The sequence below is a fragment of the Lolium perenne genome, chromosome 3 (genome assembly GCF_019359855.2).
Source record: "Lolium perenne isolate Kyuss_39 chromosome 3, Kyuss_2.0, whole genome shotgun sequence".
Lineage (NCBI taxonomy): Eukaryota > Viridiplantae > Streptophyta > Magnoliopsida > Poales > Poaceae > Lolium > Lolium perenne.
In genome coordinates, this window is record NC_067246.2 from 69206644 (window position 1) to 69277186 (window position 70543).

Sequence of the window (70543 nt, forward strand, 5' to 3'; positions counted from 1 at the left end):
CCTCCTCAAAGTCGTCGTCGTCGCTCAGGAAGGCTCCTCCTCCCTGAAGGTCGATACCTCCATCGTCGTCCTCCATCTCTCTAAGCTGATCCTCCTGGGCCTTGACAGTGGCCTCAAGTGCTGCGATCTTGGTGCGAAGGCGCACAATTGTAGCGTCCTTCTTGGCACGCTGCTGGCAAAGGGCCTTGTGGTCGTTGTTGAGGAGCTTGATCACCTCACCCTGCTCGATGATGTGAGCATGGGTCTAGTTCGCATAAGCGCGAGTGGCGTCGAGGTCCTTCTGAGTCTGGTAGAGCATGAAGTCCAGGTGCTCAGCATGGTGCCTCAGCTGCGGGTGCGGCTGCAGCTCCATAGGCACTCCCATGGCATCACGCCTCACGAGATGCGCGAAGCGAGAGGCGAGGATGCGCACCACGTTCTGTCCACAGAGACGCGCAAGTGCCTCCTTAAGGCCACGTGCGAGTCCATCGAGCCAGATGCTCTCGCGGAAGGAGAAGAGGATCCTCTCCAAGGTGGGAGGCTCCATCTTGCCCCTCAAGTCGGCAGTGATGATCCACTGTAACTCTCCTCCAGGAGTGTCGTCCACCTGAATTCCGTGGAACTCAGGGTGCGGGCGCTCGAGGAAGTCCGAAAGGGTGTTGAGGTCGTGCTCGAAGATCAGACTCCCCCCATTCCCAAGTTGGTAAAACTTGGTGTTGATGGGTTCATTCGGCTCCATCTGAAAGAGAAATGGATGAGTAAGTTAGAGAGTGAACAAGTGTGGCAACATTTTAAGTAGATTTAAATAAGATAGAACATGATTCATCAAATTTTGAAAAAGTCTCAAAGACAAGAGTGTAAGTAAATTTTCACAAATATTCTCTTCATTTGATTTCAAAGTTAAGTTTTTCAGAACGCCCATTCTAACTAAGGTCTTCTAAGGTCAAACAATGGCTCTGATACCAACTTGTCAACACCCAGATTTTTAAGTCCGAATGCCTATTATGTCATACATCGCAATCCCAGGAATATTGTTGTTGCGAGGCATAATAGTTAAGTATCACAGTCATCATTCATTACAAACCATAAAGTCTTACAATTGGAATCACATCATCCATATTACACGAATAGTTGATCTATTGATCAACGAACAAACACAAGTTCATAGCGGAAGCGTAAGGTACAAGGACTCTCTAGTCCACAGGACAACGCTTGACGTTGGAAGACTCCTAGTTGTGGTAGGCGTCCTGCTGATCATCTCCTTGTTCATCTTCATACTCTGGACATTTGAATAGCCAGGGACAAAGCCGTGAGTACTTCAAGTACTCGCAAACTAATACTAGTGTAAGTGCTAGACAATTCTAGTAAGGTTTGCTAAGCTCTAGTTTATTTGCATAAAGCCAATTTTAGTTTATACGTATTTGAGAAAAACCTGATTCAAGTGCTAACTAACTCAAATGGGAACATTAGTGTCATTCCCACCATTCAAGTGGTGATTTCAATTCAATTCACCACTTCACAAATCATTTCACCATCATTTTCAAGAATTTGACATCGGAAACTGTATGGCCTTTCCAACCGTCCGTAACCGTGGACGCGGCTATTCGAATAGATTGACACTCTGCAGAGGTTGCACACTTGTGCCACAACATTTGATTTCATCCGTCGGGATTACCCCGAGTCATCGTAACACAATACGCGGATCATCAACCATAACCTTTCACTTACGAATCCTAGTATGAGCACCTCTCCCCATGAGCTTGGCCTCCCAGTGAAGACCAACTGTCAACCTGGGAACTGCACAGGGCTTGGCCGTACAATTCACCTCAATTCACATCATTTCTCAACAACGGAGGCAGCCTCAGGCATAACCCCTATGATGTGTGTTCAGAGGGAACCCATACTAAGATGCATAAACTTCTAGTTAAGCCCTACCCATAATCAGGTATTGTGGGGGTACTCAATATTGGAAAGGTATCGCATTCAAACCAATATCAATTTTATCAAAAATCACCATCTTCTCTTGGTCATATTCACCTTCAAAATTCATTCAATGGAAATGCTTCATCATTCCAAGGTTTCAAAATTCAGTTCAAGTCACATTGTTCCCATCTAGAGTAGTCAAGTTTTAAATAATTAGCACTAGCTCTAATCATGAGTGGTGCTATCTGGCTTTGCTAGTTTGAGACTAACTTTACTACTCTAGTAACCACTTTAACTTAGACAAAAGTTAACTATAAAGGTATCTCTTTGAGAAAACAAGTAAAAACTTGTAAGGTAGAAACTTTGGATAGGCTTATGGTAAGAAAGGTAAGACTATGGTGCCTTGCCCCAAAGGGCTTTGCACTTTGCAAGAATATTAGCTTGCCTTGGTAGTTCTCAAAGTTCTCCTCCTCTTCTTCTTGGTAGCAACCTTCTTCCTCCGGGTATCCTCCGGTGCTAGCGTCTAAATTTAAATACGAGTATAATCACTCACTAGTTCAATGGCTATTCCATACATCACATATATTCACACAAACTATTCTAAGCACACAATTAATCTAATTAGGGTGCATTGGTGGTGTTGCTTGAGGAGAAATAATTTCCTCTCATTTAATATGTAAATGATAGTTTCCATAGGGTTCTTGAGAAATAATTTCCTCTCATTGAAATCTTCTTAAGATTTAATTTCTCAAACAATCATGCATGAATTTATGTTGACCTAAGTCAACCATTCATTATCATCATTTGAGACAATGATTTAAATGAGGTAGACCACCTCATACTATTTAATAATTCTACAAATGATTTAAATCTCCAAGTATTTCATATAAGAGTGTTTGACCAGGGGTTCAAACATCACATGAATTCATTTGGGACAAGATTTAAATGAAGTAAAATACTTCATATGATTTACATAATAGTTTTGGACAATACCACTTAATTAAACTAGCCCTATTGTCCATTTATTAAACTAGGGCATGATCATGCAAAGTGACCACACCATTTTCTTGCAGAAACAATTAGTGTAAGTCAAATGTGAGCTATTGGAGTTGGAATTAACTTAATATCTATTTTGGTTGATTTTTAATAATTATTTGAATAGGGAAATGTCCCTGCCTTATTCTTTTTATCAGATTATTTCTACAACCAATCTTGAAGTGGGACCAGTGGCATATTGTAGAACTTTTCCATAGCTTTCCAACAATATAAGATTTGCTAAATTTGGCCAAGCCAAACAGATTCTAGGAATTTTCAAAGTTGGGTTCAGTATTGAAATTTAAATGGATTTGGAAAATCGAGTTTGAATTAACAAGGCCGGCGGAAAACGAAACTGGGCCAAAACGGTTTGAATTAACGAAACTCGGCCCAGCAACGCATCCAGTGCGCGTGGGCTTGCTGACAAGGTGGGGCCACCCGTCAGCGTCTATTTAAAACCCGAAACGGTACGGGGGCTAACAGGCGTTGGATTAGATCCAGATCGGACGGCGCACAGGCGTCGTCTTCTCCGGCGAGGACCCGAGGGTCTGGCGGCGAGCCTAGGGGGTCGGAGGGCTCACCGAGGCTCCAGCAAGGGTTGGCAGTGTGCGCGAGGAAGTTGTGGACGACGGTGAAGCAGCCTGTAGCAGTGGCGGAGCTCGAGGCGGCCTGGATCGATGGCGATTCCTCCAGGGCTTCCGCAGCTCCGAGCTTGCGATTGCGGCGACTCCGGCGGCGATTGGCTTGGCTAATGGTGCGAGGAGAAGCGGTGAAGGGTGGGGAGTGAGATGGTGTGCTCAATGGCGTCTAGGGAACGCTCTATTTATAGAGGCGGGGAGGTGCGGCGGGGCAGTGGCAAGGTCGACCATGGCGCGGCGATTCCGGCGGGCTAGCGAGCTAGGCGAGGGCGCGGGATCGTTCCGCGTATCCAGGCGATGCCAATGGCAGCGACAGCACGGTCGGGCGGCGTTGGATGGCGATGCATTGCTTCCATGTCTGGCGGCGGCGTCTACGGGATCGTGTCATTGTCTCCGGCGGCGGCTGATACGTCTCCGACGTATCGATAATTTCTTATGTTCCATGCCACATTATTGATGATTTCTACATGTTATATACACATTTTATGTCATAATTATGCATTTTCTGGAACTAACCTATTGACGAGATGCCGAAGGGCCAGTTGCTGTTTTCTGCTGTTTTTGGTTTCAGAAATCCTAGTAAAGAAATATTCTAGGAATTGGACGAAATCAACGCCCATGTTCCTATTTTGCCCGGAAGCATCCAGAACACCCGAGAGCCGCCAGAGAGGGGGCACAGGCCCACCAAACCCTAGGCCGGCGCGGCCAAGGGGGGGCCCGCGCCCCCCTATAGTGTCGTTGCCCCGTTGACCTTCTGACGCTGCCTCTTCGCCTATTTAAGGGCCCTCGACCTAAAACCTCGATACGAAAAAAAGCCACGGTACGAGAAACCTTCCAGAGCCGCCGCCATCGCGAAGCCAAGATCTGGGGGACAGGAGTCTCTGTTCCGGCATGCCGCCGGGACGGGGAAGTGCCCCCGGAAGGCTTCTCCATCGACACCACCGCCATCTCCATCAACGCTGCTGTCTCCCATGAGGAGGGAGTAGTTCTTCATCGAGGCTCGGGGCTGTACCGGTAGCTATGTGGTTCATCTCTCTCCTATGTACTTCAATACAATAATCTCATGAGCTGCCTTACATGATTGAGATTCATATGATGATGCTTGTAATCTAGATGTCATTATGCTAGTCAAGTGAATTTTACTTATGTGATCTCCGGAGACTCCTTGTCCCACGTGTGTAAAGGTGACAGTGTGTGCACCGTGTGGGTCTCTTAGGCTATATTTCACAGAATACTTATTCACTGTTATGAATGGCATAGTGAGGTGCTTATTTATATCTCTTTATGATTGCAATGTGTTTTGTATCACAATTTATATGTGTGCTACTCTAGTGATGTTATTAAAGTAGTTTATTCCTCCTGCACGGTGTAATGGTGACAGTGTGTGCATCCGTGTTAGTACTTGGCGTATGCTATGATTATGATCTCTTGTAGATTGTGAAGTTAACTATTGCTATGATAGTATTGATGTGATCTATGCCTCCTTTCATAGCGTGAAGGTGACAGTGTGCATGCTATGTTAGTACTTGGTTTAGTCGTGTTGATCTTTCATGCACTCTAAGGTTATTTAAATATGAACATTGAATTGTGGAGCTTGTTAACTCCGGCATTGAGGGTTCGTGTAATCCTACGCAATGGTGTTCATCATCCAACAAGAGTGTAGAGTATGCATTTATCTATTCTGTTATGTGATCAAAGTTGAGAGTGTCCACTAGTGAAAGTCTAATCCCTAGGCCTTGTTCCTAAATACTGCTATCGCTGCTTGTTTCTTGTTTTCTTTGCGTTACTACTGCTGCGTTACTACTGCTTGTTTACTGTCCTGGGCAAAGCACTTTTCTGGTGCCGTTGCTACTACTTATTTATACCACCTGTATTTCACTATCTCTTCGCCGAACTAGTGCACCTATTAGGTGTGTTGGGGACACAAGAGACTTCTTGCTTTGTGGTTGCAGGGTTGCATGAGAGGGATATCTTTGACCTCTTCCTCCCTGAGTTCGATAAACCTTAGGTGATCCACTTAAGGGAAAACTTGCTGCTGTTCTACAAACCTCTGCTCTTGGAGGCCCAACACTGTCTACAGGAAAAGGAGGGGGGCGTAGACATCAAGCTATTTTCTGGCGCCGTTGCCGGGGAGGAAAGGTAAAAGGCACTCATACTCCGGTTCCAGGTAACAGTACTTTTTTGGCGCCATTGTGTTTGTGCTCGAAGCTATTTCCTTTAGATCCTGCAATTGCATCTTTTTGTCTCTTGTTTTACACTAGTTAGGCATAATGGAAAACAACAAAAATATGAGAGATCTTTATGAACTTTATCTTGAATTAGGACATGATGTGTTTGAAGAAAGAATTAAAAAACCCATGGAACTTTATATGCATGCTAATGGGAATGTTATTAATATGAATGCTTTGAACACTATTGTTGCTAATGCTATGGAAAATTCTAAGCTTGGGGAAGCTGGCTTTGATGAGCATGATCTTTTTAGTCCCCCAAGCATTGAGGAGAAAATTTTCTTTGATGATACTTTACCTCCTATTTATGATGATTATAATGATAGTAGTCTTTTGGTACCACCTGTTATGGAGGATAAATTTGATTATGATTACAATATGCCTCCTATATTTGATGATGAGAATAATAATGATAGCTACTTTGTTGAATTTGCTCACACTACAACTAATAAAATTGATTATGCTTATGTGGGTAGTAATAATTTTATGCATGAGACTCATGATAAGAATGCTTTATGTGATAGTTATATTGTTGAGTTTGCTCATGACACTACTGAAAGTTATTATGAGAGAGGAAAATATGGTTGTAGAAATTTTCATGTTACTAAAATGCCTCTCTATGTGCTTAAAATCTTGAAGTTGCACTTATTTTATCTTCCTATGCTTGTTACTTTGCTCTTCATGAACTTGTTTATTTACAAGATTCCTTTTCATAGGAAGCATGTTAGGCTTAAATTTGTTTCATACTTGCCTCTTGATGCTCTCTTTTGCTTCAAATACTATTTCTTGCGAGTGCATCATTAAAACTGCTGAGCCCATCTTAATGGCTATAAAGAAAAGAACTTCTTGGGAGATAACCCATGTGTTATTTTGCTACAGTACTTTGTTTTATATTTGTGTCTTGGAAGTTGTTTATTACTGTAGCAACCTCTCCTTATCTTAGTTTAGTGTTTTGTTGTGCCAAGTAAAGTCGTTGATAGCAAGGTTGATACTAGATTTGGATTACTGCGCAGAAACAGATTTCTTTGCTGTCACGAATCTGGGCAAAATTCTCTGTAGGTAACTCAGAAAATTATGCCAATTTACGTGAGTGATCCTCAGATATGTACGCAACTTTCATTAAATTTGAGCATTTTCATTTGAGCAAGTCTGGTGCCCCAATAAAATTCGTCAATACGAACTGTTCTGTTTTTGACAGATTCTGCCTTTTATTTCGCATTGCCAGTTTTGTTATGTTCGATGGACATTTTGATTCCATTGACTTTCAGTAGCTTTGTGAAATGTCCAGAAGTGTTAAGAATGATTATGTCACCTCTGAACATGTATATTTTGATTGTGCACTAACCCTCTAATGAGTTGTTCTAAGTTTGGTGTGGAGGAAGTTTTCAAGGATCAAGAGAGGGAGATGATACAACATGATCAAGGAGAGTGAAAAGTCTAAGCTTGGGGATGCCCCGGTGGTTCATCCCTGCATATTTCAAGAAGACTCAAGCATCTAAGCTTGGGGATGCCCAAGGCATCCCCTTCTTCATCAACAAATTATCAGGTTCCTTCTCTTGAAACTATATTTTTATTCAGTCACATCTTATGTACTTTACTTGGAGCGTCTGTGTGCTTTTGTTTTTGTGTTTGTTTGAATAAATGCTTGAGTGGGAGAGAGACACGCTCCGCTGGTTCGTATGAACACATGTGTTCTTAGCTTTTAATGTCCATGGCGAAGGATGAAACTGCTTCGTTAATTGTTATATGGTTGGAATTGGAAAATGCTACATGTAGTAATTTGCTAAAATGTCTTGGATAATGTGATACTTGGCAATTGTTTTGCTCATGTTTAAGCTCTTGCATCATATACTTTGCACCCATTAATGAAGAAATACATAGAGCATGCTAAAATTTGGTTTGCATAATTGGTCTCTCTAAGGTCTAGATAATTTCTAGTATTGAGTTTGAGCAACAAGGAAGACGGGGTAGAGTCTTATAATGTTTACAATATGTCTTTTATGTGAGTTTTGCTGCACCGCTTCATCCTTGTGTTTGTTTCAAATAGCCTTGCTAGCCTAAACCTTGTATCGAGAGGGAATACTTCTCATGCATCCAAAATACTTGAGCCAACCACTATGCCATTTGTGTCCACCATACCTACCTACTACATGGTATTTCTCCGCCATTCCAAAGTAAATTGCTTGAGTGCTACCTTTAAATTTCCATTCTTCACCTTTACAATATATAGCTCATGGGACAAATAGCTTAAAAACTATTGTGGTATTGAATATGTACTTATGCACTTTATCTCTTATTAAGTTGCTTGTTGTGCGATAACCATGTTCACTGGGGACGCCATCAACTACTCTTTGTTGAATATCATGTGAGTTGCTATGCATGTTCGTCTTGTCTGAAGTAAGGGAGATCTACCACCTTATGGTTAGAGCATGCATATTGTTAGAGAAGAACATTGGGCCGCTAACTAAAGCCATGATCCATGGTGGAAGTTTCAGTTTTGGACATATATCCTCAATCTCAAATGAGAAAATTAATTGTTGCTACATGCTTATGCATAAAAGAGGAGTCCATTATCTGTTGTCTATGTTGTCCCGGTATGGATGTCTAAGTTGAGAATAATCAATAGCGAGAAATCCAATGCGAGCTTTCTCCTTAGACCTTTGTACAGGCGGCATAGAGGTACCCCTTTGTGACACTTGGTTAAAACATGTGCATTGCGATGAGCCCGGTAGTCCAAGCTAATTAGGACAAGGTGCGGGCACTATTAGTATACTATGCATGAGGCTTGCAACTTGTAAGATATAATTTACATGATACATATGCTTTATTACTACCGTTGACAAAATTGTTTCTTGTTTTCAAAATCAAAGCTCTAGCACAAATATAGCAATCGATGCTTTCCTCTTTGAAGGACCATTCTTTTACTTTTATGTTGAGTCAGTTCACCTATCTCTCTCCACCTCAAGAAGCAAACACTTGTGTGAACTGTGCATTGATTCCTACATACTTGCATATTGCACTTGTTATATTACTTTGCATTGACAATTATCCATGAGATATACATGTTATAAGTAGAAAGAAACCGCTGAAACTTCATCTTCCTTTGTGTTGCTTCAATGTCTCTACTGTGAATTTATTGCTTTATGAGTTAACTCTTATGCAAGACTTATTGATGCTTGTCTTGAAAGTACTATTCATGAAAAGTCTTTGCTATATGATTCACTTGTTTACTCATGTCATATACATTGTTTTGATCGCTGCATTCACTACATATGCCTTACAAATAGTATGATCAAGGTTATGATGGCATGTCACTCCAGAAATTATCTTTGTTTATCGTTTACCTGCTCGGGACGAGCAGAAACTAAGCTTGGGGATGCTGATACGTCTCCGACGTATCGATAATTTCTTATGTTCCATGCCACATTATTGATGATTTCTACATGTTATATACACATTTTATGTCATAATTATGCATTTTCTGGAACTAACCTATTGACGAGATGCCGAAGGGCCAGTTGCTGTTTTCTGCTGTTTTTGGTTTCAGAAATCCTAGTAAAGAAATATTCTCGGAATTGGACGAAATTAACGCCCAGGTTCCTATTTTGCCCGGAAGCATCCAGAACACCCGAGAGCCGCCAGAGAGGGGGCACAGGCCCACCAAACCCTAGGCCGGCGCGGCCAAGGGGGGGCCCGTGCCCCCCTATAGTGTCGTTGCCCCGTTGACCTTCTGACGCTGCCTCTTCGCCTATTTAAGGGCCCTCGACCTAAAACCTCGATACGAAAAAAAGCCACGGTACGAGAAACCTTCCAGAGCCGCCGCCATCGCGAAGCCAAGATCTGGGGGACAGGAGTCTCTGTTCCGGCATGCCGCCGGGACGGGGAAGTGCCCCCGGAAGGCTTCTCCATCGACACCACCGCCATCTCCATCAACGCTGCTGTCTCCCATGAGGAGGGAGTAGTTCTCCATCGAGGCTCGGGGCTGTACCGGTAGCTATGTGGTTCATCTCTCTCCTATGTACTTCAATACAATAATCTCATGAGCTGCCTTACATGATTGAGATTCATATGATGATGCTTGTAATCTAGATGTCATTATGCTAGTCAAGTGAATTTTACTTATGTGATCTCCGGAGACTCCTTGTCCCACGTGTGTAAAGGTGACAGTGTGTGCACCGTGTGGGTCTCTTAGGCTATATTTCACAGAATACTTATTCACTGTTATGAATGGCATAGTGAGGTGCTTATTTATATCTCTTTATGATTGCAATGTGTTTTGTATCACAATTTATCTGTGTGCTACTCTAGTGATGTTATTAAAGTAGTTTATTCCTCCTGCACGGTGTAATGGTGACAGTGTGTGCATCCGTGTTAGTACTTGGCGTATGCTATGATTATGATCTCTTGTAGATTGTGAAGTTAACTATTGCTATGATAGTATTGATGTGATCTATGCCTCCTTTCATAGCGTGAAGGTGACATTGTGCATGCTATGTTAGTACTTGGTTTAGTCGTGTTGATCTTTCATGCACTCTAAGGTTATTTGAATATGAACATTGAATTGTGGAGCTTGTTAACTCCGGCATTGAGGGTTCGTGTAATCCTACGCAATGGTGTTCATCATCCAACAAGAGTGTAGAGTATGCATTTATCTATTCTGTTATGTGATCAAAGTTGAGAGTGTCCACTAGTGAAAGTCTAATCCCTAGGCCTTGTTCCTAAATACTGCTATCGCTGCTTGTTTACTGTTTTACTGCGTTACTACTGCTGCGTTACTACTGCTTGTTTACTGTCCTGGGCAAAACACTTTTCTGGTGCCGTTGCTACTACTTATTTATACCACATGTATTTCACTATCTCTTCGCCGAACTAGTGCACCTATTAGGTGTGTTGGGGACACAAGAGACTTCTTGCTTTGTGGTTGCAGGGTTGCATGAGAGGGATATCTTTGACCTCTTCCTCCCTGAGTTCGATAAACCTTGGGTGATCCACTTAAGGGAAAATTTGCTGCTGTTCTACAAACCTCTGCTCTTGGAGGCCCAACACTGTCTAAAGGAAAAGGAGGGGGGCGTAGACATCAGCGGCGGTCCAGGGTCTCGGTTCCGAGCGTGTCTGGTGGAGTCGTGGTGGCGCAGCGATGCTCAACGCGTTGCTAGCGGGGCCAGAGCGAGCGCGTGCTGGCAAGGCGGCAGGTGTCCAGTGACGTCCACGGTGTGTCCACGCGCGACGCGAGCGGCATCACTGCGCATTCTGGGCGCGCGTTCTCCGGCGTTGGTCGTCGTCGAGCTGGACAACGGCTTGGCTAGGGAGGTGTAGGGGAGTGCGGTGGCGATGTTTGGCACCAGGGCCAGAGCTGGCGCGGTAGGGAGAGAGGGGAGGTGCGTCGGGGTGGCGCCATGGCCGGCATGGTGTGCATGCTTGCTATGCATGGCCATCCCTAGGGTTGTTGTGGGGCATTAAGTGTGAGGGGGAACCAGGGGACCAAGTAGAGGGGTTTAGGGCAGATTACGGTAGTGTAGATCACTATTTGACATAGTGTCAAATAGTTCCATATTTGGAATTTGTAATTTTTGTCCACATTTGAGTGAGTTCAAAAGATTGCACAATTTGAAATGTGTGTGTTTAGTTTAGTTGTAAATGACCAAAGAAGATGAGAGGTGGTGGTGGCATTGTCCAATCCAAAGAAATGCAAAAATGGCTAAGTGTGAGATTGTTCCACTTGATAAAAAGTTGCAACTTTACATGAGCATAGCATCTGATCCAAATTGAATTTGGCATGGTGATCTTTACAAAAGTTGTTCACCTTGATGTGCTCTTGTATGAGGTGCAAAGAGTTGGCAAAGTTTAGTTTGAAAATTTTGAATTGCAAGGGCTCAAAGTAGTGATCAGACTAAAAAATGGCAGATTTGACCATTATCACATGTGATCCAAATTTGAGTTTGAAATTTATTTGATTTGTGTTTCTTTGATTCCAAAAGTTGTAATAAGAGTTTAATAACATTATCCAACTAATGGTGAAGACCAAAATGGTCTAGGGTCAAAATTTATAAAAATGGCATAAGCCATATGTGAGGGTTTTAGGGTTTTTCTTTTATTTGATTTCTTTCTCTTTTTGATTTATTTGGTTTGTGATCTTCACATGATCACATTGGGGTTTTAGGGTTTAGCACATACACATAATAACAATCATCATGGCATATCACTCAAATGCACAAGTCCTATGCATGGCACTATATGCAATTTAAAAGTTTTTGTTGGTTTGAAATTTTGCTCTCTGGAATTCTTCTAACTTTGTTTTTATTGAAATTTGGGATGTTACACCAACAGCCACGAAGGCTTCACTCAGATCTCCGGTGAGCAACGCCACGAAGGCCTAGCCCACTTCCACTAAGGGATTTCCTCGAGGCGGAAACCGGGCCTTTACAAGGTTCTTGGGGCACACATCCACAACTGAATTGGAGGCTCCCAAATCTGTAACAATACAACAATCAACAATAACACATCAACACAAATCAACTAGGGAACAAAATAGGAACACTAGCATGAGATCCCTCAAACAAGAGAGGAGGAAATGAGAAACGCTTCGGTGAGGATGTAGATCGGTGACTTCTCCTTCGAATCTCCAAAGATCAAGAGCTTTGGTTGGGGGAGGAAGGAGATCTTGCAAATCTTGTGTTTTCTTGAGGTGGCTCTAATGGAGGTGAGGCTTGGCTGATTTTTGAGCAATGATTGAGCAAGCATCCAAGGTAGAAGAAGGGGGGTATTTATACCCCCCACCAGAAATCCAGCCGTTGCAGCTTCCGGGGGCCCGGATATTCCGGCCTAAGTAAGGGCCGGATAATCCGCCCCCCCGGATAATCCGGCCTCAGGTACAAAACCGGGAGAATGTCCGGCCAAATATCCGGCCACTATGCTGACTTGCTTTTCTTCAGGTCCTTAGCCAAAATCGAGGGGGCCGGATATTTCGGAAATGTCCGGCCCGGATAATCCGGCCTTGGGACAAAACCGGGACAATATCCGGGCAAATGTCCGGCCCCTATCCAGAAACATACTGAGAAACCTCAAATCCTTAGCCGAAAACTGGGGGCCGGATATTTTGGAAATATCCCGCCCGGATTATCCGGCCTGATGATCTCTTTGTTGCTTCTTTTTGACAGAACTGATCACATCCAACACACATAAAAATGTATCTATAAAATCCCTGTCACACTTAAACAAACATTAGTGTATCACATACATTGACATCAAACACACAAAACATAATATGAGAGATGTTCTTTCAGCACACCCCATCGCGGGCATGAGCTATCCTGTATCCAGGAACCTGTAACCTTACATGATCAAGAAATAGAGAGATCTAGAGGTGAGATAAACCTTGTGTTCTTCTTCTACCTCTGGCCAAGGCCAAGTTCTTGAGGAAAGCATCTGGAATCCATCCCATCCTTACCAAAACCCTCCCCCCGAATCCTCTAGTGCACATTCGGCCCCAACTTAAGCCATCCCATGGCATCTGTCTGTTCACCACGACGACATGTGCTAAAACATCTTCAAAGTTCTAGGTTTGCTTTATTCCGGAACTTTTGAGAATCTTTTGACTATCTTATTTTTGAAAGAAAAAACATTATGCTAAGTCAATCTAGGTTTTTACCTAACCCTAGTGTCTATTGCAAAGGTGCATCGACTACACCTCCATTTAGTAGCGGACCTAGAATTATTTCTAAGCCTAGGCAAACATGGTTAAGATGCATTTTTTAGACAAAATCACCATAAAAATGAGCTAACTCAAACTATTGCATCTCCGTGAGCCCTGGCGGCTGCCTGGGCTAGAGGGGCCTTGGGTCCGCCCTATCTCCATTACTGCGTCATGTGCATAAGCAAAGATCATAAATAGCTTGAAAATTGTGAAAACATAGAAGGAGACGTGAAGTAAGAGGCAAAAGATAAACTCAATTAACCCAACACATGTTCTCGTTGAAATAACAACTTAACACACTTTAGAACACCTGAACCCCTTGAGGACATTACTACGTTTAGGGTAAAAGAAATTGACTACTAAGGTACTCGAACATGCTTGAGCAAAACTCGATTAACAAAGGTCTTACCATGATCAAACCATCACTCGTCAACGCCATCGCTGCCATGCAAAGCCGCCACACGGAACACTTGCATCGCCGGTTGGTCGCCTGCCAACCACGATGTCGTGCAAGTCCACTCCCGAGAATTAATTACCTTATAAAGCATACATTTAATTTTGTATCCGAAAATATACTCATGGTACAATATTCTTTTTGTACATATATCTTAATATACTCCGTACCACTGATCTTTTTTTTGCGGGAAGGCTCCGTATCAGTGATCAGAGGTAAATTTTGAAGACTTGTACGTGTCCAATATGATATCCAGGAGAGGACCTGTGAGGTTTTCGTTGTGATGATTACCTCAAAACATGTGGTTTGGTTATGGAAAACGCTTGAAATCAGCCGACCGATCTCGCGCCAAAGATCGGTCGCTGTCTCCCGCGCCCCTTTTTCCTTTCTGATCCCCGTTGCGCGGTGTTCGCTCCCTTTTTTCGCCCTGGTAGCTTTTCCTTTACGCGTCGCGTGCGTCAGCCAATTCATCTGCTCATAGGCTGATAGATACGGTTGGAGTGTTGGAGTGATGGTGAATGGTCCCCATGTAAACACATGGCCTAGCAGGCAATGCATGTCCGGCCATGCATGTTGAGCTGTTCATGTACTAGCTGCTAGTGCATGTACCAGTACTACTACTGTAGATATTTTATGGATTCCAAAACTTGTAGTACTACTACTTAGACTAATATACTACTTAGACTAATATCGCTACTAGCTCTCTTTTAAAATAATTTTGCAATTTTATCAAGATAGTGATGTATCTAGAGTATTTTAGTTGTAGATATAAAGATTTTTGTTGCTTGACCACTTTTCACTGTTTGCAAATATATGAATTTTTATTGTAATCATTAGTGACTTTTGTAAAGGTACTTAATACATTTTGTTGTAATTCAATTTATAGAAAAATAATTATTGCTTGACCACTTTTGCAATGTTTGCAAACATATGGATTTTTATTGTAATCGTTTGTGACTTTTGTAAAAATAGTTGCTGATTTTTGTTGTAATTCAATTTGTAGCAAATTAATTAGTGCTTGACCAATTTTATATTTTTTGCACATATGGAATTTTTGTTGTGATCGATTGATATTTTTGTAAAGATAGATGTTTATTTTTGTTGTAACTCAATCCATCACAAATTAATTGTTGTTTGATCATTTTTGCATTGTCTACCAACATATAGATTTTTTATTGTAATAGTTTTTGTTGTAATACTTTCCAACTTTTGGTAAGATTGATGAATTTTTTTGTTGTAAATTAAATTGCAGTAAAAAAGTTACACCCTGCAATGATGCTTCTGTGTGGAGCACATGCTGGGCTCCGGGCACACATGATCCAATAGCAATATGGAGCAAATACATATGCATGCCCCCTAAAAAAAATACCTGAATGCATGCAGACAATGAAAGCGACCAGACGTCTTTCGTCTGACCCAGCGCTGCAGCAACCTGCAGAGGGAAAAAAGAAATATTTCCGCGCCGTACGATGCATGATTAACGGATGCGAGAACGACCGATTTTAGGCTGAGGAATCCGGCGACCGACGCCTAGCACGCCCCTTTGGTTATATGGTCACGGTTACTCCCTTCGTCCCACCAAAAAATATCTTAACTTCATTAAAATTTAGATAAATACATTTAAATTTTAACAAAGTTGAAACAATTTTGGTGGAACGGAGAGTATGTTATTTTGGCTAGTGTATCTGCTCCAAATTGTTCGTCAGAAAATAATTGTGTATCTGCCCCTCGCAAGAATAATCGGATCACTTTCACCTTGCGTGTGTGAATCATCAATCAGTGGTGGTGTGTGTGTCATCGCTGACTTTCCTCTACTCTCCTGTCCAACCCTTTCCGCCCTCTACATAGCGCATCCTCCTTCCATCCTCCCATCGCCTGCAGTCCGCCTGACCTAACGCCGCCCATCCCGTCGTCTCCATGCTGCTCTAGGAGGAGGAGCCCACGCCCCCGCCGGCGGCCGCATCTCAGGTGACCACCGCCCCCCTCCCCTCCCAGATCGCTCCACTCCTAGCCACCTTCGCTCCCCCGATCCGGTTCGTCGCAGGTGGGGGGAATTCTAGGCTAAAATCCTCCGATGCGACCGCGACGGTTGCTCCGCCGTCAAATCAGCCTGCCGATGCGAGCGGGACGGCCAGTTGCCTCCTTCCGAGCGAGGATTCGGACCGAATTTCGTTTCCCGTTGTTTTGCCGTCCGATGTTCGCGAATTAGGCGTGATGTACTCCTATATGGGTCGTAGATTTCGTGTCTGCGTGTGTGCTCACATGGCATGGCATGGCGGCTTGGTTTGCGCAGGGATACTCGGAGGAGGAGGATGACGACTCCGTCGAGGAAGAGGCTGATGAGGGACTTCAAGCGGCTGATGCAGGACCCTCCCGCGGGCATAAGCGGCGCGCCGCAGGACAACAACATCATGCTGTGGAATGCTGTGATTTTTGGGTATGGATTATGATGAGGCTGTGCATTTCCTTCTTTTCCGCTTCGGGTCATTACATGCTTATGCCTTTCCTTGTGTTGATTTGCAGCCCTGATGATAGTCCGTGGGACGGAGGTTAGTTGAGCTACTAAGTGTATTTGCTAGCTATGTCAATAGCGCTGTATAATCTATTTCCTGTGCCTCCTCGGTTTAGTTTGGTTGTTTACTCTGGCTGTTCTTGAACTGATGAGATTGTGGTTTCTACCTGTGTTTGAGGTCTCGTATCTAACGTATAAGTTCATGTACGTATGCTGCTGCCGTGGGTGATGGCAGATTAAAACCAAAACATACTAATATGATCAGGGGATATGCAACGCCATAATCTACTAGCAACACATTGATATTTGGCAGGAGTGGCCATTATGTAAACTTGTCACCTCACTCTGGAATATCTCATACTAGCAAACACGGCGAGTAAAACAAAAATCGGAATTAACATGGACAGGGGAAGACCTCAGGAGTATCTGCTGATGCCAATTGTATAAAACCACAATCAGTAATAGAATAACTTAGCATCATTATTAATGCTGATTTCAATACCAGGCTTTTAAATCACAGTTTTCGCGCCAAGGGCATCGTTATTAATTTTGGTTTTTATTGGCAAGTTTTTAAATCACAGTTTTCGCGCCAAGGGCATCGTTATTTATGTTGATTTCAATAGCAGGTTTTTAAATCACAGTTTTCGCGCCAAGGGCATCACAATGAATGTTGATCTCAGTGAGCAAGTTTTTAAATCACAGTTTCCGCGCCAAGGGCATCACAATGAATGTTGATCTCAGTGCGCAAGTTTTTAAATCACAGTTTTCGCGCCAAGGGCATCATTATCTATGTTGATTTTAACAGCAGGTTTTTAAATCACAGTTTTCGCGCCAAGGCATCACTATAAATGTTGATCTCAGCTAGCAAGTTTTTAGATCACAGTTTTCGCGCCAAGGGCATTATTATAAATGTTGATCTCAATAGCAAGATTTTAAATCACAGTTTTCGCGCCAACATCCCAGCTAAGCTATTCATAGCTACCGCAGAAGCTAAAGATAGTAAATATGATTACAACATTGGTCGTATAAGGCAGTGTTGAATATAAAATAATACAAATGACTGTAACCAGAACACAGTTTTCTTCCCAATAAGTAGTAAGTACTTGATCACTTAGACAGGTAGTTGTCGGAGTGTTGAAAGGAGAAAATGAGTATTTTGATATATTTCTAAAACTTAAGCTTATAATTGATGCATTTAAGCTTTTCTGTGAAGTTGAATTTCAATTTAGCATGCTTTTTTGGGTGAAAGGTACCTGCATAGAATAGTTGAGCAGGGCTAGCTTTAAGCACTTGTTCCACTGAAAACGGAAGGACTGAATAAAGCATGGGTCAATCTAACAAATTCATTCCTATTCCTGTATAAGAACAACCATGCGTATTGAGGTTTTGAAATGCCGCTGTAATCCGACACGCTCTCGGAAACCGCATAAGAACGCAAAGAGAAATAGCGGGGATTGTCGCCACTGTAATGGAACATTGGCATGTCGCTTAGTGACTAGGGTCCAAAAAAAACTATAGCGCAGCTATCACTATTCATTAGCTATTTGGAACCTTCCTCAAATAGTCTAGGAAAACACTAAATATGAGAATGAGTCTAGGTCAGCTTCAGTGAATTAACTAGGCACTAGCATCGCCTGTGCTACTCTTTATATGGCTTGTAGGTTGCTTATAGTATCCTTGTGTTTGTAGTTCTGATGGCATAGGTTGGTTTATAGCTTTCCATTCAATGCTGAATTATGTCCCATTGTCAGGTACGTTTAAGCTGACTCTCCAGTTCAATGAAGAATATCCTAATAAGCCACCGACAGTTCGGTTTATTTCTCGGATGTTTCATCCTAACAGTAAGTTGTTTCACCTTATCTTTATTATACCTGGGTATGCAGGAAATAATGATGTTAGATTGATCAGTCGATCACATATTTTTTCACCAAAAGATTGATCTGCTACATGCTACTGGGTGTACTTAATTTTGAAGCTACGTGTCTTCTTTCAAAAATGGAGCATAGTTGTTTTCTTCGCCCTTAGTTCTCTTGTCTCTTCTGGCTCAGAGACTTCTGATACATTAACTGATGCCCTGTGTATTTGTTAATTGTCACAAATGTGCACTTGCCAGTTATGCTGTGAAAGCTTGATAAATTCAATTTTATGCTGTGGGGATTACCTCAAGCACCCCAGTGCACACGGTTTTCATCCTTCCTCCCCGCTCTCTCCTTTCCTAGGTCCTGCGAGTTGTCTCCTCTTCCCTGGCTCCTCTCCCCTTCCTCTCTGGCTGTAGTGGGGATAGGAGAGGTGGCCGTGGCTGCTCCCTGTAGATATAGGTTTAGCAAATATCTGGAGGTGGTCGTGAGCAGCATGTGGATGTAGCCTGCTCCTTCCCCAGGTGATCGTCCATGGTGGCCAACGGTTGCTGGTCAGTGTCTCTGACGAGGTCACTGGTGCTGGAGGACTCAATTTGCTTTGTATGTTTAGCATGTGTGGTTCTTTTTGCAAAAAAAAAAAAAAGACATGGTTGTAATTTCAAGTTTCTCTAGGATCCTTTGTGTAGTGTTGTATAAATTTTCTTAAAATATGCCAGCTTCTGGGACCTTCTGGTATCTCCTGTAGTTTTATAAAAGGATTACCACCAGCAAGCATGCTGCAGACTATTTTGTTATGATATTGAACTGATGAAACTCCGTTTTTTTCTACTCTCCTGCTAGGAAGCCAAAAATACAGGATACTGATCTTTAATCTCCACTTCAATTTGTCATCCTAATATTTTCTTATGCCGTGCAGTTTATGCTGATGGAAGCATATGCTTAGATATCCTACAGAATCAGTGGAGCCCAATATATGATGTAGCTGCTATACTTACATCCATCCAGGTACAAGAAATCTTCATTTTTTTTGTCTTAGCAGCCCAGCTTATCTATACACCAACATTTTGCAATGCCAGCTTGTTCCTTTATTACAAGAGCGTATAATATTATGAAACTCATAACATGCTTGAAGTTTGTAATCTGTTTATGTTGTTAGGAGGTGGTGTTTTGGCTCATAGGTGCATATGATCCTATATTATTAAAATTCATAAAAAAAGTTCGAAAATATATAAAAAATCGAATTAAAATTTCACGTGTACATCCAAACATTCTATGTTCGCGCACAAGTTTTCGGGAAAAGGAACATTTTATGTGGTATGTGTAAAAGAGACAAAAACATGTTCCGTAAATAATCATGTTGAAACATCAAAATTTGTCTTTTTTACAGGGGACACAAGAAATGTTCCTTGTCGAAAACTTGTGAACTGACATAGAGTGTCTAGATGTACATGCTAAAATATATTTGAGATTTTTGTGAAGTTTTAAAATGTGTTTTCACACAGCGGGTTCATATGCACCCGCGAGCTGAGTTGAATTTCCCGTTTATGTTTTGACTTCGGCATATTTAGGTGTATTTGCAATGTACGAAACACATTCATTAATTAGAAGTTCTTTGCTGTGGTTGAATGTAAGTAGTCCAACAACTCTGAGACGTTCTATCAAGTCGTGAGCGGCAGAGACAACTAAGCACTAATTGTTTGAGCATGTAGGGATCAATCAAATTAGTCCATCTTTAGGGAAATTACCCTCCCAAAAAAGCCCTTCATTTTCAGGGAAGTTGAATTAGCCAATCCACTATTAGTATCTGTTTCTGAATCTTGAACTTTTACCTAAGTTACCCATTGTCTAGGTGACTCCCGAGTGCCAAAAACAGACCCAATTGTACTCGTAGACATCCAATTCAGAACTCCACAGGGCAAAATTTCCACTTGCATGTTCTCTGCTAGAAAGAACATGGTATATGCTATTCAACATAATGAAGGTCCCAAAACATCCTGTTTTACTAATTTCTGTACCAGGTGTGCTCACTCAAGTTATTACTGAATTTAGTATTGGAAAAAACAAGAAAGAATATTGGTTGCAGCAAATATCTCTTTCTAGCCTATGCAAAATTTCGAAATGTGTGAGATATTACATGGAAACCCTGTCTGTCTTTCCAATAAGAGATGACTTGAGCCAACGCACTGAACTAACCTGAGCTTTGTTGCCCTTTGCAGTCGCTGCTGTGTGATCCAAACCCGAATTCACCTGCAAACTCAGAAGCTGCCCGCATGTTCAGCGAGAACAAGCGAGAGTACAACCGCAAAGTGCGGGAGATCGTTGAGCAGAGCTGGACGGCGGACTAATGGATCGAGCTCACCAATGCCCCCTCATGCGGTTCTGTGCCAAAATGTTTGTAACTAAAATGTGGCTGTACTCCACCGGTACCGCCTGAAACAGCAACTTGCTATGTTGCATGATTTGGTTGAACCGTTGGAGATAGCTGTGTCGTGGCTTATATACTGTATGCCTATATTGGCTGGATCTGGAACACAAACATTTTGTTACAATCTTGTGTAAGTTGTAATGCTGTATCATATAATGTCGCATTGGTTCCGACTTGGGGCGCAATTATCTTCGGTCATAATACTAGTTCGGTCATAATACTAGCGCAAATATTTCTGGATTATATTAGCTATCTGCACTAATTGCCAATCATGGCACCGTGCTATCTTTTAAGGGTTTGTCTGTCTTAATAGACTGAGATATTTTTGAGTCAGTCACATGAGAAAAGTGTAACTCAGTCCTCTTGCACTTTTTTGCTAGAAAAAATCCTCTTACATTTTTTTGCTAGAAAATGAGACTGAAATGCATTTTTGTGAATGACTGCGACTTACGAAAATCTGAGTTGAGACATAGTAAATCCGATCATTATAGCTTTTGTTCACAGAGTAAATTCAATTCGAATTGAAGAATGAACTCGTTTTTTAGATCGAGTTGGAAACTACTGGTAGTAGTCTGCTAGAGTGCTAGTCTTGAACTTTTGATACTTCCAGCTCCAGTTCAATACGCAGCGAAGTCAAGCTTGCCTCGAGGTTCCGAGCGAGACGCCAATGGCGGACGACGAAGCGGCCATCGCGCCCGCGGAGGAGTCGCTGACCATGCCGCTGCTGGAGCCAGCCGCGAGCCCCCGTGACCCGTACGTGGAGGTGCGCCTGTACCGGCGGGGCGCCGGCCCGGCCAAGGTCTTCCGGTCAGGCCTGAAGGGCCCTCGCCGCGACCGCCTCGACGTGCGCGGCATCCAGGCCTACCACGGCCTCCGGGCGCTCTTCGCCTTCAAGCCGGAGGCCTCCCGCCGCGGCCGCGGCCTCCGGATCCGGCCGGACCCGGCCACCGGCCACTCCGCCCTGCCCTTCCGCGACGGCGCCGCCATCGTCCTCGACGGCGAGCCCAAGGTAAAGCGAGCTGCGAGCTGATCTCCCCTGTTTTACGTTTCGCACCCTGCAGCTCGTGGGTATCGCAGAATGGCATCACGGCTTTGGGTTCTCTTTCTCCTTGTGCAGACGTCGTGGACGAAGCCTGTGTCGATGATCGCCGCCGGTCTGCTCGTGACGGCGGTGATGGCGTCGGTGGCTTTGGACGGGGTGCCGGAGTGGCTGCGGTCGTCGACGGTGGCCAACGCCCTCTTCGCGCCCTGGATCCTCGCCAGCGTGGTCATCATCTTCGTTCGCATCAGGACGCGACCAAGGGCTCCACCATGAATGGAGCCGAGCTTGCTACTGTAATAGCTCTCCTCTGCACTGTCCTGATGCTCCGCCTTGAATGGAGCCGAGGTAGCTACTGTAATTGCTCTCGTTTGTACTGTCCAGATGCTCCTCTGCTTGTGTTCTCTCATTTCTCTTCAGAAATTGTGTGCCGTCGAGGCAAAACTCCAGGATGTGTTTTTTTCTGTATCGAAAGTAGCAACACTATGCAGTTTGTATCAGTATGAAAAATCATCTGAAAGAGTCAAAACTTTGCTATGGATTGACGATTCCATTTCATTGTAGTACTAGTTTGCAAGTTCCATAATCATCTCTGAGAACCAGAACACTAAAGATACATTATCACTGCGTATACCACAGCAGGTTACTAGAACCAAGTTTATACAAAACCTCGTAGAAAACAACATTCAGATTTTCACACACAGAGAACAAAATAACATCAGTAAGCTGAGACAACCATCGTCCCCGGAAGACAAGATATGATACCACAGAAAAACTAGCAGAAAGACTAAGGTTAGTCACTATCATCTTCGTCTTCCCGGGCTTCATGCTGGGCGACAACCTTCTCTATGAACTTCCTGCGAACGCCTTCCATGACATTGTTACGTGATGAATCGCCACCACCCTGCCCATCATTCAGTACTGGGTCTGAGTGGCAAAGCGCCAACGCAACAGCTGAAATAAATAGATTCAAAGTTCAGCACAACAAGATGGAAGCCACCAGTTTGTAACACTGAATAATTCTGGGATTGGTTGTTTGCTGAAGGAAGCCTTCCATCAGTTGAGTAATTCAAGCAAGCAAGACAAAATCATGTTATTTCTCAACAACAATACATATGCATAACTGTGAATTAGCGTGCCATTGTTAAAAGCACATTTATGTAAATAACCGGGACTGGATTTCGAGCACCATAGACATGCATGTCATATACTCATAGTGAAGTGCTTTCCTTTTAGTAGAAAAAATATTTCAGCCTAACATCAAATGTAATGGTCACTTTAAGGCCTTTATATCCTAATATATTCAGAACTGTAAATGGCATCCTGAGACTGGTCAATTGCAATATTAAAACAGCCACATGCTATTTACTAGTGCGAACTGATACTTTTATTGTCCAAGCAACATAATAGATAATCATATAAACTTGAACTAGTTCTTGGCAAATCAGACAATGATTTTTTTTTCTTCTGGTATAACTTACATTCAGGTGTGCATTTCTTTCCACCGAACTTCTGAAGACCAACATAAGTTCCTTTGACAGCACTGTTGTTGTACACCAATATTGTGGGAACATTCCTATCCGGGTAGTTGGGAATGCAGTCGGTGGAGATAATTTTAACAAACTTGGTTTCTGCGTATTTTGTCGCCAATTCCTCCAGGCAAGTGTGAAGCAGCCCACATTCTGGTATGCTGCCATCAGATCCATAGAAGACTTAGGCAATGAACAACACAAATGTAAAAGAGAAACTCAGCGCACCAGATCAGATAGACCTGATTTCATTCGTCATTTCGGTAATACAACTCACAAGCACCTTAACATAAAAAAAACAGATAAAACAGAACACTACAGATGTCATAGAAGCTACACTATGTAGGCAGACAAGCATGTGAGAAAGGGCCGATGACCTATAATCCTACAGCTTCCAATAAACATGAGCAGAACTCAAAATACAACCAAAGTGCCATAGTTCATATCAGTTCCCAGGAAGAACTTAAGGTGGAGACCATGTCGTTCAGTAAATCCAAGAAGAGAAGAGGGGAAATATCACATTGTTGGATAGTTTGTTAAGCTATGCTTGTCTATCTGGTTTGAAATGGTAGATTCACAAATCTCATGTATGATCTATCCAAGGTCAGAGATTCTGCAACCCTATTTCATGACAGTAAAATCTCTAGCTACAACCAACAGCCATAACACCGATCTTCAAGCAACAGTAGATATGTTCCTACTTTTTTAATCAACAGAAGTAAATACAGAATGAAATTCTACATGCTATTATTCAGTTTAGATGGTGTTGGTGTAATTGCTTGACACATAAACATCAACATACTGCAAATAAGAAGGAATTCTCCTTACGCATCCTTGTAGAGGAAGACCACAACCCAGACATCCGGCGGAGCCTGCGACACCTCGCGCACGAAATCGGAGCCGGTGATGGGCTGTATCGTGCCGAACCTCGCGGTTTTCGCCGCCTCCCTGAGCTCCGCAAGCCTCATCCTCCTGCAAGTACACCAGAACAATAGACGAGTGGTCAGTTTTACCAAAACAGTTGGAATTGCAGCCATCATGCGGCACCCGAGTCCAGATCAAACAACAAGAAGAAGATCCGATTATTAAGAAAACTAGACGAATTGCCACATCCGACCATGTACATCGGACCAAATCAACCACGGAAAGCGCTGTAACATGCCGGAGGCCAGATCGAGGGCGGGCGAAAGAGGGATGGGGGCGGGCGCACCTGTACTGCTCGAGGAAGCGGTCGTCCTCCAGGTCGTCCTCGAGGTCCTCGAGCTCGTCGGCCTCGCGGTCGTCGAGCCATTCCTTGGACTTGGGCTGCTCGTCGGCGTCGGCCCTGGGCACGAACTCCGGCGGCTTGAAGGCGGGCGGCTTCTCGGGCAGGTTCCCGAGGCGGCGCTGGATGTCGTCCCACTGCGTGGTGGCCCCCTCCACGTCCTTGTACACGAAGTGGTAGTCCGCCATGGCCGCAAGGTCGGTCGAGCGAGATCGGGACGGGGAGAGAGGGGAGAAGAAGAGAGAAGAGCTTTGCCTGACAGGTGGACCCGCTCGCGGTGAGACGCGATCGAGCCTGGGGATCGGATCCGCGCGTCCCTGGCAGGCTGGGCCCGCTGGTCATTGAGGAGCAAAGCGAGATTTTTTTTTTTTTCCAAGCGACCCCTCGCTGGGTCGAGTTTCATTACAATGGAGATAACCAAAACGGCATACAACAGTTATCTTCAGAGAAACGAAACTAAAGGCAGAAAGAACAAAGGAGATGGATATCGACAGTTCCGAACAAGTACACTGCCATGCCACGCAAGAGTTATGCAGTGAGCTTCAACCTCCTTGGGTGAATAAAAACTAGATGAAACTAGGCGCTTTGCCGCACCGTCTTTCAGCACCGGCGTCTAATTTTTGTCGTGTGGCAGTTTCTCTATCGTCACATACATGAGTTTCTTACCGAGTTTTGTTCCTTGGTTCAGCACGGTGGGTCCTAGAGCGTTTTGTACTCAGTCCGTCTCACATTGGTTGTAATAACAACTTAAATTATATGATAAAAAAGGGAGAAGATAGTAGGAACAACTACCAAATGGAGCATTATAATTTTCCCTCAAATATCATGTTGTAAAAGCTACAACTGAAATATAAAGAAGAAAATATAGCACATTTATTTATTCACAAATAACATATGCCGCAATCACAATTATAAAATAACTACAACATTTCACATTTATCTACAGTGCTAGCATTTGAAACATAATGCCCATTCTGGTGTTTAATGCGAAAATCAACATTGCGCTTCAATGCGGGAGAGGGTGGAGGCTTGCCATGAAACATGATCATCAATTGAATTTGCGACCTATATGTCTTATTGTAGTCTGCAACACAATGTAGGTATGAAGTGGGAAATAGAGCTCAATTTACTCTTAGGTTCACAATAAGGAAGTAATGGTATATGTTCACCCTGATCATGCCACAACTTCAACACACTAAAACGACAGATAAGAAATAATTTCTATCTTACCAGACTCACTGCGCGATAAATCAGCAATTAGTATAATTATATGCTTCACAGGAGCAGTTAGCAAATGCAATATGGATAATCAATGCAACAAAATTCACTGCAATAAAGTAAGCTGAAATGCAAGAGAGATCTACTGTCTAGCCACTGAGATTTGTCTGTATTCATTAACTAATCAACCAATTCCTAACAAAAAAAAATCCAAGGCTAAGAATACATGGCCAGTAAAGCAACGAAGAGACGAAGCATGAACAAAAAACAAGCACATGTTATCAGTGGCGGACCCAGAGAGTGTTAACGGACCCAGAAAAGATGCTAAGTGGGGCATGTCATTTGAGTGGGGGCACTTCTTCTCTAAATTTGCAAACTTTAGTAAATTTCTTTCAAAATGTGTACAAATACCAAGAAAATTCAATATTTTGAGAGGGGGGGGGGGGGGGGGGGCTATGCCCCCGCTCTGGTCTACCTGGGTCCGCCCATGGTGTTATGCATAAGAGTGTATTTACCATATCTAGGTGTGTTTTATGCACAAGAGTGTGCACAGAGCTTCTTTAGCGGATAACGTGAAACATCCAAAAACCTAAGATTTACGGGATTGATAAAAAACTGCTCCGAACATATTGAGTATATTTTATCTGTAAATGACGGTCCGACCCGTAAATATTTTTGCAGCAAAAATAAAAAATCCATTTGTCAGCCAATCTTACGTTGCAGGTTTTTGGATTGTGGGCTAATGCTTTTATTTCAGAAATAAGGTACCTAACAAGGATGAAACCAGCACTCAATTTGTCAGCCAATCTTACGTTGCAGGTTTGCACTTGCTTTCATAAAAAAAGTTTCAAATTGACAAACTTTTTTTGCATTTCTCTTAGACTAACATGTGTAAATTGACCCCTATTTCAGTTGCATATGAGATTGTCTATGCTATACAATGTCAAGATAAGAAACCTGTTGATGTAACGAAACAGATGAATTCGATATCAGAAAGAGGTGACCTTAGATTTTACTGGTTCGGTATTTCAGCTGGATTAATAAGCTTCTTTTGATCTTGCAAAGCTGATTCCGTTGAAAAAGTCAATTGTATTGCTTTATTTTCATACAAAATCTGTGGATGATGGATATTAATTATGTGCATAGTAACAAGACATTGCCTATTGCTACCGTATCTGTAGTTTCAGTATGTATTGCACTTTATATTGACGCATACTTCATATTAACAGGCATATCCATTAAAATAACTTGCATTTTTTTTGTAGCAATGCATCTGTTGAATTCATGCAAAAGTGGAAGATGCTACCCTCTAGATGATACAATGTTCTGTTTTAATGTTCTTCTTGACCATTTTATGCAATTTCTCATGAATATCATTACTAGACAAATGTAAAAATAAGTTAGTTATGTGAGTGCATCAGTTCTGACTTATTAATATGTCCCACCACCTGTGTCGACCATTGTAATTTAAATTATTCGTTTTTCTTACCAAATGTTTATGTTGTCTATTTTTTCTCAAATAGTTCCGAACTTTTTGTTATGAACTTACTTTCTCACGATGGGTGCGGCAACGCGCGCCATCATGGTCTAGTTCACTGCAATAAAGTAAGCTATGCAAGAGAGATCTACTGTCTAGCCGCTGAGATTTGTCTGTATTCATTAACCAATCAACCAATTCCTAACAAAAAAAATCCAAGGCTAAGAATACATGGACCAGAAAAGCAACAAAGAGATGAAGCGTGATAAAAAAAAACAAGCACATGTTATCCTATCAGTGGCGGACCCAGAGAAGATGCTGACCGGGGGCATGTCATTTGAGTGGGGGCACTTCTTCTCTAAATTTGAAAATTTTAGTAAATGCCTTTAAAAATATATACAAATACCAAGAAAATTCAATATTTTGAGGGGGGGGGGGGGGGGGGTATGCCCCCGCTCACCTCTACCTGGGTCCGCTCATGGTGTTATGCATAAGAGTGTATTTACCATATCAACAGCTAGCCATACTTCCTAGGTGTGTTTTATGCATAAGATTTTGCACGGAGCTTCTTTAGCGGATACCGCAAAACAGCCAAAAACGTAAAATTTACGGGTTTGATTAAAAAACTGCTCCGAACAGATTGAGTATATTTTACCTGTAAGTGACGGTCCGACCCGTAAATATTTTTGCAGCAAAACTCAAAAAAATCCTCTCGCTCCGTACTCTATACATGACCAAAGTTTTTTTTTTTTTTTTTTGACAGAATACTTGATCAAAGCTCGAGTTTTCAGAGTGCAGGGAGGACAAAAGAGGACTTTCCGTGACCCGTGGAGCTCCTGGTGAACGCTATTGCACCTAGGGATCGGGTCCGCGTGTCCCTGCCAGACCGGGCCCGCTCGTCAGTCGCAGGCAAAGCTTCTCTCCCTATACAAGAGCGAGTTCCACCACTGCGCCGCGGCCGCGCGCTCCCATCGATCACCTGTTCGCTATTTCCGTCCGCAGAGCCGATCGAAGCTCTCGTGTTCGCTCCGCCGAGGCCGACGGGAAGCGGCGCGGGGCTCGGGCTCGCGCGACGGGGGAGCGAGCGGCGGCGCGCGGGGGCGGTGGAGATGACGGACGGCCACCTCTTCAACAACATCCTCCTCGGAGGCCGCACCGGCACGGTGCGCTCCCGCCTCCCTCCCCTCCTCCTCGGGCGCCATTGCGTCGATTTCCTAGGGTTTCGCGAGATTTCGTCGCCGAATTTCTGAGTAGCCGTACGCTGCGGCTGGCATTGTAGCTGGTTGTGCCGCCGCGACAATTGATCGCGCACGCGCATTGGGCGTAATTTATTTAGGGTTTATTTTGCGGCGTATCACGAGTTCACGACACATCTTCGCCCCGTTTTTGTCGCGCCTTCAGTTGGGTCGAACCGAGTGCTTGCTAGAGGAGATATCTCCTCCTCTGATTTGTCCGATTTCGTGATAGTGGCGCGGCGCGGTGAGGGTTTTAGGCGAAATCTTAGATTTCCGTTGGGGCGGTTGCTGCAGCGAATAGGAAAATTTTGAACCACCCTGCTGCTGGAGTCCGGTCGAATTAGATAGTAGTAGCACGAATTAGGGGCTTCTAATTAATCTGGAAATATGCCGGCATTGTTTAATTTCTGCGAATTAGAAAGTGCGTACCATCGTTTTTCTTCATGCTTCAGAGTTCAGAATTCAGAGTTGATGTCTGCCATGGCTGCAAATAGTTCCTGTTCCGTACAGCATACAGTACTTGACTGCATTATGTACTTATGCTGCTTCCCCCGACCATTGAATTGGTACTGCTCGCATCAGTTACTGCTCATCAATGTGCGATCTCCATGTAGAGTAACGTCATACCAACTTTGGTGTATTTAATGACTTTGAGACTGCAAGTTATGACTTCCTTCCTTTACTCTTCCAAAACGTTCCCCCAATGTTCATGAATACTACTATTTGATCAATTATTTGTTTCAGTGTATTAAAAATCTCGTCATGTTTGTTTCGTTACTCTTGCTCCTGTGCAGAATCCTGGCCAGTTTAAAGTGAATTCTGGAGGGCTTACATGGAACAGACAAGGTGGAGGAAAGACGATCAGGATTGATAAAGATGATATAGCTTCTGTGAAATGGATGAAAGTCCCCAGGGCATATCAGCTTGAATTCAGGATCAAAGATGGCCTGTGCTACAAGTTTATTGGCTTCCGGGAACAGGTTATTATTTCCTTATTATCACTCTTTTCTTTTTATATTATTGAGTTATCATATGCTAGGTCTGATATGAGGATAGATGTTTACCTTAGGAGCTACGACTATCTGAGCACAATATTTGAATTCCGTAAGCAGAATAGATGCCCAGTAGTTTGCATAACATACAAGCGTAAAAGCAGCACTAGCATCACCTAATATTTATAGCTTTACCAACACTCATGAAGACCTGGATTTCCCCTTCTTTATTTGCTGTATCGGAATCATGTTATTGTAACATACATTGCATACACTTGTGTATTGCTGAAAATCATGTTCAGGAGAGGAGCTTTTGTGTTTTTCACCACTCTTGCTATATAGTGGGATTAGGTCATTATTCTGATGCAATCTCCATAATCAACTTTCTTTTATAGGATGTAAGCAACCTGACCAACTTTATGCAAAAGAATATGGGCATCTCACCAGATGAAAAGCAGTTATCTGTTAGTGGTCATAACTGGGGAAGGGTTGATATAGATGGTAAGCTTCGTAGCCTTCAATTTCTGTGAATAATATTGAGTTTCAACTCTCCTTTTGAGTCAAAATTTTCATTATAGGAAGCATGCTTACCTTTATGGTTGGTTCGAAGCAAGCATTTGAAGTTTCTCTAGCAGATGTCTCACAAACCCAGATGCAAGGCAAAACAGATGTTCTCTTGGAGTTTCATGTTGATGATACTACTGGTGCTAATGAGGTCTGGAAGCATCCACTCACTGTTTCTGCATTCCCATTCAAGGCTCACTTAGTTATTTATGGTGCTATTTAGCACTTGTTCCTCATGTGGAAGTTGGGTGCTGATTTCAACTTATAATCTCCTGTGATTGTAGAAAGATTCGCTCATGGATATGAGTTTTTATGTACCTACATCAAATACACAATTTATTGGAGATGAGAATCGCAATTCAGCCCAGGTGACGCACCATGCAACAGGAAGCACATTGACATGTGAAATACCGATTACTTAAATCGTCTCGTTTTTCGTTTCCATTTTTAGCTGGTGTGGGAGGCATTATTGAAAAGGATTGATGGCTCTTCTTCCGAAGAGGCAGTTGTCACCTTTGAAGGAACAGCTATTCTTACACCAAGGTGGGAAATATGGACAATTTATCTATTAAAATCTCAAGCTGACCTCTTTATGATTATATTATGTATGCTTTACTCCAAAAGTAAAAAAATCTTTGGCCATGCAGAGGACGATACGCGGTTGAGCTTCATCTCTCATTTCTGCGGCTTCAAGCACAAGCTAGTGATTTTAAAATCCAATATAGCAGCATTGTCCGTCTCTTTGTTTTGCCAAAGGTTATGTTTCTTTTGTATTTTACTGCACGCACTGCTTTTATGTTGTTCATATTGTTTCTTGTTGATGCTAAACATGAAAGTAATTGTGTGGCATGATTGTGCTTGGCAGTCAAATAATCCTCATACAATTGTGGTTGTGACTCTTGATCCGCCAATCCGTAAAGGGCAAACACTGTATCCTCACATTGTCATTCAGGTTATGTGCTGAATTTTTTCTTGCGATATTTAGATGTTCTTTTGTGTTGGCTACATTTTGTTATTTTGGTAGACAGTTCAGCAATTGTTTAACTGTTTCTCTTATTCTCTGACAGTTTGAGACAGATACAGTTGTTGAGAAAAAAATTAAATTAAGCAGAGAGCTTCTTGATGACAAATACAAAGACAGGCTGGAGGAATCTTATCAGGTTGAAGTCTTGTTAATTTTGAAATAGTAGACACTTTTGCTTTTGTTGATTCGTTTGAAATGGAGTCACTAGCCCTGCTTATAAGTTGAAATGATAAAATATACATGGCAATTGGTCAATGTGAGTTTTGTGAGTACAAAAAGTTCCACCTAGAGATTATTCAAATGACCACAACTTATTTCTATTAGTAATTAGGATTTTCCTTTGTAGTGTTGTTCGGATCTCATTCAACCTTTCATGAACGTGGTTAAAGGGGGGAGTTCCCTCCCTTACCTGTACGCTGTTAGGTAAAAAGTGAGGCACCTGCATAGGCTGTGCCTTGAATGTGGTGGGCGAGCTCACAGGCGTGCATTCTAGCTAACCTTTGAACTGCTTGGTTTTCTCAACCTTTCATTACACTTGAATTGCATTTGAACCTTAGGCTTAAGTTAGGCCAAGCAGGCAATCCCTTCGGTTCTGAACTGTCCTCTTAAGAACTTCTTGCATATATTACCTCAATTCTGGAATATAAGACGTTTTGGTAGGCTAGTTTACCCTACCAAAACATCTTATATATAGGAACGGAGGTAGTAGTAAATTAGCAGTAAATGGTTTCGGGGCAGATCATGGTCATATCTTCATAAGTGTAGCTCCACCAACTACCTCATTACATGGAAGGAAAATTTTGACGGGCATCTATGAGACAATATTAGGTCTCAATGGGAGGTTTATTACCACATAACTGTGTCACCTTCAAAAATCAACATGTCCATTGTATAATACATTCTGTTATAGATTGGTCTTTGCTTTTTTAATCTAGTTTGCAATTTTTTTTTCATATGCTCCTCTGTTAAATTTAGTTTGGTCTGATAATTACAGTCTTTACAGATGTAAAACAACTAACTTACACTGAGTTGTGCTTGCCATAGGGTCTAGTACATGAGGTATTCGTCAGAGCCCTTCGTGGTCTATCTGGTTCTAAAGTCACAAGGCCAGGGTCTTTCAGAAGTTTCCAAGGTGGTTATGCAGTTAAATCATCACTCAAAGCTGAAGATGGACTGTTGTATCCACTTGAAAAGGGCTTCTTCTTTCTGCCAAAGCCCCCTACGCTCATTTTACATGAAGAGGTGTTACTTTTTCATACGCTAGAAATTGATTCTCATACATTCATGCATTGCAGAAAGCATATCATAGTCCAACCATTGGAAGTTTTGACCATAATGATGCTGCTTTATGTAATGTAGATTGAGTTTGTTGAATTTGAACGCCACGGCACTGTGGGCGCCAGTATATCATCTCAGTATTTCGATCTCCTCGTCAAGCTAATAAATGACCAAGAGCATCTCTTCAGAAATATTCAAAGGAGTGAATACCATAACCTTTTTAACTTTATCAAGTATGCGCCTTTCTGTAAGCTTCGTCACCCTTCTTGCTAAATTTATACATAAGACTTATGGGTGTCTTTTCTTGTTTCTGGTTAATTTTAAGTGGAAAGAACTTGAGAATAATGAACCTTGGAGATGGTCAAGGTACAAGTGGTGGGGTTGCAGATATTCTAATGGACACTGAAAATGCTGCTGGTGATGCCTATATCGCGAGAATACAAAATCAGGCCGGGGATGAGGAAAGTGACGAAGAGGTAGATTCCCTTTTGTTTGCTTGTTCCTTTGGTGCTGACTTAATAATCTTGTTACCAAGTCCCTTTATATACTTCTGTTCTTTATCACGACATGTTAGGATGAAGACTTTGTTCTGGATAAGGATGATGCCGGATCTCCTACCGATGATTCTGGTGGTGAGGAATCAGATGCCAGTGAAAATGGTGGTCAAAAAGAGGTAGCTAGATTTCTTTTTTGCTGTAGAAAGCCTGAATTATGAAACCAAATATGCTAATGATCTCTTGCTCTTCGTTATTTTATTCTGCAGAAGTTATCCAAAAAGGAAGCCAGTAGTTCAAAGCCACCTGTGAAAAGGAAGCCTAAGGCCAGGGACGGTGAAGGTTCAGAGAAAAGGAAGCCAAAGAAGAAGAAAGATCCCAATGCCCCCAAAAGAGCAATGATGCCATTCATGTATTTCTCAATGGCTGCGCGGCCAGTAAGTTACTTCAGTATTTATTAATTAACGAGTACTAAACTGAATAAAGCTAGATTTATCTCATGTAACAATTGAGTAGAGCGCAGTAGTCTATTTTTTTAGTATAAAAATGCATATCATTAGTTGTGAGTTTTTGAAGTATTGAACAAAAGAGTTTTGTCCTTCAGTGACATGCAGAAACAAAAAAACATTCTGTTAAGCGTGTTATTCCTTGACTCATAGCTGGTTTTTTGTAAGTATACATATGCTAGAGACAGCTAGATATGAGATCTTAACATAGATTATCTGGTATTTCCTGGCGCAGGGAGTGAAGGAGAGCTACCCGGATTTGCCTCCAACAGAAATTGCAAAGAAGCTTGGCGAGATGTGGCAAAAGATGTCATGTAATGTTCTAAATTATTACTCTCCATTATATGACCCCAGCTCAATTTTCTCTTATACGTGTCACATGTTTCGGTTGTGTTAGCAAATGCTACAATAAAAAAATTCTGCTGATGATTTGTTTCATTCTCCGTGTCACGTACAGCCGAAGAGAAGCAGCCTTACGTTCAGCAGTCTCAGGTCGACAAAAAACGGTACGAGAAGGAATCTGCTGCCTACCGTGCTGCCGCCCCAGTGGATGTGGACTCCGACTAGACGACTCAACACTTGTGCAGCCGACACGATTTAGGATTTTTTTTTTACACGTTCGGGAGATTCAGGAGTTTGTTAATCACGATAGTGCAGTTTGGACAAGAAGAAGCATGCTAAAATGAAATTGCATACCATGAAGGGCTGTTTATGGGTGGTGGCGCTCATTGGCAACCCTGCCTTTCATTCACAGAGACCCTAATCGCTCCTTAGGGAAGTTCTCGGCAAGTGTTTGAGATAATTTAATATTCCAAGAATACATAGATACAAAATAAAATCGAAATGAAATTATTTGAAAATTAAACACGTGCTAATTTTCTTTCGAAACAAAAGTAGTGCTAGCAAAAATTATGAAACATGAGAACACCTCAGCTACTACAATCGATCCAGCGCGACATGTTCTATTGGTTGCACAACAGATATACGTATCTATGGACCGGATGTATAAAACTTTATGCAAGTCTATTTTCCAGATGTAAATACTACAAATCATGTCTGAAATGGTAAAATGTATTTCTGTGAAGAATTTTATTTCCAAAATCATGATATGGGTCACTTAGGGCATCTCCAATGCGCTGATCCATTTGGTCGTCTACAAAAGATGTGGCCCAACACAACAACCCATCATACCACGCTCGCATGTATACCTCCCTAGGCTTAGCTGTTGGTGTCACAACAACCCCTCGCGGTCCTATTAAATGGAGACCGTGGTGGGGTTGTCGTCACCCAATGCGCAAAATCTCCACTCCACTTTGGGCCACCGACCAAACCCTAGGCACCATGACCCCCCGCACCCTCAAGGGGTGGTTCGGGAAGGACGACCATGAGGTAGGCAGCACGTTTATGTGTCAGTGGCGACGGTGTACATGTTCTCGGTCTGGAGCTCCCATGCCGTGGCCCATGGGGCTGCGTGCATCTCGTTGGTAGAGTCCTCGTAGGGTTCCGATGCCGCCTAGGCAAAATATCAGTATGGACCCTGGCCTTTGGCTAAAATATTGATTGTGGGAATTCGTACAAAAGAAAAACCTAGGCTCTGGTGCAAGCAAGTTCTAAAACTTTGCAAAATAAAAAAAAGGATTGTGAAATTGTGAAGAAGAGAAACATGCATATATTGAGTTAAAACTTCTCAATCTTTACTATGAAGATGAATCTATAAACATGATGGGTTTAGTTGGCATTTTAGCTATCTCGTTTAAAAAAATAATATATCTCCCGCAAAAAAAATCAACACCTGCAATTTCTCGCATGAACAAAACAGAAAAAAAAACGAACAGAGATCACTCCCCAAAACAATGCCTTAGGCTGGTGCCAATGCATAGCCTCACTCTCACCCGCCACGTCAGCTTTTTTCCTCACTCTCACCCCACTCTCACCCCACGGTGCCAGTGCACGGGCTATAGTGACAGCTCTCACTTCTCTCTCCTCCACATCACTAATTCTTTTTTAGATTAAGTTATTTCACTCGATTTTTTGTAGACATTCAAAATAATGCAAGGAAATTATTTTATTCAACTAAAAATGTTACCGATTACATAATAATTAATAAAATTACATAATAAATAAAAATTCTACTCCTCTTCCTCTTCCTCTTCTTCCTGCTGCTCCTCCTCGTCCTCATCATCTTCCAGACCAAGCTCTTTTTCGCACATCTTGATCGCCTTCGCATGTTTGCGCTTTTCTGCTTCGTTCATGTCGTCGGTTGATCGGTCTTTCATTTTGTTCCATTGCTTGAATAGCTTAGCCTTCACTAAACGCTTCATCATGTTCCTCATGGCGAAGGATTTACTTCCTACCTCACTGCTTGATGAGGTTTCCTTCCCCTTCCTCCTTCCCCTACGTGCCGCGGCCTTCGCCCTATCGTGGCCCGGTGGACGCTCCTCCTCCGTAGTCGCGTCGCCAGAGCTGTACTCACCAGAAACTCCCAGACGGCTTCTCTTCGATGTGGAATCGGTTCCACTACCAGGACCATGTTGTCCTTTCCACTTCGCTTCATTGTGAACAGCTTCCCACCAGTGGTGCCGTCTGAACGGCTGCGTCACTCTTTTGTCGTTGACGTACCTCTCCATTGCCGCCTTCATGACCATATCATCGTCTGCTCCACTCTGACGTAACCTTGATTCTTGGATGTAGTATCCATTGAACAGGGACACCTCCTTGTTGTAGGCGTTCCAATGATCCTTCAGTTGCTTGGAGTTCTGACGACGGGCAGGCTCGGAGGTAGAGTTGAAGGTTTCAGCTATCTGACCCCAAAAACTAGTGCCGGTCTTGCAATTACCGGCGACAGAGTCCTTGGAGTTCAAAATCCAAGCATGCACCTACACCGAAATAGATATTGTAAGTGAAAAATCCAAGCAAGAACCAACCCCGAAATAAATATGTGATGGGTAAGTGTGGTGACCCTGCATACCACTGCATGTTGTAGTATGCCAGTCGTTGATATAACATTCACGAAGTACCATTCCGCAAATATTACATCCCTCAGAGTAGTACAACAGAACATAGCAGGTCCATAACTCATTCATTTATTACTACAAGCATAATGTACATATCATCTCGGAGCTCCTCTTGGGCCCAAAGAGGGATACTCCTGGGTTCGAGGCGAACCCATCTTAACTTACAATATAGAAGTCTTACTAGGTTATACATTTATTCCCTCGAGCAGTTAAGTACTAAGAGTTCGTACTGCTCGGATACTAGTACTACTCGGTAGGTCTACACGTGCTCTCCTCCGAAACCCTCCCCGGTTCCATAGACTATGAGGTAGTCTACACCTTCGACACCTCCAGAGAGGTCTGGTTCTTCATAGCCGATGATGTCGGCTCCTTCAAGGTTGTCGTTGTCCTCCTCCAGATGGTTCAGACAATCTAAGCAGGGGATTTAAGAGTGGGATGAGTACGAGCGTACTCAACAAGTTCATTATAGATAAGAGGTGTTTAATGCACTAGCTACGATATTAGACCAGAAAGTCTAATACCAATGCAGGTTTTGATAAACATTTCTTCAAGAGGTTGCTTTTATTTCAAAGAACTATGTCCGTCAGCCTTCACCGGTTTACTAGAACTTCATGGAGCTCCTTTCCGGCCGCGTTCGCAGTTCCTTATCCCGGAACAGGGAGTGACAGGTCACGGTTCTTTACACTCTGCAGAGGTGTGTTGCTTTACCCATAAGAGATCTTATCCTTGGTGCCAACCGGGCAGCTTTCCCGTCCACACTTCCTATGGTGTGAGGCCCGGTATAAGGTCATAGCCAATCATATTCCTCCGCTACCTCGCACACCCACCCGTTGTTGCAAACCCCGACCCTGGGTCCTCGCCCGTCCTCTTACACCAATTAAGGATGGACCCCGACCACGACGACAGTTTGGGACTCGTTAACCAAACTCCTTCGCCGGTAGCTGCAACCCATCATAGACCACATTACCGTGGGGACTTAGAGTGGGTTCCCCACCCTCAAGTTGTTCCGCAAGCCGCAACTGATACGGTATGCACAACATAACCGTGGGGAATTAGAGTGGGATCCCCACCCTCAAGTTGCTCCGCAAGATACAACTGCTACGGTAAGCGCATCTGTGGGGACCCCGGACTAACTGTCCGAAATACCCTGTTATGTATATAGTTCACGATCCCATGATCAGTGCGCCGTGAACACATAACCGAACTGATATCAAATTACACCATCCATTACAAAGCGGAATAAGAAAATTACAATAAGGTCACATGACCATTACTTACATAATAGCCTCGAAGGGCCTAACTAAACATCAGAGTAGCATCATCACTTCAACAGCGCGGAGCCCAAGTCATTCGCCTTAAACCCTACAGGCAACTGACTGGGAAGACGTTCCTAGCTTGCATAGATGTCGCCAACTCCTTCTTCATCCGTCGTGTTCCTCCAAGTCTGGCCAAGTAAATAGCCAGGGACAAAGCCGTGAGTACATTTGAATTGTACTCGCAAACCATCAAGAAGGTACTTTGCAAGAGTGCAAGATAACAAGTGCTAATCTAAGATGACAAGAGGGAAGAGCTAATTTCTCTTATGGAAATAGCATGAAGAAGAGAAGTAGTTTCCCTTGTGGATATAGCATATGAAAGAGAAATAGTTCCTCTTGTGGATATAGCATCCCGGCATCTCAGTTGGTGGGGACACTAAGAGGGTTCTATGACATCTCTATATCTTTATTGAAGACGATACTTCAACAAAGTTCCACTACATAAAACACTAGGATGGGGGTAACCCAGTTTATTTCCTTTCCGACCATCTCCAAATGGTCAACCAAACCATTCTAGTACCCTTCCGGTACTCCGAAAACAAGTTCCTTTTTTCCTTTAGTAAACACTTTCTCAAACAAAACACATCAGGCTAAGCAACAGCCATTTCAACCGTCCATGACCGCGGACACGGCTATTCGAATAGATTTGACTCTGCAGAGTTTGCACACTTTCCCCACAACTATCCGGATACCTATCGTGTGGGCATCATCCCCGCATAACAACATATGCCACGACGGATACCGGACATAACCTTTCGCCCATTCGACTTAACACGAGGTCCTACCCTATGGAGTATGTACCTCCCCGGCACCGTGGCAGCTCACCTCCTTTTGAGCGTGGCTCCACCGCCAAGCCAGGAGACCCATAGTGTCTTCCGGACGGGTCAGCCCCGAAGGCCTCCCGTTATACTATTGTCCCAACCTTGACAACCCGGACTCGGGGGTAACCGTACCCTTGTATAGTTGTGCGGTGCCTCATGCTAAGAAGAGCAAACGTCAAGTTAAGCTCCGTGCCCATGTTGGAGTAGCTATGGTTGCGCGGGTTAATTGTCACGGGTGAATACTTAGGCGCCAAAGTTTTCGAAAACAAGATTTTCTTTTCAACCATCTTTGCCAAGATCATTTCCTTTCATAAACACACGCTTGGGTAAGTCCAACTCACCCAAGGTTTTCAAAAATTCTTTTCAACAAGGTATTTTTCCAAGGGGGTTCCCAACCTATAGTTTTATGAAGGAACTAAGAGTCACAATGACATGATGCTAGCCATCATACCACTAAGGGGATGATAATTGAGGTGTTAAGGGGATCATACATACTTAGGATAAGCATGTATAGGGACAACATAAGTTGGAAGATCCAACAAGGTTCAAGATGTTAATCATCATACCGCTAAGAAGATGATAATATAGATGGTCAAGGGGGCATACATGCTTAGGGTATGCATGCATAAGATCAACAAGGGGTTCAATATACTCGAGAGTAAGTATGCAGAACATCAACAAGGGGTTCAAGAAGGGTGTCAAGAGGTCGACACACACAAGATAAGTGGGCATATCCCTCACACTTAGAAGGTACACCAAGATCATGATAATTACCACCATTTCCCTAAAGGGGATGGTAGGTGAGGTGTCAAAGAGAATCCAACATGCTCATGGTGAGCACGCTCCATCAACATAAGTAGATACCACACAAAAAATATCGAGAGACAAGAATAACAACAAAGTAACCACGATATGTGATTCAACATTCAGAGATCAAGAGATGGCTTGCCTTGGTTGGCTTATTTGTCCCTGGACTTCTTCAACTCCATCAAATATGTATTCCAACAATAAAAATAAAATCCCCGTCCGATTCCACTTCTTCTTCTTCTCCGGAAGTGTTCGCATCTATCGCCGGAAAATATAAAAGGAACACAATAAACACATTGCACCAACAAAACAACATTCAACAAACAACAACTAACCATGCAGCCAAGGTATAACATACTAAGGACTTATAGATACCACAAAACAACTTTAAGAGTTTTAATTTAGAAAACCACATTTATTTACCTAGTAGAGGTATGAGTGCGTCACAACTTAGCAATTGCCTCTCTCGGTTATCACCATGGTATAAACCAATTATCCCCTGGTAGATAACATCATGAAGAGGACAAGAGCATTAGTTTGACATCACAAACATTCAAAACATACTTTCAACATTTTTGGAAAAGTAGAAAACAGTTTTCCTAATTTAATTTGCTCACTTAACACTATACACAAATAGGAAGCAAACCATATACCACATCATTTGAAAACTTAAGCAAAACAAAAGAGCTAAAGTTAGGTTGCAGAGGTTTTGTTTTGCAAGCATAAAACAAAGGTTGCCCACCTCTACTAAAAAGAGTTGGTCAAGGGTTTTTAAATAAACCGAAAAGTTTTGCTTCAACAATGCATGCTACACATAAACATCACTAACAGCAACAAATATGTATGAACAGAGACTAATAAATTTTTTCCTAGATAGCCAGTACTAATACAAGACTAACCCAATTGGAATCACCCAAAAATATTAAACCTACAATTTTAGGAATTTCTTTGAATCTGACTGTACAGAAAACAAGATCTGTAAGCCATAAATCGTAGAAAAATCCTAAAAATATGAGGTCAGTTGCATCTGAAAGGTATTGACAATACGGTTCTAATGCAATTGGTTTCACTCGCAAATTCATCTCCAAGCTCATGGTATAAACAGACAAAGTCAGATCTGACCAAAAATTGATCTGTGAACCATTTCAATTTCATTAGGTCATTTGAAGTGAACCCAACGCCAAAATGAAGGTACTGGAGAGGGCTTTCACCCAAAGTTGAATTTGCTCAAAAAGGTTTTGTAAAACGGAAGAAATATAACAAACAATGATTCTGCATGTTTGCAGAACTTTATTTATCATGCAAAATCCGTAACGAATTTGAGGATGAGACCAACGCCAAGTTGTAGATATTTTCAATACCTATCTGCAGAACTTTGAACCACTCGATTTGGATCTGCACACGAGATTTGGCGGATTTTACAAAATCGTACCAGAATCTGAAACAGCAAGAAACAGAAATTACTGCAAGGTTTTGGACGAACTTTGCTCAAGAACTTCAGATCTGAGGATAGCTCAACCTTCTCCATGCTTGGACCAACATGCACCTGCATCAAGATCCAATCTTAGCAAGGGAGGAAGAAGAAGAGGAGAGAAAACCATCTAGGATTGGGGAGAAGAAGGAGAGGGATGCTCTCATGGAGAGGGGGAGCTTGAGGGAGGGGGAGAGCTTCATCTTGGAGAGCTTTTCATGGCCATGGCCGGCCATGAAGCTAGGTGGAGCAGCAATTTCGTGGGGAGAGGTAGGAGGAGAGTGTGTGGGAGTGGAGGAAAGAGTGGGGAGTGGAAAAGTGAGAGCAAGTGAGGAGGGGGTGGGCTGCCAAGCCCCTTTATATAGAGGGAGAGGGGGTGGGCTGCCTCCTCATTGATTGGGTTGGTTGGGAGGTAGCCTCTTCATTGATTGGGTTAGTTGGGAGGCTGGTTTGGGGAAGAGATATTTGACCCAAGCTGAATTTATTTGTGGCATTGGGAAGGGACAAAGGAGGAGAGGCTTCCCAAGGTGGAGTAATTATGTGAGAGAGAGGGAAATGGAGAGGCATGATGCATGTGTGCCATGGCATGGCCGGCCACATATTTTTGGCCATGCACAAGTGATCAACAAGAGATAATTGCTACACATGCATGACACCCAAGGTTGAGTGCCTCACAAATTACTAAAATGGTGGCCTAAAAAGATATACAATTTTAGGCAAAGTGATACTAATGCACAAGGGTGCTAAAGTAGATGGTGGTGACATTCTGACCTGATAAAAGATGTGTCCAAGAGATGATGGTGGTGATGGTGATTTAGACAATGGTAGAGCAAGGCTAGGAGAGATGGTGAGTGAAGTAACCATATACTCACAAGGATGAATATGGTGACATAAATCATCAGTTCATGATGTCAAGGTGATGATGGAAAATAATAAAGGATTGAGATGGGTATGATGAAATATAAGTTGCGCTTCAAATAAGAGGTCAATTGGGAGTGGTTTGAAATACTCCCTGAGTCTAGGGTTTTGTTGAAGGGATTCCACTTGAAAGTATCAAATGATCATCCATACGATCAAGAATTGGATGATGGGGGATACAATGTGGTGGATCAGAGATGTGCATAAGATGTGCAAGTGTTGCCATTTAAATAGAATTCAGTTGAAAGGTATTCGAAACACCTCAATTGTCTAGGGACAATTGAGAAGGAAATTAATTTTAAAAAAAGACTTTGAAAAGGATTGAGAGAAGTTAGGTAGAACATAGGATTCAAAATGTTCTACTTACTTTATCAAGTAAGGTGGAGTTTTCTAAATTTTAAATAACCAAGAGAAAAACAAGAAATGGTATAAGTACCATAAGCAAGCCTTTTGTAAAAAGGAAAACAAAATAGAAAGTAATGTTTTAGAAATCAGTACTTGGTAGAAATGGGATGAAAAACAAAACCCATTTCAGTTCTATGTTTTCTTTGAAGAAATATCCTGAAAAGATTTTATAAAACTAGAAGTAGTTTTGTGATCAAAACTAGAGAAGGAAAACAATAGGGTTTTTGAGAAAGAAAACTAATTTAGGGAGGAGTGTTCTCAAGTGTAGATGGTGGTTACAAAATGTACCCATCATTCCCACTCTTGGTCTTGTGAAGATTAAACTTGAATAAAAACCAGAGATAAAAGAGGAGGAAGTGATCTAGTGTTGAACATTGGATAGGGTACAAGATCAGGGTGAATGTAAGAGTTGTTATGGTAGAATGGGACATGCAAGACGTGGAAGTTGCAGATGGTGATGCATAGATGAGATCCATGCATTGAGGTCACCAATAATAGTTGTGGGTGCTTAGAGATCGACTGCCAAAGTTGGAATCTTATAAGCCCGCCAAAATAGATTGTTGACTTGGCTTCAGAATCAGCCAGGAGGAGTGGGTATAAGAGAAGGATGTAGCAAGGGGTAGATGATCCCCAAGTTTTGAATCAAGGATGGTTTGAGCTAGATTATACCACAAAGAGGAATTTTGAGAAGGCACACCCATGTTGCCATAAGTACAGAGGTTTGGTGTAGTGAAAAAGGAAAACAATTTTCCCTAAGCCACACATGTGTTTTATTAGGTGAGTTGTTTGTTTTACCACTAGGGGTGTTGTTCTTTGAGTAGCTCAAGACAAACTTAACAAACAGAACAAGACAATACATCTACCGACAGATCAAAGCAATTCATTACAACCAATGGATCAAGGCAATTCATCTAATTAGTCTTTAAAAAGTTTTTGTTCCCCCTAATTTTTGAAATAAGGACATCTAATCAGGGTTGCAAAAGTTGGGGTGTGACAGCATCCGTTGATGTACAAGAGGTGGAAATACGATTGACTAGTCCATCCCATTCCAGATCTTATGGTTAACACGGGTATTACGGCACAAGAATCACTGGACGACATTTGTTGTTTAATCCTAGATGGATATAAACCCTTGCAATGGAACCTCCACCATATCAACACAATCCATGGTTCCATTGCCCACCACATAGTCATATTCATAGTTATGAAAATAGTGGTTTTGGTTTTTATGCAATAGTGATAAACATAGTACTTTGCAAGTAATTTGATAAAAATACTCAAATGGTATGAGCAAGCGATGAACTTGCCTGAACACTGCAAAGTGTTGCAGTTGGATGGTGTGGACTGACCCTTGTCCTCTGTTTCTGAAAAATAGCATCATTGTCCGATAAGGGCAATGGTTAAAGAAGCATTGATGCATGATTCCATTTTTAGGGTTTGTTCCCCCCTTCCGATGTCGTTATTATTTCATGTGAGAGGTTAATACTAAGAATAATTTGGGGATACTCTATTTAGGGCAAAATACAACCTTGAAATGTTGTCAAGGTGTTTTTAAAGTCCAAAAGATTTTATGGACTTATTTTCATTATTGAAAATAATATTGTGTGATTTAAATGATTATTTTAATCATCAAATTTGAACTTATTCTTGTTTATCTTCAAAAATTCTGTTTCATATTTTATTATGATAGAGAATTTTATGCTGAGCAGTTTTCATATTTTTAATTATTTTTTTAGAGATTTTATCCATTTTCTATTTAATTTCAAAGTTTCTGGTTTAATTGAATTTGTGAAGTTACTGAATTGCCCCTGGGGCCCACCTGTCAGGCGGTCGAGCTGGTTAGGTTGGACCAGCCCACTGGGCTCGGTCCAACCGACCCAGTCGTGTCGTCTCCCCCCTTGGCTCGCCCCCAACGCGTTCGCCCGCACAGCCGTGGGGTTCCGCGGCGATGCGCCGTTCACCGGCGAACCAGACGCGGTGATGCGGCCGTGAGCTACGCCGTGGTGGTGTTGGAGCGCTCGTGCTCGGCGACGCTAGGCTTGGCCACGGCTTGGCGCTGCCGTGGTCGGCCCGTGCCGCCGTGCCGCCATGGCATGCTGTGGTACTCCTGCTCCAGGTATGTGCGCCACCTTCCCTTCTTCTACCTGTTCTTCCTCCTCCTCCTGGCTGTGCTGCGACTGCCTCTCCTCATGCCTATGCTGTGCTGTGCTCTACTGGCCATGGCCATTGTTCCTGTGACCATGCCCATGCTTGTGCTGCTGCTCTACTCTTCCTAGCTAATGCGCGTGTGCTGCTGTGCTGTGCTGCTGCCATGGATTCTAGCTGCTGCTGATGTGTGACTAGCTTGGCCTTGCTACTGCCATGATCCTGTGCAATTATCCTAGGCTCTGTGCTGGCTTATGCTTGCATCTCTTGTTTGAAACTCTCCCTGTGCCTCTGTGCTTGTTACTACTCTTGCTAAATCATCATGTGTATTCAATTACTTTCCCTGGCTTGATTACTGTGTGTAATCCTTGCAATTAGCAAGAGCTAGTGCTCCTGGTGTGCTATCTCTTGTGATTAATTTATGATTATGCTCAATTGAGTATCACTGTGGCTTATCTGTGTTATACAGTGATGAATTTATATGTTTGGCTGATGTATTATGATCCAGTGATTCATCAAGCATTTGATGTGCTTCTGGATACAATCATAAATTATTTATGTGATTAGCTGTGAAGCACCGTTGATGAATTGGTGTTGTGTTAGTCAAGTGATTCATGATTTGTTGCTAGGTTGGCTCTAGCATGTACTGGCATGCTCTAACAAGCTTCTGATGATCACATGATCATCAGTTGCTTATAAATGTTGCTGTTTTATACTGTCTGTGCCTCCTGATGCTTAATCTGGTGCCTGTGTGACACCAGTCCTGGTGCTGTGCAGGCCATTGCTTAATCAAGCATCTGTTGAGGCTTGCAGTGATCCCTTGGACCATATGCAAGACTCCAGTGCTGGTTATCCAGTGTGTGTCATTTATCTGATTAGCTTGTGCTTGTTTACTGAATAATTGAGATGAACTGTAATTCAGTGATGATTCTTTTAATTGATTTGCTTGAGCTAGAAGGATGCCAACCAATTGTTGGGAACCCTAGCTCATACTGAACCCTATGGGTGATGATGTATGTGCTGTACTTGGTGGTTAAGGGTTGAGGTGACCCTGACAGCCCTTTGGTGCTGTCATGGTGGCTCCCCTCTCTCTGTGGCTGGTTGTGGCTTGGTGAATGCCATCTGGATAATTCCATGTTGGATTTCCAGTGATCTTTGATGTTGACAAACAAGAATAGACACAATTTGTCTATCTGTCTGATTGTTTAGCTAGCTATGGGTGTGTCTTGTAAATCTGGCTGACTAGAGAGGATCCATCAATGATGGATTCCTTTGGTTATACCACTTTATGGATATGACCAATGTTCCCTTGATGAATTCCTTCTAGCTAGGTCACTAGTTTGCTGGCACCAAATGGCTTGGCAGCCATATGATGATACAAACAGGGTTTTCCACCCATTTTGCTTCTCTGATGCAAGTGTATGCTTATTTATGAGCAAATCAGTGTTTTGCTCAGGTTGATTTGCTTTATACCTCACTCCAGCTCCTAGAAAAGTTGTTGGTGTAGAGGTTTAGCTGCTGTGTTGATCTTATGCTTGCCCTGCTCCTCCTTGCAAGCTGGTGGTGCTTGATTTGGTGTTGTGATGATTTTGGATAGGTTGAACAGCAATGCTGTTCTTCCTGTTCTTGTGTTCTTGGTTTGCTGGTGACTTACCCAGTGCAACTTGTCGATGGATTTGGCTTAGGGTTTACTGTGGAGGCTTATATACCACCCTTTCCTTGCTCTCCTGGTCGACAACTTGGCCTGGCACTCCTGATGACTCACTGACTGGAGTGTGTGTGTTGTGCAGCATGCACCCTTGGTGTCTTGTTGTTGGGCATGCACACTAGCTGTGTGAGCAGCTAGTGTGTGTGTGTGTGTACCAGATGCTTGGTATCTGGCTTGGGACTTGGCTGTGAGCTGATCAGCTCGGCAGCTGTTGGTCATATCCTCTCCAATTCCATTTTATTTCTAACCTGCCAAGTGGCTATGCCACTTGGCATAACTTGTGTTTGTTGTGTTTGAGTGCAGGTTTCCAAATGATGATCAAATGGGCATGAAGATCATCAAGTCCAAGACTAAATGAAGATTAGCTTGTAGTGTTTAGGATAGAATATGACATTGTACTTTTCTTTTATTTTCTTTTTCTATTTTGCCAATTCTTATAATGTATTATAATATTCCTTTATTTCAATTTGTGAATATTGTAAAGACAGTGTATATTGTGTGATAATCAATAAAGCTCAAGGTTTTCTCTAATGAGCTTAACTTATTATTTGTATTGTTCATATTGTGTATTATTATAATTCCTTTATTGAATTTCCTCACAATTGAATTATGAGGTATTTATTTAATGTTTGAATTTGAAATTCAAATTCAACTTAGGTTTGAATTCAATCATGCAACTTAAATTTGAATTCAATCATGCAACTTAAATTTGAATTCAATCATGCAACTTAAGTTTGTGATGCAATATCCCTTCTCTCTTCTCCAAAACCCTAGTTTAGTTGAATAAGAGCAAGTTTGTCGCACTCTCTAAACCCTAACCCTGTAAGGTGTCGAGAGAGAAACTTGTCCCCCTTCGATGCAGTTTTGTTTTAAAAGCGCGAAATTTCCCTAGAATTTACGATGCAATGCACATCCCTTTCTAAAATCTACCCCTCGATCGTCTCTAATCCTGGGACATTACAGCCTTTCCCCCTTAAAGAAAACTTCGTCCCGAAGTTGTGGTTGTAATACCTGAAGAGTTCGGGGTATGTTTTCCTCATGTCTTCCTCTTTTTCCCAGGTGGCTTCCCTCTCGGGGTGATGTTTCCACTGTATCTTGCAGTACTTAATAGCTCGATTCCTGAGTTGTTTCCAGTTCTCCTCGAGAATCTTCGCTGGCTTCTCGATGTAAGTCAAATCTGGTTGTAACTCGAGCTCATTATTTTACACTGGCTCATCTGGGGTCTTTAAACATTTCTTGAGTTGCGACACATGGAATACGTTGTGAACTTGAGCTAACCTTGCCGGTAGTTCCAATTCAAAGGCTAACCCTCGGTTTTGATTCAAAATCTTGAAAGGTCCGATGTACCTAGGGCTTAACTTCCCCTTTACTCCAAATCTCTGAAGTCCTTTCATCGGGCTCACCTTGAGATATACCATGTCTCCAACTTGTGGCTCCCATGTCCTTCTTTTCTGATCGGCATAACTCTTCTGTCGACTTTGGGCTATCTTCAACCTATCTCTTATAATGTCAATTATTTGTTGCTTTTCCTTGACATAATCAGGATTGAACTCTTTGCTTGCTCCAGCTTCATACCAGCATATGGGTGATCTACACTTTCTTCCGTACAGAGCTTCGAACGGTGCCATCTTTATGCTGCTTTGATAGCTATTATTGTATGAAAACTCTGCTAGTGGCAAGTGCTCCTCCCATGATCCTCCGAAGTCTAGGGCACAAGCCCTAAGCATATCCTCTAGGATCTGGTTAGTTCTCTCGGTTTGTCCACCTGTCTGAGGATGATAGGCGGTGCTATAGTCCAACTTAGATCCTAAAGCTTCATGTAATTGCTTCCAAAATGCTGACGTGAACACGGATCCTCGATCCGACACAATCTTCTTGGGCACTCCATGTTTACTCACGATCTCTTTGATGTAAAGATCGATGAGTTTCTCTCCTTTATCCTGCTGATTTACCGCTAAGAAGTGTGCACTTTTCGTCAACCGGTCCACGATTACCCATATCATGTCCTTCTTTTTATTTGTCATGGGTAGTCCGGTGATGAAATCCATTCCTATTTCCTCCCATTTCCATTCTGGGATTGGTAAAGGTTGTAACTTTCCTGCCGGACTCTGATGTTCAACCTTCACTCTTTGGCAGGTGTGGCGTTCCGCCACGTATTGTGCTATTTCTCTCTTCATGTTATTCCACCAGAATAACTCCTTGAGATCCATGTACATCTTTGTACTTCCCGGATGTATGGAGTATGGTGTTTGATGGGCTTCCCGGAGTATTACTTCCTTGATCTCAGCAATATCCGGAACGCAAATCCTCTTCTGAAACCATAGTGATCCTGATTCTCCTCGGTGGAATTATGATGATCTTCCTTCATCAATCCTTCTCATCTCCTCCACGATGAATGGATCATCCAATTGACCCATCATTATCTCATTCTTTAAGTTAACATTTAGCTCATCGGCTACTTGTAAAGCCGATAGCCCTTCATGAGCCTCTTTCTCCCAAAGTTGTATTTGGGCTTGGCTTATTTCCTTCCTCAACTCTGGTGATAACTCTTGTTCTACTCCTCCAGTGCTCTTCCTACTCAAGGCGTCTGCTACAACATTAGCCTTTCCTGGAGTATAATTGATGGTCAAATCATAATCCTTGATTAGTTCAAGCCATCTTTTCTGTCTCATATTGAGTTCCTTCTGTGTGAAGAAGTACTTGAGACTCTTATGATCCGTATAGAGCTCACACTTGGCTCCATAGAGGAAATGTCTCCAAGTTTTAAGTGCAAAAACGACTGCTGCTAGTTCTAAGTCATGTGTTGGATAATTCACTTCATGAGGTCTGAGTTGCCTCGATCCATAAGATATTACTTTCCGATCCTGCATGAGTACGCAACCCAATCCATGCTTGGATGCATCACAGTACACAGTGTAATCCTTGCCAACTTCAGGAACTGCTAACACCGGTGCCGTGGTGAGTTTCTCTTTCAGAGTTTGAAAACTCTTCTCACACTCCTCTGACCACACGAATGGTGTGTTCTTTCTTAACAGCTTCGTCATTGGTCCTGCTATTTTGGAGAATCCTTCAATGAATCTCCGATAGTATCCTGCCATTCCTAGGAATCCTCGGATTTCCTTGACGGTCTTGGGTGCTTCCCAATCTAAAACTGCTGCTACCTTGCTCGGGTTAACAGCTATTCCATCTTTGCTAATGACATGACCAAGAAATTCCACTTGATCTAGCCAAAATTCACACTTGCTGAACTTGGCATAGAGTTGATGTTCTCTTAGCGTTTGCAACACTAACCTCAAATGTTTAGCATGTTCAGTTTTATCTTTGGAATATATCAAGATATCATCGATGAATACGATGACAAACTTGTCTAAATATGGCATGAAGATCTTATTCATAAGATTCATGAAGATTGCTGGGGCATTGGTTAATCCAAAAGGCACTACAAGGTATTCATGATGTCCATACCTTGAGACAAAGGCGGTTTTCGGAACGTCTTCCTTCTTGATCTTAATCTGATGATAACCGGACCTTAGATCAATTTTGGAAAAGACTCCCACGCCTCTAACTTGATCAAATAGATCTTGTATTCTAGGAAGTGGGTACTTGTTCTTAATTGTGACATTGTTCAAATTCCTGTAGTCTCCGCACATCCTTCTACCTCCATCTCTTTTATCCACGAAGATCACAGGTGATCCCCATGGTGAAACACTCTCTTGTATGAATCCTTTCTGTTCCAAGTCATCCAATTGCTCCTTAAGTTCTTTCAACTCCTTAGGCCCCATCTTATATGGTGCTTTAGCAATCGGAGCTATTCCTGGAATTAGGTCGATAGTAAATTCTATCTCCCTATCTGGTGGCATTCCAGGTAATTCCTTAGGAAACACATCCTGGAATTCATTTACTACCGGTATATCCTCCAACTTCACCTCCTTCATGTCGTTTCAAATTTGTAGCTCGACTTCGATCTGTGTATGCTTGTCTCCTTGGTAGATCATTCTACTTCCATCGGGGCTTTTCAAAGACACAGTCTTATTCACACAGTCGATCAATGCTCCGTTAGCTTCTAACCAGTTCATACCAAGAATGACATCAATGTCCTTCATCGGTAAAATGAACAGGTCTGCGTCAAACGCGCATTTATTGATCATGATGACTTGTTTTTGTTTGGTATGCGTTACTACTATCGTTCCCCCCGCGAAAAGTATGGTTATGGGTGTATCTAACTTAGTGCAACTAATCCCATGTTTGATGATGAATTGCTGAGAAATGAATGATGTAGTTGCACCAGTATCAAAAAGTACTTTGCCAGGATGAGTAAGTATCTGGAGCGTACCTATCACTGCCTGATCGGAGTTAACCACCCCCTCCAAGCTGGTGCAGTTTAACTTGCCGAAGGGTTTCTTGTTCTTCCAATTCCCTCCGTTGTTTCCTCCTCGGCTTCCTCCTCCTCCAGAATGACCTCCTCCATTCTTCTTATTGGGGCAATCCTTCATCTTGTGCCCCTCTTGACGGCACCCAAAGCATATTATCCTGGGTTTCTTGCAATCCGTTGAGGTATGTCCTTTAAATCCGAGGTGCGGCAGATGACCTGGTTTGTGGTTTGGAATCCCTGATTCCTCCTGTTGTTGTTGTTGTTGTTGTTGTTGTTGTTGTTGTTGTTGTTGTTGTTGTTGTTGTTGTTGTTGTTGTTGTTGTTGTTGTTGTTGTTGTTGTTGTTGTTGTTGTTGTTGTTGTTGTTGTTGTTGTTGTTGTTGTTGTTGTTGTTGTTGTTGTTGTTGTTGTTGTTGTTGTTGTTGTTGTTGTTGTTGTTGTTGTTGTTGTTGTTGTTGTTGTTGTTGTTGTTGTTGTTGTTGTTGTTGTTGTTGTTGTTGTTGTTGTTGTTGTTGTTGTTGTTGTTGTTGTTGTTGTTGTTGTTGTTGTTGTTGTTGTTGTTGTTGTTGTTGTTGTTGTTGTTGTTGTTGTTGTTGTTGTTGTTGTTGTTGTTGTTGTTGTTGTTGTTGTTGTTGTTGTTGTTGTTGTTGTTGTTGTTGTTGTTGTTGTTGTTGTTGTTGTTGTTGTTGTTGTTGTTGTTGTTGTTGTTGTTGTTGTTGTTGTTGTTGTTGTTGTTGTTGTTGTTGTTGTTGTTGTTGTTGTTGTTGTTGTTGTGTTGTTGTTGTTGTTGTTGTTGTTGTTGTTGTTGTTGTTGTTGTTGTTCAAGCCTGTATTAGGCTTGTTGCTGACATACCTCTTAGGCTCAAATTTAGCCTTCTTCCTTTTCTCATCTTGCAGTTGCTTGAAGTCATCTTCAAGAGTGATGGCTGCATCCACCAACTCTTGGAATTCAGTTGCCCTCATCATCCTAAGCTGAACCTTAAACTGGGGATTCAATACCCGCATGAACCTCTTTTTCTTCTTGTCCTCGGTGTTGACCTCCTCAACAGCATACCGGGACAGCTTCGAAAACTCCCTGACATAGGTCAGGATGGCCTTATCCTTCTGCTCGAGACTTTCAAATTCTCGACGCTTCAACTCCACAATGCTTTCAGGGACATTGGATTCCCTGAACTTCCTCTTAAACTCCTCCCAGGTGAATACCTTCCCAGCCGGATAAACGGCTACTATATTGTCCCACCATGATGCGGCAGGTCCACACAACAAGTGTGTTGCGTATCTGACCTTCTCCAGGTCATTGCATCCAACGGTGTTGATCTTTCGCTCAGTGTCCATCAGCCAATCCTCCGCGTCCATAGGCTCGGGCGCGTATGCAAAGGATATAGGCTTAGTATTCTGGAAGTCTGACAGAGTGACTCCCTGGTTATCAGGTCTTTCCACCTTGTTTTGTTGAAGCAGCTCCTGGAAGAACTTGTTCTGCTGCTCCAACGTTATCCGTTGCCTTTCCTCCATCATTTGCATGTACTGGACGAAGTTCTGCTGCGTCATGGGTGGTGGTAGTGGTGGAAACTGATTTATGGCTGCTTCATCAGCCTCTTCCTTCTGCTTAGCCTCGCGCTCCATGCGCCGCGCTTCACTCTCCTCTCCTACCGGTCCCGACATATCCCCCTAGTTCTGCAACACAAAGTGGTACTCATAATTACTCCATGCGCAAGTTTTCTGAGCTCAACTTTGTGCACAGAACTAGTCACGCAATGGAAATCAAGAAGCAAATCCAAATCATTCAAAACATATACCATGTATATACATACTTAAGTGGTCTTATTACAATACTCAGTGACGATGTGAGTATGCAAACTCACTTATTGAAGTATATATACAAATTTCTACAAATATTACACACTACAATACATGTGGTACTTATGTATTGTAGTCTCGCCTCCCTTGGTGGTCTCTAGTCGTACTTCACTCCCGGTACATCCCAGGCTTCCATCCGGTTGAACGTGTCGTCCTCCTGACAGAATCTGGAACGTAGGGTCTTCCCGTTGGCTGGTAGTCGGAATCAGAGGATGATCCGAGGGAGAAATCTGTGTTCATGAATTGATTATTCAAAACATCATAATCCACCCATCGGGTATACTCCCCTGTGACTCCGCCATAGGTATTACCTCCATCAGTATCTGACTCGATCAGTATAGGGTACTCCTCATAGTCACCCCTATTATACTGATTGCCCTGGAACTGGGTTGTGGCGTCCTCATTCATCTCCGCATTATTTCTGACTGAATTGCCAGAATTTCCCGTGTCTGACCCCCAACGCCAACCTGTTGAGTTCTCTATAGGAGTCTCGGAACGCTGATTGTTTCTGGATTCCTCTCCACCCTCATATCCTCTATAGGAACTACTAGGATAGTACCTAGGTGTAATGGGTGTGGTTTCTAGTTCAGGATGGTCAATACTAATGTAGTCACCAGCTGAGTAAACTGGTGTGTGTACTTCATTCTCCATGGTTTCCTTCCCCTTAGTCTCCTCCTTGGGTTCAGTGAACTCCTCTAGCATTGTATCAATTGCCCCCGACAGATGTCGGTTCAACTGAAAGAACAATGACAGTAAGTTGCGGCTATTGTCCATGTACTTAGCGGCTTCTGCTGGTTTGCGTTTTGCAAATTTGAAGTGGTTAAGCATAGGATCATCTTCCTCCTCCATATGAGGAATGTGTGAGAATTCGGAACCCATAAGCTCTTTCATCTTATGCTTCCGGATATCAGTGATGGCTCTCATAATGGCTATATGGTAGGCTGTTTGGGTAGTTCTAGCCTCACCTGCTGGCATCACTATGCTCATTCCTAGGGATTCTGGAAGTCTTAGTCCTACCCTACACTTTGCCAATACAGTACCATCGTAGTACATGTATTTCTTTACTTGGATCTGGGGATCACACCCAAATTCAAGTAACATGGCACATAAAATATCTGCGAGTCCTCCTTCATATTCACTCAGTGTTGAATCCATCACTTTCACGTTTCGTCCCGGACGTGAACTTGCCATAGTTGGCTGTAGAAATAGAAGAATATAAGATTAGTAATAATGCATCATAATAGAGATAATAAAGAATTATCGCACTAAAAGATATGATTGTTGTATTCTCAATTGAATATACACCATATTTTTAGAGAATTCTTTACTAGTCCTATTTGACTCCTAACGTTCGGTCCCATTTACTAGGTTCCAACCTAAGGTCAAAGCTTTTGCTCTGATACCAACTGTGGTGACCCTGCATACCACTGCATGTTGTAGTATGCCAGTCGTTGATATAACATTCACGAAGTACCATTCCGCAAATATTACATCCCTCAGAGTAGTACAACAGAACATAGCAGGTCCATAACTCATTCATTTATTATTACAAGCATAATGTACATATCATCTCGGAGCTCCTCTTGGGTCCTAAGAGGGATACTCCTGGGTTCGAGGCGAACCCATCTTAACTTACAATATAGAAGTCTTACTAGGTTATACATTTATTCCCTCAAGCAGTTAAGTACTAAGAGTTTGTACTGCTCGGATACTAGTACTACTCGGTAGGTCTACACATGCTCTCCTCCGGAACCCTCCCCGGTTCCGTAGACTATGAGGTAGTCTACACCTTCGACACCTCCAGAGAGGTCTGGTTCTTCATAGCCGATGATGTCGGCTCCTTCAAGGTTGTCGTTGTCCTCCTCCGGATGGTTCAGACAATCTAAGCAGGGGATTTAAGAGTGGGATGAGTACGAGCGTATCAACAAGTTCATTATAGATAAGAGGTGTTTAATGCACTAGCTACGATATTAGACCAGAAAGTCTAATACCAATGCAGGTTTTGATAAACATTTCTTCAAGAGGTTGCTTTTATTTCAAAGAACTATGTCCGTCAGCCTTCACCGGTTTACTAGAACTTCATGGAGCTCCTTTCCGGCCGCGTTTGCAGTTCCTTATCCCGGAACAGGGAGTGACAGGTCACGGTTCTTTACACTCTGCAGAGGTGTGTTGCTTTACCCATAAGAGATCTTATCCTTGGTGCCAACCGGGCAGCTTTCCCGTCCACACTTCCTATGGTGTGAGGCCCGGTATAAGGTCATAGCCAATCATATTCCTCCGCTACCTCGCACACCCACCCGTTGTTGCAAACCCCGACCCTGGGTCCTTGCCGGTCCTCTTACACCAATTAAGGATGGACCCCGACCACGACGACAGTCTGGGACTCGTTAACCAAACTCCTTCGCCGGTAGCTGCAACCCATCATAGACCACATTACCGTGGGGAATTAGAGTGGGTTCCCCACCCTCAAGTTGTTCCGCAAGCCGCAACTGCTACGGTATGCACAACATAACCGTGGGGAATTAGAGTGGGATCCCCACCCTCAAGTTGCTCTGCAAGATACAACTGCTACGGTAAGCGCATCCGTTGATGTACAAGAGGTGGAAATACGATTGACTAGTCCGTCCCATTCCAGATCTTATGGTTAACACGTGTATTACGGCACAAGAATCACTGGACGACATTTGTTGTTTAATCCTAGATGGATATAAACCCTTGCAATGGAACCTCCACCATATCAACACAATCCATGGTTCCATTGCCCACCACATAGTCATATTCATAGTTATGAAAATAGTGGTTTTGGTTTTTATGCAATAGTGATAAACATAGTACTTTGCAAGTAATTTGATAAAAATACTCAAATGGTATGAGCAAGCGATGAACTTGCCTGAACACTGCAAAGTGTTGCAGTTGGATGGTGTGGACTGACCCTTGTCCTCTGTTTCTGAAAAATAGCATCATTGTCCGATAAGGGCAATGGTTAAAGAAGCATTGATGCATGATTCCATTTTTAGGGTTTGTTCCCCCCTTCCGATGTCGTTATTATTTCATGTGAGAGGTTAATACTAAGAATAATTTGGGGATACTCTATTTAGGGCAAAATACAACCTTGAAATGTTGTCAAGGTGTTTTTAAAGTCCAAAAGATTTTACGGACTTATTTTCATTATTGAAAATAATATTGTGTGATTTAAATGATTATTTTAATCATCAAATTTGAACTTATTCTTGTTTATCTTCAAAAATTCTGTTTCATATTTTATTATGATAGAGAATTTTATGCTGAGCAGTTTTCATATTTTTAATTATTTTTTTTAGAGATTTTATCCATTTTCCATTTAATTTCAAAGTTTCTGGTTTAATTGAATTTGTGAAGTTACTGAATTGCCCCTGGGGCCCACCTGTCAGGCGGTCGAGCTGGTTAGGTTGGACCAGCCCACTGGGCTCGGTCCAACCGACCCAGTCGCGTCGTCTCCCCCCTTGGCTCGCCCCCAACGCGTTCGCCCGCACAGCCGTGGGGTTCCGCGGCGATGCGCCGTTCACCGGCGAACCAGACGCGGTGATGCGGCCGTGAGCTACGCCGTGGTGGTGTTGGAGCGCTCGTGCTCGGCGACGCCAGGCTTGGCCGTGGCTTGGCGCTGCCGTGGTCGGCCCGTGCCGCCGTGCCGCCATGGCATGCCGTGGTACTCCTGCTCCAGGTATGTGCGCCACCTTCCCTTCTTCTACCTGTTCTTCCTCCTCCTCCTGGCTGTGCTGCGACTGCCTCTCCTCATGCGTATGCTGTGATGTGCTCTACTGGCCATGGCCATTGTTCCTGTGACCATGCCCATGCTTGTGCTGCTGCTCTACTCTTCCTAGCTAATGCGCGTGTGCTGTTGTGTTGTGCTGCTGCCATGGATTCTAGCTGCTGCTGATGTGTGACTAGCTTGGCCTTGCTACTGCCATGATCCTGTGCAATTATCCTAGGCTCTTTGCTGGCTTATGCTTGCATCTCTTGTTTGAAACTCTCCCTGTGCCTCTGTGCTTGTTACTACTCTTGCTAAATCATCATGTGTATTCAATTACTTGCCCTGGCTTGATTACTGTGTGTAATCCTTGCAATTAGCAAGAGCTAGTGCTCCTGGTGTGCTATCTCTTGTGATTAATTTATGATTATGCTCAATTGAGTATCACTGTGGCTTATCTGTGTTATACAATGATGAATTTATATGTTTGGCTGGTGTATTATGATCCAGTGATTCATCAAGCATTTGATGTGCTTCTGGATACAATCATAAATTATTTATGTGATTAGCTGTGAAGCACTGTTGATGAATTGGTGTTGTGTTAGTCAAGTGATTCATGATTTGTTGCTAGGTTGGCTCTAGCATGTACTGGCATGCTCTAACAAGCTTCTGATGATCACATGATCATCAGTTGCTTATAAATGTTGCTGTTTCATACTGTCTGTGCCTCCTGATGCTTAATCTGGTGCCTGTGTGACACCAGTCCTGGTGCTGTGCAGGCCATTGCTTAATCAAGCATCTGTTGAGGCTTGCAGTGATCCCTTGGACCATATGCAAGACTCCAGTGCTGGTTATCCAGTGTGTGTCATTTATCTGATTAGCTTGTGCTTGTTTACTGAATAATTGAGATGAACTGTAATTCAGTGATGATTCTTTTAATTGATTTGCTTGAGCTAGAAGGATGCCAACCAATTGTTGGGAACCCTAGCTCATACTGAACCCTATGGGTGATGATGTATGTGCTGTACTTGGTGGTTAAGGGTTGAGGTGACCCTGACAGCCCTTTGGTGCTGTCATGGTGGCTCCCCTCTCTCTGTGGCTGGTTGTGGCTTGGTGAATGCCATCTGGATAATTCCATGTTGGATTTCCAGTGATCTTTGATGTTGACAAACAAGAATAGACACAATTTGTCTATCCGTCTGATGGTTTAGCTAGCTATGGGTGTGTCTTGTAAATCTGGTTGACTAGACAGGATCCATCAATGATGGATTCCTTTGGTTATACCACTTTATGGATATGACCAATGTTCCCTTGATGAATTCCTTCTAGCTAGGTCACTGGTTTGCTGGCACCAAATGGCTTGGCAGCCATATGATGATACAAACAGGGTTTTCCACCCATTTTGCTTCTGTGATGCAAGTGTATGCTTATTTATGAGCAAATCAGTGTTTTGCTTAGGTTGATTTGCTTTATACCTCACTCCAGCTCCTAGAAAAGTTGTTGGTGTAGAGGTTTAGCTGCTATGTTGATCTTATGCTTGCCCTGCTCCTCCTTGCAAGCTGGTGGTGCTTGATTTGGTGTTGTGATGATTTTGGACAGGTTGAACAGCAATGCTGTTCTTCCTGTTCTTGTGTTCTTGGTTTGCTGGTGACTTACCCAGTGCAGCCTGTCGATGGATTTGGCTTAGGGTTTACTGTGGAGGCTTATATACCACCCTTTCCTTGCTCTCCTGGTCGACAGCTTGGCCTGGCACTCCTGATGACTCACTGACTGGAGTGTGTGTGTTGTGCAGCATGCACCCTTGGTGTCTTGCTGTTGGGCATGCACACTGATAACCCACAAGTATAGGGGATCGCGGCAGTCTTCGAGGGAAGTAAAACCCAAATTTATTGATTCGACACAAGGGGAGGTAAAGAATACTTATAAGCCTTAACAACTGAGTCGTCAATTCAGCTGCACCTGGAAAAGCACTAGTAACAGGGGTGATGTGAAAGCAAAGCAGAATATGAGAGCAATAGTAACAAGAATACAAAGAAAGAATAACAAAGAATACGTAGGCAATGGCACCAGAAAATAGTTGATACTACTTCCAATGACATATAGAACGAGTATATGATGATGAGAGATGGACCGGGGTTCCCAGCGATCTACACTAGTGGTAACTCTCCAATAACAAGTGACAAGTGTTGGGTGAACAAATTACAGTTGGGCAATTGATAGGATTGATAAGGCATTAAGACAGAACATCAATTCGTTAATCATGTAGGCATGTTTTCCATATATAGTCGTACGTGCTCGCAATGAGAAACTTGCACAACATCTTTTGTCCTACCAGCCGGTGGCAGCCGGGCCTCAAGGGAATCTACTGGATATTAAGGTACTCCTTTTAATAGAGTACCGGAGCAAAGCATTAACACTCCGTGAAAACATGTGATCCTCACATCACCGCCATCCCCTCCGGTTGTCCCGATTTCTGTCACTTCGGGGCCTTTGGTTCCGGACAGTGACATGTGCATACAACTTGTAGATACAATCCAAGCAATAAGTATAGAGCTTAAATCTAAGATCATGCCACTCGGGCCCTAGTGACAAGCATTAAGCATAACAAGATTGCAGCAACAATAACTTCACAAACTTTATAGATAGACTAATCATAATGTATCATCCATCGGATCCCAACAAACACAACACCGATTACATCAGATGAATCTCAATCATGTAAGGCAGCTCATGAGATCATTGTATTGAAGTACATGGAGGAGAGAATACCAACTAGCTACTGCTAGAACCCGTAGTCCATGGGGGAACTACTCACGGAGCATGATGGAGGCGGTGGCGTCGATGGAGATGGCTTCCGGGGGCACTTCCCCGTCCCGGCAGGGTGCCGGAACAGAGACTTCTGTCCCTCGAATTGGAGTTTCGCGATGGTGGCGGCGCCCCTGGAGTCTTTCTGGAGTTTCGTCATTTGGTATCGCGTTTTTAGGTCAAAAGGGGTTAAATAGGCGAAGAGGCGGCGCAGGAGGGGCAACAGGGTGCCCTCCCCATAGGCCGGCGCGGCCAGGGGCTGGCCCGCGCGGCCCTATGGTGTGGGGGCCCTGTGCCTCCCCTCGACTCCCCTTCGGTGTCCTGGTCCGTCTCGGTGAATTATGATGTTTGGTCTTCGTTTCGTCGAATTCCGAGAATATTGCCCGAACAGCCTTTCTGGAACCAAAAACAGCAGAAAACAGGAACTGGCACTGTGGCATCTTGTTAATAGGTTAGTTCCGAAAAACGCATAAAATCATCATAAAGTGCAAGCAAAACATGTAAGTATTATCATAAAACAAGCATGGAACATCAGAAATTATGGATACGTTGGAGACGTATCACACACTAGCTGTGTGAGCAGCTAGTGTGTGTGTGTGTACCAGATGCTTGGTATCTGACTTGGGACTTGGCTGTGAGCTTATCAGCTCGGCAGCTGTTGGTCATATCCTCTCCAATTCCATTTTATTTCTAACCTGCCAAGTGGCTATGCCACTTGGCATAACTTGTGTTTGTTGTGTTTGAGTGCAGGTTTCCAAATGATGATCAAATGGGCATGAAGATCATCAAGTCCAAGACTAAATGAAGATTAGCTTGTAGTGTTTAGGATAGAATATGATATTGTACTTTTCTTTTATTTTCTTTTTCTATTTTGCCAATTCTTGTAATGTATTGTAATATTCCTTTATTTCAATTTGTGAATATTGTAAAGACAATGTATATTGTGTGATAATCAATAAAGCTCAAGGTTTTCTCTAATGAGCTTAACTTATTATTTGTATTGTTCATATTGTGTATTATTATAATTCCTTTATTGAATTTCCTCACAATTGAATTATGAGGTATTTATTTAATGTTTGAATTTGAAATTCAAATTCAACTTAGGTTTGAATTCAATTATGCAACTTAAATTTGAATTCAATCATGCAACTTAAATTTGAATTCAATCATGCAACTTAAGTTTGTGATGCAATATCCCTTCTCTCTTCTCCAAAACCCTAGTTTAGTTGAATAAGAGCAAGTTTGTCGCACTCTCGAAACCCTAACCCTGTAAGGTGTCGAGAGAGAAACTTGTCCCCCTTCGATGCAGTTTTGTTTTAAAAGCGCGAAATTTCCCTAGAATTTACGATGCAATGCACATCCCTTTCTAAAATCTACCCCTCGATCGTCTCTAATCCTGGGACATTACAGTAAGTAAAGTACCAGTTTTTCCTCTTCCGCAGGTGTCCAGTCAAGCCTCTTTGCACGCGGTGGTACGATTGTTTCCGCGGCATTGGACTCGGAGCTTGGTGTAGTGGCTTCAGGAGGTGGTGGAGGGTACGGACCATATGGCGCGTACGGATACAGAGGTGGAGGGTATGAACCGTACGAAGGTGGTGGGTAAGGAGGTACAGTGCTACTCCCGCTACCTGTAGGAGGTGGTTAGGGGTATGGATACGGAGGCGGAGGGTATGAACCATATGGCGCCGGAGGTGGAGCGTATGGCCTATATGGCCCCGGAGCTGGTGTGCTGGAGGGGTATAAAACTCGAGGAAGCGGCGAAGAACCGACATTGGTGCGACGATGTGTCGGAGAGACATCATCTACCGCTACCGGTGACCCGTCGGGACCCAAGAGATCCATGAACGTGCTCAAATCTGGTGGAGTCCAACCGGACATGGTTTGAGAGAGTGAAGGAGATGAGAATGAGATGAAATTGGTGTGGAGTGAGTGAAACCATATGGGGGTATTTATAGGGGGTTGGGGATGAAATTTTAGGGATTTTTTGAACCAGCAACGGCTACCCAATGGCTAGCTGACGTGGACGAATCAGATCGCGCCACGTCAGCTAGCCGTTACACACTACCGCCCTCCTCTCGCCCGCTCTCGCCCGCCTATCGCCCGCCACTCGTTCGCTCTCGCCCGCCCTCTCGCCCGCCTCGCTCTCGCCCCGCCCCGCCAACGCTGGCGCCTCGCTACCGCCCCTCTCTCGCCTCCCTCTCGCCCAACGCAGGCGTTAGCCGGGCGGGAGCGGGCGATAGCGCCGGGCGCCCCCGCCGTCGCCTGCCGCTCTCGTCTCGCCCCACTCCCGCCTCTCTCTCGTCCCGCCTCGGGCACTACCGCCCCCTCTCTCGCCTGCAATGGCACCAGCCTTAGGCCATAAACAAAACGCCACATGTCACCTCTACTCCGTGCTGCGGTCGTTCTCCACCCTGTACCGCACGCCGTAGTCGTTCTCCATGTAAAAGGCTCAGTCCACATCACGAATGGCAGAGCCATCAACTCCTCGTGTTGGGGCTGGACGCCGTTGAGATCGCCACTGGTAAAAACGACAATGTGCTAGCCATGTAAAAATTATCTTCCATCTCAAAGTACAACAAAACAACTACACCGAAAAGGGAGAACAATCGCAAAAAAGAAGAAGAATGAAACAATACATCGATTTGTTGGAGAATAAGGACAGTATGCTTACAAAAGCACATGTGCTTTTCTTGATTTTGGGCTGTTTATCAACTCAGACTTATACTTCAATATTTTTATTTAAATTGCGGCAGACGAGTCTTTAACTCAGCACCTGCATCCACTATCACCTTTTTACCAAAAGCAATCCCATGGTGAAAGAAGAGTGATGCACCTAAACTTTAGTAGAAGGACATGTCGGTTTAAGCCAATGTCAGACTCAATCAAAATAATTGCTAGGTTTTGGTTGCCTATATATATTTGATGAATGTTAGCAATCTTTTATACAGTAAAAGAAAGCAAACTTGAGTTGGCAAAGGAAGATAGTGTCAAAATGTTGGCTAACATCCAAGTAGTGTGGAGCTTAGTGCAAGCCAAAGTGGCCATGCTCCTTTCCATGGGCGAACCCACGTTGTACCGAGTGGGACTAGGGTCCTACCCAATTTCAAATTTTCAGTAGTTTAGTTTGTGCCTTTTTTAGAAGGCCATAATTATAGGAACTCATACAAAATATGATCCCACTAAAAATAGTTTTTAGTGTCTAGCCATGTCCCATCCCTTTGTACTTTTGCTAAACTTGGAGAAACTAGAGTGAAATCTATTGCTTACGTCATACTATGTAGTTTGTTCACTTACGATTCTCTTGTAGCCGCCCCATCTTGGGAGAACCTGCGCCGGTGCATCCAAACATTTTGACAACATTAAAAGCCGCAAGCTCATCAACCAAAATCACCCAAAAGGGATCTAAGAAATATACCCAAAGGAATGGCAATTAATTATAAACTTATAGGAGCTTCGGCTTTTCAGGCAGGTTCGCGCGGGAGGGGGTGAGGCGAGGGAGATGAACATAGAGGAGTTCTCCTGACTGGTAGACCCAGCTTATGGTGAATGTTAAGACCATGTACAACCAGCGGCGAAAAACAGAAATAATCTAAGGTAGGAAAAACTCTTAGAAAATGATGCAAACAAATAAAATAGTCCCGAGTCATTAAAGATATATAATAGAATCACTAAGAATAATAAAAAATAAATACATTTGATTATATGTAGAACTTACAAACATATTAATAATGCCAACTTAATGAAAAGTGTTACCCTTTTTTTAGAATGTAATTTTATTGATCAAGACTTTTGAATATCCCTTGTTTGATGAACAATTCGATCTTGATGATATTTTTTGCCGGAAAATCCCTTTCAATTATTATTGTTGCCACCGGCAAACACAAAGCTAACTCAATGAGGTGAAAATGTCGCAGGAGGCCTTTCAAATAACAAGAAATCTCTAAAGTCTCCAACTCTCCGCGTATGAATGATGAATAGCTCATGGCTATCTTGTATATAGAAAAATTCATGATAACCATTTGTAAAATAATCAATCTTATACACATTGAACCTAAAAAAATAGTCTATGTTTTGATACCTAGTCATGTTCTTAGTTTGAAGTTAGTTTTTGCGCAATTTTCACTAAAGCAACACAATTTTCTCATATGTATTCTTTTTTTGATATATGACCAATCAAAATATTTAGAGAAATATGTGCGTTTAAATTTATTCACTCAAAATCAAGGCAGCGCGGCTGCCCTACCGTGCCCTACTAGAACTTCGCCCCAGTGTACCACGTAAGGTGTTTAGTGGGGTACTTACAAAAATAAACCAATCTTTTTATTAAGCATTCGTGCTTATGTGTATAGAAGATGTGGTAGGCATCTACCTGATTTAAATACGCCGCAATGTTTAGACAAAAACCTGTTTTATTGTTCTCAAAAAAAAAAAAACCTGTTTTATTTTGCTATAGAGGTATCTCGCATTTTTGCACCTAGGAATCAGATCCGCGTGTCCCTGGCAGATTGGGCCCGCTGGACGCTGGTCATCGGAGCCTTCGCTATAGCAGAGCGAGTGCCACCACTGCGCCGCGGCCGCGCGTTCCTACCAATCACCTATTCCCGTCCGAGAGCCGATCGAAGCGAGCGAGGTGAAGCGGAGCGGCAGAAGCCGGGGGCCGACTGCCGAGCCGGAGGGTCGCGCGCGGGGTAGCCAGCGCGGCGGCGGGGGCGGAGATGGCGGACGGCCGCCTCTTCGACAACATCCTCCTCGGAGGCAGCACCGGCACGGTGAGCTCCTACCTCCCTCCGGCCTCTGCGGGTGGCCCCGCTTCGGTTTCTAGGGTTTCGCGAGATTTCGCCACCAATGTCGCAGTTCTGACTTCTGAGTAGCCGCTGCTGCGGCGGGCGGACATTGTAGCTGGTTGTGCCGCGACGATCGATCGCTATCAGGACACATCTTCGCTCCGGTTTTGTTGCGCTGTCAGTTGGGTCGAACCCAGTGCTTGGTAGGAGACGTCTCCTCCTCTGATTTGTTTGATTTCGTGGCCCTTGCGCGCGCGGCTCTACCCGATCCCTGTCGAGGGGTTTAGGCGAAGTGTTAGATTTCTGTCGGTTCGGCTGCTGCAGCGAACAGGGACTTCTGAACCACCGTAATTCGCAGGTTTGCTCGAACCGTTCAAAATCTGGAATCCGGCCGAATTTAGATACAAGTCAGGGCTTCTAATCTGGAAATGTGTTGGCATGTGTTATACACTTATACTACTGCAAGTTAGAAGGTGTGGATCATCTTCTGAATGCTTCAAAGCTCGAAATTCAGAGTTGATTCTTGCCATGACTGAATGATAGCTTCTGTTCCACATAGTGTACTTCGCTGAAGTTTGTACTTATGCTTCTCCCGACCATTGAACTTCAACTGCTTGCATCATTTGTTACTCATCAATGTGTGATGTGATTGATAATCTTCATGTACTAGAGTAATGTCATACCACCTTTGGTGTATTTAATGACTTCGAGACTGCAAGTTATGTATTTCTCCCTTTACTCTTTCAAAATGTTCACCCATGTTGGCCTTGCACAGTTTCAGTTTCAGTTTCTTTTCCTCTATTTTTTTCGTTTTCTCTACTTCTCGTAGCCTTGCTGCAATCTTGTATGCTCCCTTCTTCTCGACGGGTTCCTTCTAACATACAAAGACGCACGTTATGGCGTGTGTTCCAGAAAAAAAAAGTTCAGCCATGTTCATGTTGACCAATTATTGTTTATTTGTTTTAGTACATTGAGAATCTCGTCACGTTTCATTTCTCTTGCTCATGTACAGAATCCTGGCCAGTTTGAAGCGAGTTCTGGAGGGCTTACATGGACCAGACAAGGTGGAGGAGAGACGATCAGGATCGATAAAGCTGATATAACTTCTGTGAAATGGACGAAAGTGCCCAGGGCAAATGAGCTTGAAGTCAGCACCAATGATGGCCTGTTCTACAAGTTTATTGGCTTCCCGGAACAGGTTATTATTTCCTATCACCCTTTCCTTTTTATACTATAATAGTTGAGTAACTATATACTAGATCTGATGTGGAGAGGCTTCTGGAAACATGAAAGATGTTTACTGTAGGAGCTATGACCATCTGGGCAGAATGTTTTTAGTTTTTCTGAATTAGAATAGATGCTCAGCAGTGTGCCAAACATTCAAGACTGAAAATAATGTAGCTTTACCTAATACGTGTAGCATTATTGACAAATGAAGACACGAGTTTCCCCTTCTTGATTTGTTGTATTGCAGTCATGTTATTATGACATACTCCCTCCGTCCTAAAATATAAGGCACAGATTTTTTCGCACGGTCTTTGGTGCACAACTTTGATCACTAATATATACTAAAATATATGGATTGAGAATGTATAAATGGTATCATTGAATTCGTCTTGTAATTCTCTTCCATTTTCATACTCTCTCTCTCTCTCACACACAAGGCGAAATTTAAGGGCGCCTTATATTTTGGGACGGATGAGTACATTGCATATGCTTCTGTATGGCTGAAAATCATGTTCGATCATGATGAACATTTTGGTTTTCCTAAGCCAGGTATATGTAGCCTTAATTTATATTCTGCTAGTATTTGATATACTTATTGTATGACTCGTCATATGTTCCTTACCTAACCTGCTGTTGAGACATCCTAGCTTTATTCTCTGTATCGTATGATCTGTATTTGAATCAGGGTGAAGTTGTAAACTGGGTGCTATGTTCTTTTGTATCATATGGTGTGCCTGATTTATTGTCTTACAGAATCGATTACCTTCAGTCATTAAGCATATTTGAACCTTGTGGAAATAATGAAGAACAGTTTACACAATGGCGCTTGAATAATCTACACAACATGCTATCTTAGTCATGCTATCACCATGAAAAGGGTCTGGATACTCTATTGAGGTGCATCTCATTCAACAGGGGAGAATTTGAGTTTTTCACCACTCACGAGTATTACCTTTAGATATGTACAACTGTTAGACTTCAGATTTGCATTCGATAAGCAGGATATTTTCTTTAAGTAGCCCATCAACTCTATGAGTATTGAATAGCTAGCAGCAATGAGTTGTGAGTTAATGTATTCTGCTAATTCAGTGTTCCTCATGCGCAAGTTGGTTGCTGATTTCAAATTATTATCTCCTGTGATTGTTGAAAGAATCACTCATGGATACAAGTTTTCATGTACCTACATCAAATACTCAATTTGTTGGAGACGAAAATCAAAGTTCGGCCCAGGTGACCGTGCCATGCAACATGAAGCACATTGATGTGAAATGATACTGACTACTCAAATCTTTTCGTTTTTCTTTTCCTTCTTAGGTGCTATGGGAGGCAATACTGAATGGGAATGATCGCTTGAGTTGTAATGAAGAGGCAGTTGTCACCTTTGATGGAATAGCTATTCTTACACCAAGGTGGAAAATGTGGACAATTCATCTATTAGAAACTCAAGTTGACCTCCTTATTCTTATTTTCTTTGTGCTTTCTACAAAAAGTAATAGATCTTTGAATATGCAGAGGGAGATATGGTGCTGAGCTTCATCTTTCATTTCTGCGGCTCCAAGGAGAAGCTAATGATTTTAAGATTCAATATAGCACTATTATTCGCCTCTTTGTTTTGCCAAAGGTTTTGTTTGTTTTGTACTTTACTGCATGCACTGATTTGATGTTGTTCATATTGTTGATGCTAAACATGAAAGTAACTGTGTAGCATGATTGTGCTTTGCAGTCAAACAATCCTCATACACTTGTGGTTGTCACACTTGATCCTCCAATCTGTAAAGGGAAAACGCTGTATCGTCACATTGTAATTCAGGTTATGTGATGCAAAATATGCTTGTCATGTTTAGATATTTTGTTATGTTCAGTCGCAAGTATTTGTTTTGGTAGACAGTTCAGCAATTATTTAACTGTTTCTCTTATTCTCTGACAGTTTGAGACAGACACTATCGTTGAGAAAAGCATGAAATTAAGCAGAGAGCTTCTTGCTCAAAAATACAAAGGCAGGTTGGAGGAATCTTATCAGGTGAAAGTCTTGTTAATTTGAAACAATATAAACTTTTGCTTTCGTTGATTCATTTGAAATGGAATCCCTAACCCTGCTTATAAGATTGAATATGCACATAAATTGGTCAAGGCAAGTTTTCTTGGTACTTGAAACTTCACCTTTTTAAGCCACCTGCGACTTATTTCTGTTGGTAAATCGAATATTCCGTTTTGTTGTTGTTAAGAATCACATTCAACCTTTCATCATAATTGAATTGCATTTGAAGCTGAGGCTTAAGTTAAAAATGGTTTTGGGACAGATCATGGTCATATCTTCCTATGCAGGAAATTCCTTCTTTTCCAAAGAACTGTTCTCTTAAGAACTTTTTGTATATATAAACATGGTTTGGGACAGATCATGGTCATATCTTCCTAAGTTTAGACACCAACTACCTCATAGATGGAAACAAAAAAATTATGGGCATTTATGGGACACAATGTTAGGCCGAATGGGAGGTTTATTACCACATATTTTTTCTTTGCTTTCAAATTTCAACCTGTCCATTGTAAAACATATTCTGCTATAAGTTGGTGTTTTCCTTTTAATCTAGTTTGCGGTTCTTACTTAGTTTTAACATATTCTCCTCCCTCATTTGTCATTTTGATCTGGTAGTGGTAATTACCTTGATAAATCAACCAACTTACACTTAGCTTCTGCTTTCCCATAGGGTCTAGTACATGAGGTATTCGTCAAAGCCCTTCGTGGTCTATCTGGTGCTAGAGTCACAAGGCCAGGATCTTTCAGAAACTCCCAAGGTGGTTATGCAGTTAAATCATCACTCAAAGCTGAAGGTGGACTCTTGTATCCACTTGAAAGGGGCTTCTTCTTTCTGCCGAAGCCCCCCACGCTCATTATAGATGAAGAGGTGTTACTTCTTCGGTTCTTCCCCATGCTGGAAATTGATTTTCATCCGTTCATACATTGCTGAAAGCATATCATAGTCCAACCTTTCAAACTTTTAACTATAATGCCTGCTTGCTACTATTTAATGTAGATCGAGTTTGTTGAATTTGAACATCATGGCACTGGGGGAGCCAGTATGTCATCTCTTTATTTTGACCTCATCGTCAAGCTAAAAAATGACCAAGTGCATCTCTTCAGAAATATTCAAAGGAGTGAATACCATAACCTCTTCAACGTTATCATGTCTGTGCCTTTCTGTTAGCTTCATCACCCTTCTTGCTAAATTTATACGTAAGACTTATGGGTGTCTTTTCTTGTTTCTGGTCAATTTCAAGTGCAAAGAACTTGAAATTAATGAACCTTGGAGATGGTCAAGGTACAAGTGGTGGGGTTGCAGATATTCTACCGGAGACTGAAAATGCTGGCGGTGATCTCTATATGCCAAGAATGAAAAATCAGGCAGGGGATGAGGAAAGTGATGAAGAGGTATATTGCATTTTGTTCCTTGTTCCTTGGTGGTGACTTATTAGTTATTAATCTTGTTACTAAGTCCCTTTATATACTTGTGTTCTTTATCACGACATGTTAGGATGAAGATTCTGTTCTAGATAAGGATGATGGTGGATCTCCTACCGATGATTCTGGTGGTGAGGAATCAGATGCTAGTGAAAGTGGTTGTCAAAACGAGGTAGCTAGATTTCTTATTTTCTGTAGCAAGCCTGAAGTGTGAATTCAAATATGCAATGATCACTTGTTCTTTGTCTTTTTTTTTTCTCCAGAAGTCATCCAAAAAGGAAGCCAGTAGTTCAAAGCCACCTGCGAAAAGGAAGCCTAAGGCCAGGGATGGTGAAGGGTCAGAGAAAAGAAAGTCAAAGAAGAAGAAAGATCCTAAAGCACCCAAAAGAGCAGTGTTGCCATACAAGTATTTCTCAATGGCTGCACGGCCGGTAGGTTTCTCCAGTATTTTATAATTAACGAGTATTGAACTGAATAAAGCTAGATTTATTTCATGTAACAATTGAGCAGAGTGGAGAGTAGGCTATTTAGTATAAAAATGCATATCATTAGTTGTGAGTTTTCGAAGTATTGAACAAAAGAGTTTTGTCCTTGGAAAACATTCGGCTAAGCGTGTTATTACTTGACTCATAGCTTATTATTTTTTCCTTAAGTATACACATGCTAAGGTTGCTAGATATGAGATCTTAACGTAAGATTATCTGGCCTGGCGCAGGGAGTGGAGGAGAGCTACCCAGATTTGCCTCCGACTGACATTTCGAGGAAGCTTGGCGAGATGTGGCAAAAGATGTCATGTAATTTTCTACTGCAAATTACTACTCTCCATTATATGCCCCCAGCGTGCTCTCATGCGTGTTACCTTTTCTGGCTGCGTTCGCAAATACAATAGTAATTTTTTTTTTTTTTGCTGATGATTTGTTTCCTTCTCCGTGTCATGAACAGCCAAAGAGAAACAGCCTTACATTCAGCAGTCTCAGGTCGACAGAAAAGGGTAGGAGAAGGAATATGCTGCCTACCGTGCTGCTGCCCCAGTGGACGTGGACTCCGACTAGACGACACAACACTTCTGCAGTCGACGCGATTTTTTTTTAAGCTTTCGGGGGATTTAGGAACGTGTTAATCACAATAGTGCATTTTGGACAAGAAGCAGAAGCATGCGAAAATGAAAGTGCATACCATGAATGGGTGTTTATGGGTGATGAAAGCGCACTGGTCACGTACTAAAGAGACCTTGATCGCTCGTCAGGGAAGTTCTGGGCACGTGTTTGACATGATTAAATATTCCAAGAACGCATAGGCTACAAACAAGTTGGTACCGCATGAAATTATTTGATAACTAAAACAAAACTAGTGTAAGCAGAAATCATGTACTATGAAAACACATCAACTACTTCCTCTGTTACAAAATCTAAGACTTTTTGGTGGCCTAAAATAGCCAATAAGACGTTTTATATTTTGGTACCGAGGTACAATTGAACCAGCTTGACATGTTATATTGGTTCCACAACAGATATATCTATGAACCGAATGTATAAACTTTATGTAGTGTATTTTTCCAGATGTAAATACTGTACTGCAGATCACGTTTGCTTGTTTCAATATAATCAGTGGTTTCCTCGCAAAAAAAACATGCCATGGGTCACTTACAAGACAAACGCGAGTGAGTCTGTCGTGAACCGGACCATGTTGAATTGTTGATTGATAACCTCAAGTGCAAGTGTGCAAACAAGGGAGCTGCTAAACGCACGACAATGTCTCTAAGATTTCATCCCACCATTCATACGTGTGTGAGAGTATAAGAAACCATCGGATTACCCAACCATGGATTACCCACCATTCTTTATGTCGAGTCGAGTTGTATCAGGATGATGTTTGGTTCCTATAAGCTATAGATGCTTTATTTATAAAGCCGGGCTAAAGGCCTGATGTTTTAAAAGAAACCCTCGCATTACCCATCAACCAAGAATCCTAACAAACAAAGAGGTTTTGTTGGGAAAATACCACCATGAACTTCATGCCTTTTGCCAAAACATTATTTTTGGGTCAAACTCTAGATCTTCGCGTGACGTAAGCAGTTTGGTTTTCAGTAGTCACTAGTGGAAACCAGACCTGTAGCACCGGTTCTTAACTGTCTTTTGCAACCGGTGCAAAGCAATCGGCACCAAAGGCTCCCCTTTAGCACCGGTTAGCACCAGTTGTGTTGCGAACCGGTGCTAAAGGGGTACCACGTGGTGGCGGCCGAGGGTCCGGTTGGGAGGACCTTTAGCACCGGTTCGTAACACGGACTAGTGCTAACGGGTGACCACGTGGTGTGCTAGCGGGTTCTGCCGCGGCAACCTTT

At 42.7% G+C, this 70543-nt stretch overlaps 5 protein-coding genes and 1 long non-coding RNA gene across 7 annotated transcripts; 4 read left to right on the forward strand and 2 right to left on the reverse strand.

The window, feature by feature from the left end:
* The first annotated feature begins 15756 nt into the window (after positions 1-15756).
* LOC127341572 (ubiquitin-conjugating enzyme E2 2) lies at positions 15757-20916 on the forward strand. The gene is made up of 6 exons (XM_051367438.2): positions 15757-15918; positions 16244-16387; positions 16474-16499; positions 18214-18303; positions 19238-19326; positions 20538-20916. The coding sequence occupies exons 2-6, from the start codon at positions 16263-16265 to the stop codon at positions 20664-20666; spliced, it is 459 nt and encodes a 152-aa protein (XP_051223398.1). The 5' UTR covers positions 15757-15918; positions 16244-16262; the 3' UTR covers positions 20667-20916.
* A 417-nt stretch (positions 20917-21333) lies between these two features.
* Positions 21334-22317, forward strand: LOC127341571 (uncharacterized). Its single transcript, XM_051367437.2, has 2 exons — positions 21334-21755; positions 21864-22317. Exons 1-2 carry the CDS (start codon positions 21414-21416, stop codon positions 22059-22061), a joined length of 540 nt encoding a protein of 179 aa, XP_051223397.1. The 5' UTR covers positions 21334-21413; the 3' UTR covers positions 22062-22317.
* Positions 22318-22378: 61 nt separating this feature from the next.
* On the reverse strand, positions 22379-24837 carry LOC127341570 (uncharacterized). Its single transcript, XM_051367436.1, has 4 exons — positions 24525-24837; positions 24143-24286; positions 23267-23475; positions 22379-22739 (listed from the first exon to the last, which is right to left on the reverse strand). The coding sequence occupies exons 1-4, from the start codon at positions 24764-24766 to the stop codon at positions 22579-22581; spliced, it is 756 nt and encodes a 251-aa protein (XP_051223396.1). The 5' UTR covers positions 24767-24837; the 3' UTR covers positions 22379-22578.
* A 3390-nt stretch (positions 24838-28227) lies between these two features.
* LOC127341567 (FACT complex subunit SSRP1-A) lies at positions 28228-34117 on the forward strand. Its single transcript, XM_051367434.1, has 16 exons — positions 28228-28436; positions 29303-29488; positions 29896-30001; positions 30079-30215; positions 30349-30432; positions 30516-30607; positions 30712-30820; positions 30930-31016; positions 31132-31224; positions 32133-32330; positions 32448-32599; positions 32692-32842; positions 32941-33039; positions 33130-33297; positions 33602-33680; positions 33824-34117. Exons 1-16 carry the CDS (start codon positions 28383-28385, stop codon positions 33931-33933), a joined length of 1905 nt encoding a protein of 634 aa, XP_051223394.1. The 5' UTR covers positions 28228-28382; the 3' UTR covers positions 33934-34117.
* A 6464-nt stretch (positions 34118-40581) lies between these two features.
* On the reverse strand, positions 40582-42136 carry LOC127341569 (uncharacterized). The gene is made up of 2 exons (XR_007875639.2): positions 40808-42136; positions 40582-40719 (listed from the first exon to the last, which is right to left on the reverse strand). It is a non-coding gene; the product is annotated as an uncharacterized lncRNA (long non-coding RNA).
* A 21158-nt stretch (positions 42137-63294) lies between these two features.
* LOC127341568 (FACT complex subunit SSRP1-A) lies at positions 63295-69492 on the forward strand. 2 transcript variants are annotated; one of them, XM_071827988.1, is made up of 13 exons: positions 63295-63500; positions 64528-64713; positions 66057-66151; positions 66255-66363; positions 66466-66552; positions 66670-66762; positions 67451-67648; positions 67778-67929; positions 68022-68172; positions 68276-68374; positions 68469-68633; positions 68918-68996; positions 69145-69492. In XM_071827988.1, the coding sequence occupies exons 1-13, from the start codon at positions 63447-63449 to the stop codon at positions 69195-69197; spliced, it is 1521 nt and encodes a 506-aa protein (XP_071684089.1). In that variant the 5' UTR covers positions 63295-63446; the 3' UTR covers positions 69198-69492. The 2 variants fall into 2 exon arrangements, with proteins under 2 accessions (XP_071684089.1, XP_051223395.1); XM_051367435.1 differs by having other exon boundaries at positions 63296-63500; positions 68466-68633.
* Positions 69493-70543: the final 1051 nt, after the last annotated feature.

Coding starts and splice junctions, on each gene's coding strand:
- LOC127341570 (XM_051367436.1), bottom strand. CDS start 24,766: ATGGCGGACTACCACTTCGTGTACAAGGACGTGGAGGGGGCCACCACG. Junction 24,287..24,524: donor CGCTTCCTCGAGCAGTACAG/GTGCGCCCGCCC, acceptor GTGTACTTGCAG/GAGGATGAGGCTTGCGGAGC. Junction 22,740..23,266: donor AAAGAAATGCACACCTGAAT/GTAAGTTATACC, acceptor TATTTATTTCAG/CTGTTGCGTTGGCGCTTTGC.
- LOC127341568 (XM_051367435.1), top strand. CDS start 63,447: ATGGCGGACGGCCGCCTCTTCGACAACATCCTCCTCGGAGGCAGCACC. Junction 66,763..67,450: donor GGTTGGAGGAATCTTATCAG/GTGAAAGTCTTG, acceptor GCTTTCCCATAG/GGTCTAGTACATGAGGTATT. Junction 68,173..68,275: donor ATGAGGAAAGTGATGAAGAG/GTATATTGCATT, acceptor ACGACATGTTAG/GATGAAGATTCTGTTCTAGA.
- LOC127341571 (XM_051367437.2), top strand. CDS start 21,414: ATGGCGGACGACGAAGCGGCCATCGCGCCCGCGGAGGAGTCGCTGACC. Junction 21,756..21,863: donor TCCTCGACGGCGAGCCCAAG/GTAAAGCGAGCT, acceptor CTCCTTGTGCAG/ACGTCGTGGACGAAGCCTGT.
- LOC127341572 (XM_051367438.2), top strand. CDS start 16,263: ATGACGACTCCGTCGAGGAAGAGGCTGATGAGGGACTTCAAGCGGCTG. Junction 16,388..16,473: donor TGGAATGCTGTGATTTTTGG/GTATGGATTATG, acceptor GTTGATTTGCAG/CCCTGATGATAGTCCGTGGG. Junction 16,500..18,213: donor TGATAGTCCGTGGGACGGAG/GTTAGTTGAGCT, acceptor TCCCATTGTCAG/GTACGTTTAAGCTGACTCTC.
- LOC127341567 (XM_051367434.1), top strand. CDS start 28,383: ATGACGGACGGCCACCTCTTCAACAACATCCTCCTCGGAGGCCGCACC. Junction 28,437..29,302: donor TCGGAGGCCGCACCGGCACG/GTGCGCTCCCGC, acceptor GCTCCTGTGCAG/AATCCTGGCCAGTTTAAAGT. Junction 29,489..29,895: donor TTATTGGCTTCCGGGAACAG/GTTATTATTTCC, acceptor TTTCTTTTATAG/GATGTAAGCAACCTGACCAA.